At 40.8% G+C, this 72,089-nt stretch overlaps 1 protein-coding gene across 1 annotated transcript; it reads left to right on the forward strand.

Moving 5' to 3' along the window:
- The first annotated feature begins 3,677 nt into the window (after positions 1–3,677).
- On the forward strand, positions 3,678–57,961 carry LOC136864077 (uncharacterized). Its single transcript, XM_067140625.2, has 4 exons — positions 3,678–3,816; positions 21,185–21,591; positions 28,855–29,204; positions 57,519–57,961. The coding sequence occupies exons 2-4, from the start codon at positions 21,194–21,196 to the stop codon at positions 57,788–57,790; spliced, it is 1,020 nt and encodes a 339-aa protein (XP_066996726.2). The 5' UTR covers positions 3,678–3,816; positions 21,185–21,193; the 3' UTR covers positions 57,791–57,961.
- Positions 57,962–72,089: the final 14,128 nt, after the last annotated feature.

Genomic DNA, 72,089 nt, shown 5'->3' on the forward strand with positions numbered 1-72,089 from the left:
AAATAATACAGTTAAGAAAGTTGAAAGTAATAGAAAATGGATTATAACTGAGGACAGCCGGATAACGACAAATATGTAAATGCCAAGTTAATGTATTGGAAAATAAAATGCCCCTCAATAAATTATGCTTGTGTGAGTTATGGATATAATAAAGCGGTAACAGAGGAGAAATTTAGGTCCATTGATTCCTAGGTAAACAAATAATAAGAAGATGACTAATGGTGTTATTACTTAATCTATTCGAAGGCGGTTATAACATCCAACGATATTCCGCCAATATCCCGCAGATAGGCCGATTGACGCCTCTTTTGCCTTCTACCCAAGGAACAACCACGAATTTAAAAGCATGATGAGGAAAATGGCAATACGTTACTTCCCTGCTGGCATGCAGTCAGAGACGTTGCCATGGTAACCTGTAGGTTCGTTGTCGGTCTGTCGGTCACTCAATGCAGAGCATGGTACCAGCAGAAAATTGTAAATTTCTCCGTCATGTAAAGAGTAAGGTAAATTATGAACATAACGAAAGTTGTTTATAATGAAGAGACGTTTCACGTACGGTAAACGAAGTTTACAGAAAATCAATAGTATAAGAGAAAATGGAGGAAAACCATTCTGGTTTTCCTATAAACCCCCCGTCTATTCAAAGATTTTAAAATGATATGCATATTGAAACCTTCCCCGGGATGAGTACTCTAAATATGAAGTTTAGTTGAGATCTATCGAGCCGTTTCGACGTGATGGTGGAAAAACCATTCTGGTTTTCCTATAAACCCCCGTCTATTCAAAGATTTTAAAATGATATGCATATCGAAACCTTCCCCGGGATGAGTATACTCTAAATATGAAATTTGGTTGAGATCTATCCAGCCGTTTCGACGTGATGGTGGAAAAACCATTCTGGTTTTCCTATAAACTCCCCGTGTATTCAAAGATTTTAAAATTATATGCATATCAAAACCTTCCCCGGGAGGAATATACTCCAAATATGAAGTTTGGTTGAGATCTATCCAGCCGTTTCGACGTGATGGTGGGAAAACCATTCTGGTTTTCCTATAAACCCCCCGTGTATTCAAAGATTTTAAAATGATATGCATATCGAAACCTTCCCCGGGAGGAGTATACTCTAAATATGAAGTTTAGTTGAGATCCATCGAGCCGTTTCGACGTGATGGTAGAAAAACCACTCTGGTTTTCCTATAAACCCCCATCTATTCAAAGATTTTAAAATGATATGCATATCGAAACCTTCCCCGGGATGAGTATACTCTAAATATGAAATTTGGTTGAGATCTATCCAGCCGTTTCGACGTGATGGTGGAAAAACCATTCTGGTTTTCCTATAAACCCCCCGTGTTTTCAAAGATTTTAAAATGATGTGCATATCGAAACCTTCCCCGGGAGGAGTATACTCTAAATATAAAGTTTGGTTGAGATCTATCCAGCCGTTTCGACGTGATGGTGGAAAAACCATTCTGGTTTTCCTATAAACCCCCCGTGTATTCAAAGATTTTAAAATGATATGCATATCGAAACCTTCCCCGAGAGGAGTATACTCTAAATATGAAGTTTGGTTGAGATCTATCCAGCCGTTTCGACGTAATGGTGGAAAACCATTCTGGTTTTCCTATAAACCCCCCATGTATTCAAAGATTTTAAAATGATATGCATATCGAAACCTTCCCCGGGATGAGTATACTCTAAATATGAAGTTTGGTTGAGATCTATCCAGCCGTTTCGACGTGATGGTGGAACAAACAGACAAACAAACAGACACGAACAATTTTATTTATATAGATAATTTAATTTTATAAAATTTCTGTTGTTTTATAAAACCTTTGATAAAACTTTTCATAAAATAGGACATGTTCTATTGCGTAAAATTAATTTTACGAAACGAACCAATCAGCGAAGCTGACATCACGATGATGCTGGGGCTACGTCGTGAGAAGATTGTGAAGCTCGATTGTAAACAAACACTTCTTTCTAAAATGGCAGGATCCGGGTGGACTAAGGAAGCTGTTAGTGTTTTACTGGAAGAATACTAGAAATATCCTTGTTTGTACGAAGTTAAAACGCCACTTTACCACAACAGAAATGCAAGAAGAGAGGCAGAAAACACATTCGCCGAATTCCTATATGAATGCTGGTCTTCTAACCTCAACTAATTTTCGACCAAGGACAGCAATCCTCTACCTTCTTCTCTTTTGATCCAATCCCGAGTCCAGCATTTCTTTTCTTCCTTTTTACCACTGTACAACATATAATTGCAGCTACAGCAGCAAGTTTTGCTTTGTTTGTTGGAGACATACTCTCAAACACAGCCTAAGTTGATGAGCGGATTCTTGGTTTAAAAGTTTAGCGATAGATGGCAGCACATACACATCTTAGTTCAGAAGTGAGTTCATAGATGGTCATCACGCTGCTTCCACGGATTTTATAAAATAATTTTACCGTGAGCAACACAACTTGTTTTCACCAAAATTTTTATAAAATTGTACAACAAATTTTACGAAACACTTCACCATGAGCAATAGGCATTAGTTGTATCCTATAAATCTCTGCAATCCGACTATTCTACTAGGTTAATTCTGCATCTCTTTGGTCCTGAGAAGACCAGATTACGGAGATTGTAATGTATTAACGTGGAATTACGTTACGTTTACGGCAAAATTTTAAGAAGCTTTTCGTGTTTGGGCAGAAGGCGTATATCGCAGAAAGTATTTAATCACAATTTACAGATAAAAGAGAAGGCTACCTGTTGAAAAAAATGGAAAATCTGAAACGTAGTTTACATGAAACAGCGCTTCAAACTAAGACAAAGTATGTGACGTCACGCGCATACTAAGATGGCGCTGTGTTGACCCGCGCACTCAGTTGAAACAATGAAAATAATTCATAAGTACATCTACGCAACCCTCAAAACCCTGTGGTCGTTACAATAGTGACAGAAGAAGAAAACCAACAACCTATTTTCCAGTCATTGTCTGGGTCAGTGATGGAATGAATGAAGCCCCCATCTTGCGGCAAGGATAGACATTGTGCTGGCTGCCGAAGCCTGTCGCATTCCTCTTGGGCAATGATTAATGACTGACACATGAAATGAAATGATAACGTAGAGTGTTGCTGGAATGAAAGATGACAGGGAAAACCGGAGAAATGCCTGTTCCGCCTCTGCTTTGTAAAGCGCAAATCTCACATGAAGTGACCGGGATTTGAACCACGGAACCCAGCGGTGAGAGGCCGACTCGCAGCCGCCTTACAAATACAATAGCCTTACAATAGCGACAGCCTACCGACAATTTTTTTCATAGTCCATAAGCTTAGGTGGCATATTTATGTTTAGATTTCATTTCCATGTCATATGCACGACACACAAATACCTGTCTTGTATTCTTATAGAACCCCGCAGTTACAGTAAATTATTATTTTTTTTTTTTTTACGCAAAAGAGGTGTTGGCGGTAGTAAGCTGTGGAACCGGGATGAAGTAATGTATGAAGTAGATCCCCAATAAGTCGCGGTATCTATTTTCACACTTGCTGAGGTCATTCTGTTATCTGAACAGTGGAAGTTATCCACGCCCATTCGTGTGCTTTGGAGAGTGTTATCTCAACCGCGGTAGTTATTATTAAGTGGTTAGTCATGAGGACGGAAGAAAAAAAGATATTTTAATCGATTGCATTGCCCTCGGACCACTAGAGGTATCCTGTATCTCGCGCAGTCGAAGATAAGAGCATAATATTAGCTCAGTAAAACAGATTGATTCCCGTTCTACTCTGAGACACTCGAGAAACTGAAGCGGCCGATAAAACATTCAGGTAAAGAAACTTGGATACTTCTACCACCACAAGTGTCTAACATGCAACATTATCATCATCATCATCATCATCATAATCATCATAGCTCCCTCCGTGGATCAATGATGGAGTGTTGGTCTCCAGATTCCATGATCGTGGGTTCAAACACAGCCGAGGTTTTCGGATATTTGTCGGGCAGTAAAAAATCCATTCGACACTTCATCTCGTGGGAAGTAGACATGTGAAAGATCTCTGGTAACATATTTAGTGTTTAGTCGACAAAACTAATTAACCAAGCAACAGATCGCGCAACAGAGATTAGATTTTAACGGAATGTCGTAATTGTCGCGCAGGCAGCCTATATATCGTTAATTTCAAATAGCTGTGCACGGTAGCTGAGGTCATACGTTTATGTTTTTTTGTTGTTAATTGCTTTACGTCTTGTATCGTCAGGGCTGCCGACAGTGGGGTTCGAACCCACTATCACCCGGATTATTATTATTATTATTATTATTATTATTATTATTATTATTATTATTATTATTATTATGGTGTTACGTGTTGAGTAGAGGGGAAGGAACGGAAGGGTCTAGGCACTGAATGCAACCATACCAAGAAAATTTTAAATATATAAAGTATTTTCAAAATTATCTTTCCTTTTCTTTGAATTTTTTCGAACAACAATGACAATTTGTAACAAAACTTGAACAAGTGGGATATTTTCAACATAATAAGTTTTAACGGGGTGAGAGGGAGTGGGGAAGTTCGGTGGAGATCTATCCAGTCGTTTATCCGTGATAGTGGAACAGAAGGACAAACAGACAGACATACAAACAGACACGAAAGCTGAAAACCACTTGAATTAACCTAAATCGGATATCTGAAGAATTTGCAAAAGAAACGAATTTACAGACAGCGGAACCCCTACAACTGTATTTACATAGATTAGTTAAACAAAATATTGCATAAGAATATACTGAATATCGAATAATAACAATAATTCGTTAAAAACACTGTCTATGAAACTTGTTTTTGACATTGGTATAGAAACATTTTCCTTAAACAAACATAAAGGGACGGAGATCTGTTTTACATATTTTGACGCACTTCGGCGTACTATTTTGTTTGGCATCATATGGTACTGTATTTGATGGACGCATTGTATTCGGCCGTACTTTACACACGTGTGCTTTCATATGTTGTGTAGTATATGCAAACGTCATTAAAGAACCACAGCATTTACATGACATATCCTGCATGTTGACAATTCGCAGTTGTTACAAGTAAGAAGTATTCCTACACTTCGCTCTTCATACTTTCTTAATTTATTAATCCGTATTGCTTCTTTCTCTCAGCATTTGCTTTCACTCTGTTTTGTGGACTCCCGTTCTATGCTCGCAACGAATGTCGTAGTGACTGTGAATGTAATCAGTCGGATCGAATCTGGTGCTTTCGCTCAGACTACCGAACGCCAAGCGGTCGGACAGGTCACGCTCACTAGCAGAGTAGAACTACCTTCTTTCGATCGACCATAAATGGGGACTGCAGATCTTTAGTGGGGAAGGTCTCTTCCACAGCCCTCCGTATCTGGTCGTTGGTGTTGCAGCGACGTGATGATACCTCACAGCGAGACAGTGATCACGTTAATGATGCTGATGTCCATAAACTGTGTTTTGCTTTCCGTAGAAGAGTCTTCCTGAACGGTTCGCGAAACGCACTCACAATATGGACCATTATCTAATCCGAGTGCGGTATCTCATGCACCCATACACTTGGCAATAATCGTTCTTCACCTGAGGAATGTCCGACTCGTTGGCTGAACGGTCAGCGTACTGGCCTTCGGTTCAAAGGGTCCCAGGTTCGATTCACGGCCGGGTCGGGGATTTTAACCTTAATTGGTTAATTCCATTGGCACGGGGGCTGGGTGTATGTGTTGTCTTCATCATCATTTCATCCTCATCATGACGCGCAGATCGCCTACGGGCGTCAAATATAAAGACCTGCACCTAGCGAGCCGAACCCGTCCTGGGATATAAAAGCAAAGCAAAGGAAGCAAAGTCATCTCCGTACAGGCCATGAAGGCCCTTGGAGGGGTGGAAGGTAAAGGCTTCCACTATCCGTAACCTCGGCACTTGATGGGGTAGAGTGGTTAGCTCTACGCCCGGCCGCCTTTGCCCCCAGGAATTACCCTGGTACTCATTTTTGGTGTAGGCTGAGTGAACCTCAGGGCCATATGCACCTCCGGAAGTGGAAATCTCATTTCTTAAATTTTACGACTTCCTGACGGGGATTCGAACCCACGTCCTTCCGGGCGAGCCGAGCACGCCTTTACCGCCTCGGCCAGGCAGCCCCTTTCGTCCTGGGATATCCCGACACTAAAAGCCATACGACATTTTTCACCTGAGGAATTGTTTGTATCTGCCATGGTACTAGGATAGTTGCCCAGTCGCACTTCGTCTTGAAGTAGTAATCACCACCACCACCACCACTCAGCCATGGTAGCGCTGCAGCTGAAAAAACAACAACTCAATACATCACTCTCAATTTTTCGTGTGCTTAGTTGTGCTCCCGTGCAATTCCAGAGGTATATTGTTGCATAGGAACACGATGACTTCACGCCAACCTTGTAGTTCTGTTTTAAAAACGCAACTTAGTATCTCTGCCTCGGTACTTACTAAAGCACCGGACACGTACAGAATGGTCTTTCATGTGCCCGTTATTGTTTTTCATCTAGTTCAGGCATCGTCGATTGACCTGTAGTTTCGTTTTGTGCACCATGTTCATGGTTGAGCCGCTGTGTTCGTGCAGTGTTTCAATAATTAAATCAGAGAATTTCTGCTATAATAAGAATAATCATCCGTTGCAAATAATGGCATTTTTCATTTTTTTTTTAGGCTAGTTGTTTTACGTCGCACTGACACAGATAGGTCTTATGGCGACGATTGGACAGGAAAGGGCTAGGAATGGGAAGGAAGCGGCCGTGGCCTTAATTAAGGTACAGCCCCAGCATTTGCCTCGTGTGAAAATGGGAAACCACGGAAAACCATTTTCAGGGCTACCGACAGTGGAATTCGAACTTACTATCTCCCAACTACTGGATACTGGCCGCACTTAAGCGACTACAGCTATCGAGCTCGGTATTTTTTTCATTTTTAAGGTTTATTATTTCTGCATATAAATTAATTTATTTTGCTGTTGTTGAAGGAAAGTCTACCCTTCTGTGGATATTATATACCGTAGGTAGTGAGGTGAAGAAAAATATTGTTTAGTATAGTTCCAGGTTCAAGATAAACCAATAACAATGTCATTATTTAGTTATTTTTCCGGGCTGAACCGTGTTGTTGTTTTCTGTACATTACGTACAGTTTGCCGACGTCTCGAATGCATTGCAGTATTCTTTGTCAAGGCGACTGAAATACCCCTACTCGGGCCGAGGTAATCAGTCTCCCAGGCAGAATCACACTACTAGAGTGGTTCCTTACACTTTCCAGGTGACGAAAGCCCATGGCTGTCTTGTGAGAATTCTGGAAAGTATGTATATATAAGACCAAGGTCAGAAACCAGCCTCGTAGTGTGACTGCTGTCTGGGAGACTGATTACCTCGGGGTATTTGAGACTCCTTGACAAAGAATACTGCAATGTATGCGAAACGTCGGCAAATTGTACGTAATGTACAGAAAACAACCAAACCAAACCAAACCAAACCCCATGGCAATACAGCCCTTGAAGGGCCTTGGCCTACTAAGCGACCGCTGCTCAGCCCGAAGGCCTGCAGATTACGAGGTGTCATGTGGTCAGCACGGCGAATCCTCTCGGCCGTTATTCTTGGCTTTCTAGACCGGAGCCGCTATCTCACCGTCAGATAGCTCCTCAATTCTAATCACGTAGGCTGACTGGACCTGGAACCAGCTCTCAGGTCCAGGTAAAAATCCCTGACCTGGCAGGGAATCGAACCCGGGAGTAGTATAATAGGGGGATTCGGCGGCCACCTCCTCCTCCGGGCTCCCAGGGGTCCCTCCACCTCCCGCGGGAAATTTGAATTTTGGCGGGAAATGTGAATTCTGGCGGGAAATTTGAATTTTTGGCGGGAGATTTGAATTTGTAAACAAAGCCACGTGCTTTTTGACAGCTGTCATCGACAACAACGCATCGCTAACCTCACTGCTGCCATCTTGACGGGCCTAAACCTCAGTAGTGCCAACTTAACCTAACTAGCGTGAGGTAAACAAAGCCACGTGTTTTTTGACAGCTGTCATCGACAACAACGCATCGCTAACCTCAGTACTGCCATCTTGACGGGCCTAAATCTCAGTAGTACCAACTTAACCTAACTAGCGCGAGGTAAACAAAGCCACGTGTTTTTTGACAGCCACGTCCTTTTGACAGACAACAACGCATCGCTAACCTCAGTACTGCCATCTTGACGGGCCTAAACCTTAGTGGTACCAACTTAACCTAACTAGCGCGTGCTAAACAAAGCCACGTGCTTTTTTGACAGCTGTCATCCGCCATCTTTAAACCACAGAGCACTGTGCTGCCCTCTTTATCGTAGTAGATGTAAAATTCGTCACCTGTCATCGGCAGTGCTGCCATCTTGACGGGCCTAAACCTTAGTGCTACCAACTTAACCTCACTAGCTCGAGATAAACAAATCCACGTGCAGCTGTCATCCGCCATCTTTAATCTATAGAGCGCAGTGCTGCCCTCTTTGTGGTGGCGGATAATTTGAAAAATGCTTCTTGACAGCAGCCATCTTGCATCGCAAACCTCAGTGCTGCCCTCTTTAGCTAGATACCTGTGGTGGCAGACAATTCTACGTGACAGCAGCCATCTTTGAGCACAGTGCTGCCCCTCTTTGTGGCTGCGGGAAATTCCACGTGCTCTTGTTTGGAAACAAATCCACGTGCTATTTTCTGACAGCTGTCGTCCGCCATCTTGCATCACAAACCTCAGTGCTACACTCTTTAGTTGAAATGTGGTGGCGGCAAATTCTACATGCTCTTGTTTGGAAACAAACCTATGCGCTTTTCTGACAGCTATCATCCGCCATCTTTAATCCAGAGAGCACCGTGCTGCCCTCTTTAGCTACTTACCTTTGAAATGTGGTGGCGGCAAATTCCACGTCCTCTTGTTTGGAAATAAACCCATGTGCTTTTTTGACAGCTGTCATCCGCCATCTTTAATTAAGAGAGAACAGTGCTGCACTCTATGTGGTGGCGGCAAATTCCACGTGCTCTTGTTTGGAAACAAACCTATGCGCTTTTTTGACAGCTATCATCCGCCATCTTTAATCCAGAGAGCACCGTGCTGCCGTCTTTAGCTACTTACCTTTGAAATGTGGTGGCGGCAAATTCTACGTGCTCTTGCTTGGAAACAAATTCTACTCGCTCTTCAGCTGTCATAAACCATCTTTAATCCAGAGAGAACAGTGCTGCACTCTATGCGGTGGCGGCAAATTCCACGTGCTCTTGTTTGGAAACAAACCTATGCGCTTTTCTGACAGCTGTCATCCGCCATCTTTAATCTAGAGAGAACAGTGCCGCACTCTATGTGGTGGCGGCAAATTCCACGTGCTCTTGTTTGGAAACAAATTCTACTCGCTCTTCAGCTGTCATCCACCATCTTTAATCAAGAGAGCACCGTGCTGCCCTCTCTGTGGTGGCGGATAATTTGAAAAATTCTTTTCGACAAGCAGCCATCTTTAATCCAGAGAGAACAGTGCTGCCCTCTTTAGCTACTTACCTTTGAGGCGGTTAATTTGAAAAATTCTTTTCGACAGGCAGCCATCTTTAATCCAGAGAGAACAGTGCTGCCCTCTTTAGCTACTTACCTTTGAGGCGGTTAATTTGAAAAATTCTATTTAACAAGCTGCCATCTTTAATGAAAAGAGCATCGTGGTGCTATCTTGTGGGTAAATTTTACGTCACAGCTGTCATCCACCATCTTGCATTGCTAACCTTAGTGCTGCCCTCTTTAGCTACTTACCTTTGAAAAAAATATCTATTTGACAAGCTGTCACCCGCCATCTTGCATCGCAAACCTCAGTGCTGCACTCTATGTGGTGGCGGATAATTTGAAAAAATCTTTTTGACAAGCAGCCATCTTTAATCAACAGAGCACCGTGCTGCCATCTTTAGCTACCGCCATCTTACATCGCTTACCTCGCTGCTGCACTCTTTAGTTGAAATGTGGTGGCGGTAAATTCGAACAAGTTTAATCACGCATCGGGAAAGCTAGAGTAAGCACGTGCTGCAGTGATGACGTCATCATGCATGTTTAGACTTGTCCGTTTTCTTAAGAGTAAGTCGGTGTAAAGGAATGTGGTAGCGGTAAATTCGAACAAGTTTAAAACATGCATCGGGAAAGCTAGAGTAAGCACGTGCTGTTGTGATGACGTCATTGTGCATGTTTAGACCTGATCGTTTTTCTTAAGAGTAAGTAGGTGTAAAGCAATGCAATAAGTACAACATTTTTTGAATGCGATCAAATATTTATTTACAAATGTACTACAACAGTGTTCGTTTTTGCTGCTGACAAGGTTGGTGTGCTTCTTAACAACGTATGCTTCTGAAAAGCCTCCTGCAACATTCAAATTAAACAAAGCATTTAGAAATATATTATACTAAGTATGTTCTGATTTACAGAGAAGATCATATACTTCTTACCTTGCTGTTATTCCTTTTCGGAATCATCATCATCATCATGAGGTACTAGAGAAAGTTCATTCATACACTGTGTACAGTGTTCAATCCTCGGATTTGGTCCATCCCAATCATCATCACCATTTTCTCCTCGATGCTTGTAATGTCGTTCACAAGTTCTGCATAAAGCTACTTCGATCGACATCTTACTGTGTAGAGGAAGTATGTCCCAAAAATTATGTACGTAAGAGGCTGCGTACGTATATAAAAATCCTGGTGGTAAGTATTGAATAAGATGTTTCGGCATCGACGATCTACGTTTATAGAACATCTTAATAGCCTCACTCACTCGTGAAAGATAAATAAGATGTTGCGTATGAGCATGCAAACAGCATGCACATTTACAGTTTTGTTCCATAGCGTACGATGTCGAAGCACACACTAATGAAAATGATAAAGATCTATTCTTATTTATAGTCTCGTAACAATATTCGTTAGCGGATAGTAAGTAACATCACTCATATGAATAATAAGACAATAGGCTGCTGTGTTAGGAGGAATGTTTTCAGATGTTTCAAATTCTAAACGAATATCAACTGGAGATTCTTTTATAGATTCTTCATGATAAGAGCAGTCTATAACTACAATCGGTGCTTTATTTTTAAATTCTTTAGGTGTAAATAGCGGACGATCTTCTTTCTGATAATACGATGATTGAAATTTACAAAACATGTCATAGAGCATCCCAAACTTATTTTTCTCAAAGTTAATGTCGATGTTTTCGTAGGGATACGTAATTCCGTTGAGATATAGTCTAACGTGTCTTAATTTGCAGTGATCAAACAGTGAGCTATCTTTTTCGTGATTGAATATACGATTAGTTTGAAATCCAAAAATAATGCACAAGGGCTTCTCAGTAAAACGTGATGTTTTAACAGCCCAGCTATGCTTGTTTGTAGGTGGTAACACAGGATATTCATGCAGCTCCCAACTTCTAAAACGTATAGGTAATGATGTATCATTTTCTACAATCTTCAGCAATCGAAGTTTTTCACGATCAGATAAGGTTACATGTGGAATCCGCCACAGTATACGATACAGTGTTATTTTCGATACTACAGGTGTTTCTACTGCTTTAAGAGAATTGTAATCACTTCGATCACGGATTAGAATAAGCTCTTGTTTTGCGTTGATTATAATACGTGTGAAGTCTTCTGCGAATCCAAAAATATGTTTCAGTGATAACATACCCGTAAAAGTTCCATCCTCATTAATCATCCAGTTGTTAGTAGCTTTTGGACACCATCCAGCCATCCGCAAAAGATTACTTTCTTCATCACAGAAAGAAGGGTAGAGTTTCATTGCACTAGTAATGCCAACATTCTTCGTTCGATCTATTTCAACATTATTTACTTCATATCGCGCTTCAGAAAAGAGAAAAGCTAGAGCATGGTTGTTTAGTTGTGAAGTGCTTGGTTCACTTCCATCAGACTTTTCTAATCGTCCTTCAATATAGAGGTAGCTTTCGTGTGGTAAGGTGTAAACATCTTGTTGATTAATAATAAAATGAATTTCATCATTGTTATTTAATCCAAACGTAAAAGGTTGATAGGAATGAAGCTCACTTCGTACTACACCTTCACGACTTTCTACTGTATTCGTAATGTCTAGCATTTCTTCCATTCTGTTGTAGTAGTGTATATCCTAAATCTTGGAGTATCTGCTTATGGGTATCTGTTAACTCGATGAGTCTCTGCACACATGTAGTATGTCTTCGGAATGTACACAGTGTTTTATTTATAGTTTTCATACTGGTTTAAGATGTAGTTTGTAAGCTACGTACGCGTGCTGATCTAAATGAATAAGCTGATTATGTTTATTTACAAGTCTAAGAGTAATGTTGCTAATGTGTTTTACAGACACAGGATGAAAAAGAAATACTGCTGGTTTCTCACAAATAGTATATCCACGTTCCTCTGTAACAATAAAGTCGTGCAGGACGTGCGAAGGTTGTAGATTACTATTCAAGTCTGTAATAATATTACAAGTAATGTTCACATTATAATCATCGAAGTGTTTTATAGGTTGATCTGACTCGTAACGTACGTTCGGTAGGAGCTCCCTCGATGAAAATCCAAGCAGTGGTCCAATCGAATCAGGTTGTGATTTGAAGTCAATCTTAAATGATAATTCAATAACACATTTATGTGTAATGTTGCTTATAGTGATTGAGAACTTGTAATTATGATTACTAAAACTATCTCCCCCAAACTGTTCAATTAACGTACTTTCAATATAGTCGTGAATATCGTCTACTGTATAACTACCTGAGGGTAGTGTTAGCACATACTCATCGTAATAGAACTTGTTTAAACCATCACGCACATTATAGATTTTATTGTAGCTTTCAAACGATACTAGTCCAAGACTATGCGGCTGATAGCTAAGTTCGATTGGTGGATTAAAATAGACGGTTGTTTCAGGTCCTTCTCCGCGTACAGCAAACGTTCTTTCACTGTTCGTCATCACGTAGACACTAATGCACTTTCTCTACTGTCTGGGTTTGATATAAGAACATAAGACATAATCGTCCGCACATGCGTGTATTAAAGTTTTGCACACGGTTTTTATTGTAAACAATGTCCGCACTGCTTCCGAAATAACGTATGAGCTCAAAAGGAGGAGGTAAATCTCCATAGCTATCAAAATACCATACTTTAGATTTACGTTTTACATAAGCAACGTAATGAGTTCCAGGTCCACGACTGTCGTCCAAGTTAATTACGGCACTTTCACGTTCACGTGAGCGTGCTGGTAGTTGATCGCGCATATACACTCCTCGAAAATAATGAATTCCTAGTTGTTTAGCAAACGTAAAAACTTCATCATGCGTTAGAGCTCGATATGGCAGTGCATTCAGTATACGTTTTTTGGAGAAATGTAGATACCAAGCCCTTTCTTGTATGGCGCTAGCTTCATGTTCACACCTTTGCCTCGTAACGCAATTGCCTCCATCGTCTTGTTATGACGTTCACTCTCTTTCAACTGTTGTTTCGCTTCTTCTACAGCTTTGACAGTTCTCGCTACAGCACTAGCACCACCTAGCAATGACCCCAAAGCTGCTAAGCCAGCAAACAGCGCAGGAAGAAATCCTCCTCGTTTTGGTACAGGAATAATTCGTGCACGTTTACTAAATATTGCTCTGCACTTTGGAGAAATTCTCGCTCTTGCTGCGCGTAACGCCTTAGTAATAGCTACACGAGGATTGTATTCCCCTCGAATAGCTTTTTGCGCAGCCTTTATAATATCTTTCCATCCAACAGTTTTTACTTTCTTCTTCTTCTTCATGTCGTTTGGATATCGTTGTTTCACCATGCTGGACACGACTCTACTAGTCAAGAGCAAATCATAAACTAACCGTTGCCTCTTGTTTCGTTTAATATATATATTACTATTTCGTACTTTATGATTCAGTTATCATGAAGATTATAAAGCAGCAAGACACGCTACCTGTTACCGACATTGTACCGCATCTCTTACCTAGTTCTAGTACAACTACAAGAAAACGTCATGGAACGTTGCTTCCTTTTACTGTTCGATGTATTATATCAGGTCCGTCGGGATGCGGGAAAACAAATCTTTTACTCACACTTATTACTTCTGTAAATGGTGTACGCTTCGAGAATATTTACGTTTTCGCAAATTCAATCTATCAGCCGCTGTATACTATTCTACAAACTGTAATGCACGATCTAGTTAAAGATGGAATAAGATATTTTAAATTTAATTCGCATGAGCAAGTACCATCACCAGACGATGTGCTTCCTAATTCTCTTATGATCTTTGATGATGTCGCAACAGAACAGCAAAACGTTATTCGTGCATTCTTTAGTATGGGTCGGCATAAATATGTTGATTGCATCTATTTGTGCCAAATCTATTCTCGTGTGCCTAAGCAGTTGATACGCGACAACGCAAATGTTATTGTGCTTTTTCGGCAAGATGAGCGCAACATGCGACATGTGTATAACGATCATGTTAACACTGATATGACATTCGATGACTTTAAACGTATGTGTGCTAAATGTTTGTCATTGCACCGTTACAGCTTTTTAGTTATTGATAAAGAAAGTGATGTACAGCATGGACGATATCGCATGGGTTTCGATCATTTTATATGCATTAACACAGAATTACAGTAACTACTTGATTAAAAACCATCATCATGTTAACATCTAGCAAGGAGATCACAAAACATATCATCCAAGCTCGAAACAATATTCGACGGAAATTTAAGGAGCTTAAACGTATTCAAGCAGACACGGATTTATTTTTAAAAACACAACTAAGTACACCACTCAAAGAAATTTTTAATCCTACTTCATTACCGCAGTCTACTTCAAGTTTTGCTTCTATGCAAACATCATATCATAAAGAGAAGCATGAAGAAGAAAAGCATGAACAAGATAAGGAAGAGAAGAAGCAGGATGTAGATCAAGAAGGGGAAGAGGAAGATAAGGAAGAAGAAGAAGAACTTAATGATACATCACCATCTAAGCGTGGTGAGTTTTTAACTACAGATGTTATTGCTGAAACACCTACTACATCGACGCAAAATCTACCATCTTTGTCTGAGGTTATGATTACACCAGAGTATCGCAATCAGTTTAGAACTTTTATTCAAGATACCTATGGATCTCTCTTTGCACCTTATATAGAAAAACTCTTTACAGGACAAACTGACACTACCTACGGTATTCGCTACGAAGATGACTGTTTCCGGATAGGAAATTCAAATGTTAAGATTAATAACAACAAACTCATTGTGAAAGGTGTTACCTATAAACCTACGAAAGGACTCTTAGAACTTCTTTTCTCACGAATACCTGACAAGGATATAATTTTACAAGATGATCTTAAAAAATATAAAGCAATACTTATTGCTACTGATGCAACACGACGTAATTACAAGAGAACAGAAGCTGTAAATGCGAATAAGAGTTACAAGTATCGTGAGTTTATTTCTAAGCTGTTTCCGACTGCACGTAGTCTTGATGTTATCTACAAGCCTTTGTTGCCGTATGTGGATGTAAGATACTGGAATGACCCAAACTTACTCGTTGAACGATTACAACTTTTAAGAGCATCGCAATAGGCTGGTCACACTGGTCACGGATCAGAAATTCTAGAAATAGAAAGAGAACTACGTTATGCCGGTATTATTTTGTAATGGTTCGTCAAGAGAAGATCTCACCTGTAAAGGTAAACATCGCACATGAGTTACATAAACCAGCACGTCGCACCTACTGTCGCAGACGCGTTATTACACGAGGAAAAGATGATCTCTGGCAAGCAGACTTAGTAGAAATGATTCCATATGCCTCTAGTAATAAGGGGTATAAGTATCTACTTACTGTTATCGATGTGTACTCGAAGTTTGCTTTTGCACAACCCGTGCGTTCGAAAACAGCAGCTCAAGTTAAAGAAGCATTTAAACATATTGTTGAAGAATCGAAACGCTGCCCAAGGCTTCTTCAAACTGATCAAGGTAAAGAGTTTTACAACAAGGATTTTTCTTCTTACCTCAAGTTACTTGGCATTCAACACTACTCTACGTTCAGCAATCTCAAGGCAAGTGTTGTAGAACGCTTTAATCGTACACTCAAAACAATGATGTGGCGAGAATTTACAGCGCAAGGTTCATATCGTTGGATTGATCTGCTACCTAGACTTTTATCTACCTACAACGATACTCCTCATCGCACTATCGGAACAAAGCCACGTCTTGTTACAAAGAATACACCTCGTATAAATGCTATTCATCTTGTAATTAAAACAGCTGATCCACGTCGCCATCGCTTTAAAGAAGGTGATTTTGTTCGCATCAGCAAACATAAGTCTATCTTTGCAAAAGGATACACACCTAACTGGAGCACTGAAATTTTTCAAATCAGAAGTGTTAAGCTTACTAATCCAGTTACGTATTTACTTCGCGATCTCAGAGGACAGCCTATTGAAGGAGGATTCTACATCGAAGAACTGCAGAAAACAAAATATCCTGATCACTATTTAGTTGAACGTGTTATTCGACGTCGTGGCAATAAACTGTATGTTAAATGGCTTGGTTTTAATAACAGCTTTAATTCATGGATTAATAAAGAGGATGTACTTTAAATCTTATGTGTGTTTTCTTTTAATCCTCTACGTTTCCTTTCTTCTAAGTCACTAGGACATGCTGTAGGATTAAACAACACCTGTAATATGTTTTGACAATTCATATTTATTTTAGAATATATATATACATTTTTATCCTTTGTTTATTTTACGGTCTTTGTCACTCAGTTTTCGTTTTATTACACCAACAACGACAAGTGCTGCTATATTCTTCTGAGCAGCTAAAGCACTAGGTAATAACACATACACACACACTTTACGAAGCAGATTTTAACAGCTACACGACATACTCTATGCAGGCAGCATGTAACTACGTGTCAGGCGAACGTGTTCTAGGGCCGCAGGGGAGATGAAGCACGAAGAAAAGAAGATCAATCACTCTATTGATGAGTCCACGCCCAACATGCTTCCTCATCTTTCTCCCAGCACGTTTCTTCACCTTTTCCTTGTTTACTCTCTCCACAGCCATGATAAGTGTTTATAAGCAGAGACAACTCGTTAGTTTTAGGTCCGTGATACAGTTTAATTAGTTGACATGTACGGCACTATCTCACAGAAGGTCTTCTACCTAAACTCACGTGTTCATGATGTAAACTACACGTTTGAAGCTCTGACAAAACAGGATCTTGAGTCCACTCACGAGGCACCTTATCCCAAATCTTCTTTACAGCATTCGCAGCTACATTAACCAAAAATGCCTTTGGTAATGCATTTAACTCTTCTTCTGTAAAAGTGTTTAGTTTCTTTTTGCATGCGTAAAACTTTACGATTGCCTTTTCAACTGCGTTACACTTAGTATCTGTTAGAAATGACATGATGTCTTTACTCTAGAAATGTTTCTTTTACACTAAGGTTATTTCGACACTGCAGTTTACATATGTTGTTCACTTCCCGGCATGCACTGCGACACAACCAATCAAAGAGCATGTATACATGTTGTAAAGACTGTTTACTTGTTTCTCTACTATGCTCTTTCGGAAGAGTTTTAAATGATGGGCACCCCAATTCATGCATGTCGATAACCTCACACGATGATGGTAGAAAATCACGCAACTATTCTTTCTTTTCACAACCATTTAAAAGAACAAGATCTGCTCTTGACAAATGTGCATTCATCATTAAACGTAGAAAACGATAAGGTATTCCTTTTTCTTCCCACTTCAAACCTAAATTGTTTTCAATCCACTGAGTCTGCTTTTTATCTTCATCTGTTTGCAAACAGTAAGGGAACGGTGGACTAAATACTAAACTAACAAGTTTTGGTGCCCACAACACACTGCAATCTAACACAGCCACCTCTTTAAACACAAATGATGACGTCATCACTGCAGCACGTGCTTACTCTAGCTTTCCCGATGCGTGATTAAACTTGTTCGAATTTACCGCCACCACATTTCAACTAAAGAGTGCAGCAGGGAGGTAAGCGATGTAAGTTGGCGGTAGCTAAAGATGGCAGCACGGTGCTCTGTTGATTAAAGATGGCTGCTTGTCAAAAAGATTTTTTTCAAATTATCCGCCACCACATTGATTGCAGCACTGAGGTTTGCGATGCAAGATGGCGGGTGACAGCTTGTCAAATAGATATTTTTTTCAAAGGTAAGTAGCTAAAGAGGGCAGCACTAAGGTTAGCAATGCAAGATGGTGGATGACAGCTGTGACGTAAAATTTACCCACAAGATAGCACCACGATGCTCTTTTCATTAAAGATGGCAGCTTGTTAAATAGAATTTTTCAAATTAACCGCCTCAAAGGTAAGTAGCTAAAGAGGGCAGCACTGTTCTCTCTGGATTAAAGATGGCTGCCTGTCGAAAAGAATTTTTCAAATTAACCGCCTCAAAGGTAAGTAGCTAAAGAGGGCAGCACTGTTCTCTCTGGATTAAAGATGGCTGCTTGTCGAAAAGAATTTTTCAAATTATCCGCCACCACAGAGAGGGCAGCACGGTGCTCTCTTGATTAAAGATGGTGGATGACAGCTGAAGAGCGAGTAGAATTTGTTTCCAAACAAGAGCACGTGGAATTTGCCGCCACCACATAGAGTGCGGCACTGTTCTCTCTAGATTAAAGATGGCGGATGACAGCTGTCAGAAAAGCGCATAGGTTTGTTTCCAAACAAGAGCACGTGGAATTTGCCGCCACCGCATAGAGTGCAGCACTGTTCTCTCTGGATTAAAGATGGTTTATGACAGCTGAAGAGCGAGTAGAATTTGTTTCCAAACAAGAGCACGTAGAATTTGCCGCCACCACATTTCAAAGGTAAGTAGCTAAAGACGGCAGCACGGTGCTCTCTGGATTAAATATGGCGTATGATAGCTGTCAAAAAAGCGCATAGGTTTGTTTCCAAACAAGAGCACGTGCAATTTGCCGCCACCACATAGAGTGCAGCACTGTTCTCTCTGGATTAAAGATGGCGGATGACAGCTGTCAAAAAAGCACATGGGTTTATTTCCAAACAAGAGGACGTGGAATTTGCCGCCACCACATTTCAAAGGTAAGTAGCTAAAGAGGGCAGCACGGTGCTCTCTGGATTAAAGATGGCGGATGATAGCTGTCAGAAAAGCGCATAGGTTTGTTTCCAAACAAGAGCATGTAGAATTTGCCGCCACCACATTTCAACTAAAGAGTGTAGCACTGAGGTTTGTGATGCAAGATGGCGGATGACAGCTGTCAGAAAATAGCACGTGAATTTGTTTCCAAACAAGAGCACGTGGAATTTCCCGCAGCCACAAAGGGGGGCAGCACTGTGCTCAAAGACGGCTGCTGTCACGTAGAATTGTCTGCCACCACAGGTATCTAGCTAAAGAGGGCAGCACTGAGGTTTGCGATGCAAGATGGCTGCTGTCAAGAAGCATTTTTCAAATTATCCGCTACCACAAAGAGGGCAGCACTGCGTTCTATAGATTAAAGATGGCGGATGACAGCTGCACGTGGATTTGTTTATCTCGAGCTAGTGAGGTTAAGTTGGTAGCACTAAGGTTTAGGCCCGTCAAGATGGCAGCACTGCCGATGACAGGTGACGAATTTTACATCTACTACGATAAAGAGGGCAGCACAGTGCTCTGTGGTTTAAAGATGGCGGATGACAGCTGTCAAAAAAGCACGTGGCTTTGTTTAGCACGCGCTAGTTAGGTTAAGTTGGTACCACTAAGGTTTAGGCCCGTCAAGATGGCAGTACTGAGGTTAGCGATGCGTTGTTGTCTGTCAAAAGGACGTGGCTGTCAAAAAACACGTGGCTTTGTTTACCTCGCGCTAGTTATGTTAAGTTGGTACTACTGAGGTTTAGGCCCGTCAAGTTGGCAGTACTGAGGTTAGCGATGCGTTGTTGTCGATGACAGCTGTCAAAAAGCACGTGGCTGTCAAAAAAACACGTGGCTTTGTTTACCTCACGCTAGTTAGGTTAAGTTGGCACTACTGAGGTTTAGACCCGTCAAGATGGCAGCAGTGAGGTTAGCGATGCGTTGTTGTCGATGACAGCTGTCAAAAAGCACGTGGCTTTGTTTACAAATTCAAATCTCCCGCCAAAAATTCAAATTTCCCGCCAGAATTCACATTTCCCGCCAAAATTCAAATTTCCCGCGGGAGGAGGAAGGACCCCTGGGAGCCCGGAGGAGGAGGTGGCCGCCGAATCCCCCTATTATACTACTCCCGGGGCCTGCAGGTAAGAGGCAGGCACGCTACCCCTACACCACGGACAGAAAACAACAACACGGTTCAACCCGGAAAAATAACTAATTCTATACACCGTGGAAGCTTCACCTCTAAGATACATTAACAATGTCATTTATTATTCAAATGTATTGAAGTCAAGATAAATTTGACCCATACGTATTTTTCTGCTCCACTTTCTTAAATATTATGCCTGAGAAAGGATCAGCGTTTTCATGTTTACAATTAATTTTAAACGAATACAAGTACTTCGTTTTAATTAGCATAAACGTTTATAATTTCTAATCCAAAACAAAAAATAATTTATTGTGCCCTTTCCTCAGAATTAAAACGCATTTACTTTAACTGTATCCGTTAAAGTCGGACCTGTCAAACCTAATTACATCCTCTTTCATTTTAATTAGGAACCCCTGAATACATGTTACAGCCATATATGGGATACAGTTTTTATATAATCCAAAGCACGAACAGTCATTTTATCAATTCAAGAAGACGGTAGAAATGAACACAAGAACCTTCATAACAAGCCGGACATACATGCAGAGATAAAATGCGATAAGGAGTGGGCGTTTCATGACAACGATCCATGTGGGAATTATTCAAATAAGTTAACATTAAAGAAATTTGACAAAGCTTTTATCAGCTCACACATAGTAATTTAAAATGCTTTTAAGCTCTGTTTATGTAGTATTGTAATATGTTTTATGTTTTTGTTTTTGTTTTACCCATGTTTTAAATGTTTTGTACACTTTTATTAACTTGCCGATTTTAAATAACACGCAAGGGTCGAAACCGGTCCTATGCATATGAAATGGTGTAATGTTTAGTTATTCCATTTAATTTTGTATTGAAAGGTGGATAATTCCTCTCCTATTCTCCTAACCGAATTAATATACAGTTTCTCCCCTTAGGCAACAATTATGAAGATCATAATACTGTTAATTATGGTTACGGCGGCTTCTTCCAGTCCAGACGACTGTAATAATTTGACGTTTGTGGAGCCACTTGTAGAGAAAGATGGAAAACTTTACACCAGAGCCACGTTCAAACAGCAGTATGAAAATTATAACGCGGAAGGGTCAATGCATCTTACAATTCAGCCTTTATTACCAGGAAGATCCGCGCATCTGCCAACAGAATGCGAACGATGCTACAGAAATCGCTCCAAAGCCTACGTTCAAATTACAGAAGTGACCACATCGTATCAGCAAGTAGAGAAAGAGATGACAGCGGGAGTAGTCCGAGTGCAGATAACCTTACAGCCGACAAGGGAACAAGGAGTACTCTTCGGTGAAAAAGACATCCTAACAAACTGTAGGTGAGTGTAACAAACCACGTACCTGCAATTTTCAGGCTCTTATGTCAAGTAATATCATATAAAGTTAGAAACTATGTAATGTAGGCTGTTGTTGTTGTTTGAGTCATCAGTCCATAGACTGGGTTGATGCAGCTCTCCATGCCACCCTATCCTGTGCTAACCTTTTCATTTCTACGTAACTATTGCATCCTACATCTGCTCTAATCTGCTTGTCATATTCATACCTTGGTCTACCCCTACCGTTCTTACCACCTACACTTCCTTCAAAAACCAACTGAACAAGTCCTGGGTGTCTTAAGATGTGTCCTATCATTCTATCTCTCCTTCTCGTCAAATTGAGCCAAATCGATCTCCTCTCACCAATTCGACTCAGTATCTCTTCATTCGTGATTCGATCTATCCATCTCACCTTCAACATTCTTCTGTAACACCACATTTCAAAAGCTTCTATTCTCTTTCTTTCTGAGCTAGTTATCGTCCATGTTTCACTTCCGTACAATGCCACGCTCCACACGAAAGTCTTCAAAAACAACTTTCTAATTCCGATATCAATGTTTGAAGTGAGCAAATTTCTTTTCTTAAGAAAGCTCTTCCTTGCTTTTGCTAGTCTGCATTTTATGTCCTCCTTACTTCTGCCATCGTTAGTTATTTTACTACCCAAGTAACAATATTCATCTACTTCCTTTAAGACTTCGTTTCCTAATCTAATATTTCCTACATCACCTGCCTTCGTTCGACTGCACTCCATTACTTTTGTTTTGGACTTATTTATTTTCATCTTGTATTCCTTACCCAAGACTTCATCCACACCATTCAGCAACTTATAGAGATCTTCTGCAGTCTCAGATAAAACAATATGATCGGCAAATCTCAAGGTTTTGATTTCCTCTCATTGGACTGTGATTCCCTTTACTGCCTGTTCTATGTAAACATTGAAAAGGAGAGGGGACAAAATGCAGCCTTGCCTCAGTCCTTTCTGGATTGCTGCTTCTTTTTCAAAGCCCTCGATTCTTCTCGCTGCAGACTGATTTTTATACAGATTGTAGATAATTCTTCGTTCTCGGTATCTGATCCCTATCATCTTCAGAATCGTAAATAGCTTGGTCCAATCAACATTACCCAATGCCTTTTCTAGATCTATGAATGCCATGTACGTGGGCTTGTCCTTCTTGATTCGATCCTCTAAGATCAGACGTAAAGTCAGGATTGCTTCACGTGTTCCTACATTTCTTCTGAAGCCAAATTGATCTTCTCCCAACTCAGCTTCAACTTGTTTTTCCATTCTTCTGTAAATAATACGTGTTAAAAATTTGCAGGCATGAGATACTAAACTAATGATGCGGTAGTTTTCACACCTGTCAGCACAGGCTTTCTTGGGAATAGATTTGACAACATTCTGCCGAAAATCGGATGGGACTTCTCCTGTGTCATACATCTTGCACACCTAATGAAATAACCTTGCCATGCTGGTTTCTCCTAAGGCAGTCAGTAACTCAGAGGGAATGTCATCAATTCCAGGTGCCTTGTTCCTATTTAGGTCACTCTCAGCTCTGTCAAACTCTGACCTCAAAATTGGGTCTCCCATTTCATCAGCATCAACAGCATCTTCATGTTCCAGAACCAAATTATCTACATCTTTACCTTGATACAACTGTTGGATATGCTCCTGCCATCTTTCGGCTTTGTCTTCTTTCCCTAGAAGTGGCTTTCCGAGCTCTTAATATTCATACACCTAGATTTCCTTTCTCCAAAGGTTTCCTTGATTTTCCTTTATGCAGCATCTACCTTTCCCAGGACCATACAGCCTTCGACATCCTTGCACTTCTCCTTCAGCCATTCTTCCTTAGCTACCTTGCACTTTCTATCCACTTGATTCTTTAATCGCGTGTATTCTTTTCTGCCCTCTTCATTTCTAGCATTCTTGTATTTTTGTCGTTCATTAATCAGGTCTAGTATCTCCTGAGTTATCCACTGATTCTTAGTTGATCTTTTCTTCCTTCCTAACATTTCTTCAGCAGCCCTACTGACTTCATTTTCGACTCTCCACTCTTCCTCTATAGTGTTTCTTTCAGCCTTTTCATTTAGTCCTTGTGCAACATGTTCCTTGAAACAATCCCTCACACTCTTTTCTTTCAAACTGTCTAGATCCCATCTTTTTGCACTCTTCCCTTTCTTCAATTTCTTCAACTTCAGATGGCATTTCATGACCAACTAGTTGTGGTCAGAGTCCACATCTGCTCCTGGGAAAGTTCTGCAATCCAACACCTGGTTTCTGAATCTCTGCCTAATCATAATGAAGTCTATTTGATACCTTCCAGTGTCTCCAGGTCTCGTCCACGTATACAGCCGTCGTTTGTGGTGTTTGAACCAAGTATTGGCAAGGACTAAATTATGATCAGTGCAGAATTCAACCAGCCGGCTTCCTCTTTCGTTCCTTTGTACCAATCCGAATTCTCCTACTGTACTACCTTCTTTTCCTTGGCCTACCACTGCATTCCAGTCTCCCATCACAATTAGATTCTCGTCACCTTTTACACATTGTATTAAATCTTCTATCTTTTCATATATTCTTTCGACTTTTCATCATCCGCTAAACTAGTAGGCATATAGACCTGCACTATTGTGGTGGGCATTGGTTTGGTGTCTATCTTGACGACAATAATTCTTTCACTATGCTGGTCGTAGTAGCTTACCCGCTGCCCTATTTTCTTTTTCATTATGAAACCAACTCCTTAATTTCCCCTGTTTGATTTTGTGTTGATAATTCGGTAGTCGCCTGACCAAACATCTTGTTCTTCCTGCCAACGTACTTCACTTATACCAACTACATCTATCTTTAGTCTATCCATCTCCCTTTTCAGATTCTCTAACCTACCACGACGATTCAAACTTCTAACATTCCACGCTCCGACTCGCAGAATGTCAGTATCCATCTTCCTGATGATCGCCCCCTCTCGTGTAGTCCCCACCCGGAAATCCGAATGGGGGACTAGTTTACCTCCGGAATATTTTACCCGGGAGGAAGCCATCAGCAGCACATCATTCATACAGAGAGCTGCATGTCCTCTTGAGGGAGAGACGGCTGTAGTTTCCCGTTGCTTTCAGCCGTGTAGCAGTATCAACACAGCTAAGCCATGTTGAGTATTATTACAAGGCCGTATCAGTCAATATTCTAGGCTGCCGCCCTTTCAACTACCGAAAGGCTGCTACCCCCCTTTCGATGAACCATTCGTTAGTCTGGTCTCTCAACATATACCCATCCGATATGGTTGGACCTGCGGCTCGCCTATCTGCTTCATTGGGACACGCAAGCCTCCCCACCGCGGCAAGGTCACATGGTTCGTAGAGGAGAATGTTAAATAAACTAATACCGGTGAGATCCTATGTTGGAACCTGCCTTATGTGCGACTTAACAAATAAAGTCGGTGAGTTCTCATGTTAGCAACTATCTAATGTAAGTTCATGGATCGAAACCGTCTTTCAACCTATTAGGTCGTGTTACGTACATTTAGTACATATTGAAGAGATGTTAAGTACAGAAGAAAAATGGCCAACCAGACACCAGTGGGATCCGAACCCACAACCTCCCGATTTCGCGTCGGTTGCTCTACCAATTGAGCTATGGTGGCCTAGGCCATCTTTGTTCTGTTGGAAAGGATCTAAGCTACAGGTCTGGTACTACTACCATCTCACTGTAGAGTGCGTTTAAGTTGCCCGTTGAGGGCCAAGTCAATGAATATTGAATTTTCACGACCGCATTTTAATCGAAACCGACTTTCAACCTATTAGGTCGTGTTACGTACATTTAGTACGTATTGAAGAGATGTTAAGTACAGAACAAAAATTGCCAACCAGACACCAGTGGGATCCGAAACAACAACCTCCCGATTTCGCGTCGGTTGCTCTACCAATTGAGCTATGATGGCCTAGGCCATCTTTGTTCTGTTGGAAAGGATCTAAGCTGCAGGTCTGGTACTACTACCATCTCACTTAAACGCACTCTACAGTGAGATGGTAGTAGTACCAGACCTGTAGCTTAGATCCTTTCCAACAGAACAAAGATGGCCTAGGCCACCATAGCTCAATTGGTAGAGCAACCGACGCGAAATCGGGAGGTTGTGGGTTCGGATCCCACTGGTGTCTGGTTGGCCATTTTTGTTCTGTACTTAACATCTCTTCAATACGTACTAAATGTACGTAACACGACCTAATAGGTTGAAAGTCGGTTTCGATTAAAATGCGGTCGTGAAAATTCAATATTCATTGACTTGGCCCTCAACGGGCAACTTAAACGCACTCTACAGTGAGATGGTAGTTGTACCAGACCTGTAGCTTAGATCCTTTCCAACAGAACAAAGATGGCCTAGGCCACCATAGCTCAATTGGTAGAGCAACCGACGCGAAATCGGGAGGTTGTGGTTTCGGATCCCACTGGTGTCTGGTTGGCCATTTTTGTTCTGTACTTAACATCTCTTCAATACGTACTAAATGTACGTAACACGACCTAATAGGTTGAAAGTCGGTTTCGATTAAAATGCGGTCGTGAAAATTCAATATTCATTGACTTGGCCCTCAACGGGCAACTTAAACGCACTCTACAGTGAGATGGTAGTTGTACCAGACCTGTAGCTTAGATCCTTTCCAACAGAACAAAGATGGCCTAGGCCACCATAGCTCAATTGGTAGAGCAACCGACGCGAAATCGGGAGGTTGTGGTTTCGGATCCCACTGGTGTCTGGTTGGCCATTTTTGTTCTGTACTTAACATCTCTTCAATACGTACTAAATGTACGTAACACGACCTAATAGGTTGAAAGTCGGTTTCGATTAAAATGCGGTCGTGAAAATTCAATATTCATTAAGTTCATGGAGTAAATTTGCTGAAATATGGGAGTTAGAAAGTATCTAATGCAAGTTCTGTCAAATAATATGGGTGTTCCCCATGACAGAAACTTCCCAAGGTAAGGCTCATAAAATAATGCCAGTGAGTTCTTCATGTTGGAACTATCTCATGCAACTCCTACCAAAGTGCGTTGGTAAGTTTCTAGCACTAGAAACTATCCTATTTAAGTTCTGTCAAATAATGTCGGTGAGTTCCTTCTGTTAGAAACTTCCTAATGCAAATCTTATCAAATAATTTTGGAAGTTCTCCAGTCAGGAAATATCACATAAAAATTTTCCCAAAAACATATTTAATTTTTTACAAATTTATTTAGGTCGCACCGACGCAGAGAGGTCTTATTGCGACGATTGGACAGGAAAAGGCTATGAATGGGAAGAAAGAGGCCATGGCCTCAATTAGGTACATCCCTAGCATTTTTATGGTATGCAAATAGGAAACCACGGAAAACCATCTCCAGGGCTACCCATTATCTCCCGAATACTGGATAATGACCGCACTTACGTGACTGCAGCTATCGAGCTCCGTCTTCCAAAAGATTTCGGTGAGTTACTCATACAAGAAACTGCCTAATACAAGAATACAGAATAATGTCGGTCAGTTCCTCATGTTAGAAGCGGTCTATCAAGTCTTATCAAATAATATCTACGCATTCTTGTGTTAGAAAATAACAAACATAAGTTTCATAAAATTAAGTTGGTGAGTTCTGAAGTTAGAAACTAAGTAACATAAGTTTTAGCTAATATATTTTGACGCATATTATTGGAATTCAACAGGCTGGGACTTGGGAACGTGGTAATTACGATATTAACCTCCACAAATTTAAAAATCACAAATTTCTTCAAATCTTTCTTTCTTTCTTAATCTGCTTACCCTCCAGTGTTGGCTTTTCCCTCGGACTCAGCGAGGGATCCCACCTCTACCGCCTCAAGGGCAGTGTCCTGGAGCGTGAGACTTTGTGTCGGGGGATACAACTGTGGAGGATGACCAGTAACTCGCCAAGGCGGCCTCACCTGCTATGCTGAACAGGGCCCTTGCGAGTGAAAGGAAGATTGGAAGGGATAGACAAGGAAGAGGGAAGGAAGCGGCCGAGGCCTTAAGTTAGGTACCATCACGGCATTTGCCTGGAGGAGAAGTGAGAAACCACGGAAAACCACTTCCAGGATGGCTGAGGTGGGAATCGAACCCATCTGTACTCAATTGACCTCCTGAGGCTGAGTGGACCCCGTTCCAGCCCTCATACACTTTTCAAATTTCGTGGCAGAGCCGGGAATCGAACCCGGGCCTCCGGGGGTGGCAGCTAATCACACTAACCACTACACCACAGAGGCGGACAATTTCTTCAAATATCAAGTTAAATTTTAGTTAAAGAATCCACTATGTATATATGTACAATGCTGTCAAGAACCCCCTAAAAATTTTGAAACTCTTAGTTACACCGTTAGCAAATTGCAATATTATCAAATTGTTCTCTCGTTCTCTTTCAATGTTTGTTACATCTGGAGGCGTCTTTCTTCTTACTTCTGCTCCTGGAAGTTCACTTGATGATAGGTGCTATCCCCTGTGTTATGCTGTCCTCTGCGTTCGAATTCGAAGTTCCTCAACTGGTCGGCTTTCGAACAGCTGGCAATATATAATGATCGATTTAAAAACACTAGGTAATTAAAGACGACCGAAACCCCTTCGCTTTGTTCTAGTGAAATTTATACAACATTTCCCAACATTCTATTTTCTACTCTGATGAACTACTCGCAGTAGAAATCAAAAACAAAGACCACAATCTCTTCGTCTGACATTCACAACCGACGTATCTGTCTGTGGACAGATCATGTCCTGGTAAAATATCCACATTTATTATCGACCCCGCCATAACGACTGACGATCACGATTGTCAGTCGGAGGAGGTCCATGTACACGAACCCTACTATCTGGTAAGAAATCACGTTATATCCATCCAAGTGATGGGTTCGATGGTGGGGACGAGAGGAACAATACCCCGTGATTTAGGAGATTTCTGTAAGACGGTCTTGGATAACGCCATTATATCTGCTATTACCCTCGCCGCTCTGAAAAGATCTATGGTCATAATGAAATGCCATTCACAATCCGCGTAATCATCAAATACTTGATATTATTGGTATTCCATAGCTTAAACAGCTTAAAGCAGGCTGTCAGAGAGCTTAATCGCTTTCGATTGGGTTTCTCACAGTTGTTTAGTGTGTTTTGTCTTTGACAGCCTTTGAAGGAAGCAGGAAATAAAGACTGTTTTCAAAATAAATTCCCCCGTTAAGAAATTAATTAACATTTATCATATGGGTTTTATGCGACCCAGGTAATTGAAATAATGAATTGCTCTCTTTACAGAAATCTGACCGCATGTCTACACATGGAACGACCTACAGTAAACTTCAGGCGAGGCGTTTGGAATTTAATTGGCACTTCTCCACTGGAAAAATACTTTTGGAATACTTGGTCAGAAGGACTCATGCCAAGAATGGTCCAATCACTCTCCATTAATATATCTGATGACTCAATCCCCGCCCGTTATCTGTTAAGACTGCGATCTCCTTCCATGAAACGACTGCAGATTTCGGGAAATTTTTGGGAGGACTACGAAAATGAACTGGCGAATTTCTTCACTGAACTGAAGTCAACACTACCATCTCTGCAACAACTCTCATTGGCCAACAATAGTATTGTTAAAATACCTCTGCGTAAGTACCAGCAATATAATCATCATCATCATCATCCTAATTAGAGCCCGGTTAGTTATGTATTTACATGTTTTTTATTAACAATTAGATATTTTAGGTGTTTCATGTCCAAGACTGCCTAAAAGCATCAGTGTGAAAATACACACATTTAAATATTTTACTCATAAGTGCATGTTCTCATATGTTTCACTTAATAGTATGCATTTTTAGGTACTTAATATTTTCATCATTTGAACAGTTCCCGTCCGCCTCTGTGGTGTAGTGGTTAGCGTGATTAGCTGCCACCCCCGGAGGCCCGGGTTCGATTCCCGGCTCTGCCACGAAATTTGAAAAGTGGTACGAGGGCTGGAACGGGGTCCACTCAGCCTCGGGAGGTCAACTGAGTAGAGGTGGGTTCGATTCCCACCTCAGCCATCCTGGAGGTGGTTTTCCGTGGTTTCCCACTTCTCCTCCAGGCGAATGCCGGGATGGTACCTAACTTAAGGCCACGGCCGCTTCCTTCCCTCTTCCTTGCCTATCCCTTCCACTCTTCCCATCCCTCCACAGGCCCCTGTTCAGCATAGCAGGTGAGGCCGCCTGGGCGAAGTACTGGTCATACTCCCCAGTTGTATCCCCCGACCAAGAGTCTGAAGCTCCAGGACACTGCCCTTGAGGCGGTAGAGGTGGGATCCCTCGCTAAGTCCGAGGGAAAAACCGAACCTGGAGGGTAAACAGATGATGATGATGATGATGAACAGTTCCCGCGAGTCGACATTCTGGCCCTCAAAATTTCCTTAATCTTCTTTTTGTTTAGATATGAAACAATACAAACAAGCGGACAATGTTATTTCAAGAGGAGAGCCACAGAAGGGTACAAGGGTTCCTAAAGGCAATCAAATTACAAAGGTTATAAATGGCAATCAAATTACAAGGGTAAAATATGAAAGCGAATATTATTTGCACAGGAAACTTGAATTCTCAAGGAAGTCTACGATTGATAATGGCTGCTCAGAAGTTCTATACTTCCTCTTAAAATAATTATCATCGCGACCAACAACATGCAAGTCTACGAGAGCAGCTGAGATCAAACGACATTGTTGAATTTAACTTAAGTAGGTTACCCGTTAAGCGAGTGGGTTGTTTAGGGCTCAAGTAGTGCTCGCTTTCATTGACCTTGAAACAGGATAGACCTAACGAATTTTAGTCGATTATTCAAACTAGAGTTCGCCCGGAAGGACGTGGGTTCGAATCCCCGTCAGGAAGTCGTAAAATTTAAGAAACGAGATTTCCACTTCCGGAGGTGCACATGGCCCTGAGGTTCACTCAGCCTACACCAAAAATGAGTACCAGGTTAATTCCTGGGGGCAAAGGCGGCCAGGCGTAGAGCTAACCACTCTACCCCATCAAGTGCCGAGGTTACGGTTAGTGGAAGCCTTTACCTTCCACCCCTCCAAGGGCCTTCATTGCCTGTACGGAGGTGACTTTGCTTTTCTTGCTTTTATTCAAACTAGAGTGAACAGCAACATTTCAGGATATTTTTTATTAAAAGGCCCCGAGCGCAAAAACCTCACGATAAGTAAAGTTAAAGCATTTCACGGGGAATTCAAATATTTTTCAACAGATGGAAAAGTATTTTTTTGCCACATTTGTGAGAAAAATATGTCCTGTGACCAACGGTTTCAAGTTTTGTTACACTTATCCACGTCACACATCAGAACCATATTCCGAAGATCAAATCTCCAAAACAGTTGCTGATGACTAAATCTCAAACCGCGAAATATCCAGGGCCTTAAAATTCCCAGTTAGCAAAGAATCTGTGCCTTGCTGTGGTTTTTGCTGACATCCATATTTCGAAATTAAATAATCCAGTGCAATGTGAGTTTTTGAAAAAATATACACCTGAAACTGTGCTTGGTGAATCTACAACTATTTTACCTGACTTATGTATAAAACAATCAACTTTACTCGATCGAAAATCGGTGATGATCCCATCTGAGTGTCAACTGAAAATATTGTTAACTTGTGGGGTGTCACCGAATTGTAACAACCAGACCACTACAATGCTCTTTAATGATGCGATCGGACTTACCTGGCCCGATGGTCTGAAGCACAAGGATGTCTTCCTTCTCGTTACTGATGCAGCACCATGTATGTGCAAAGCTGCGGGAGGCTGTAAGTTTTATATCCTAAAATGTTATATCACACATGTCTTGGGCATTCAGGCAGAACTTGTTCGATCTACATTTCCTGGTGTTGACTCACTAATTTAAATGCAAAGAGAATATTCCTTAAGGATCATGCCAGAGTTAATACATTCAACGAACATTTTTCTGAGCTCCCGCTTCTTTTTCAGCCATTTTTAACGAGATTATTATTATTATTATTATTATTATTATTATTATTATTATTATTATTATTATTATTATTATTATTATTATTATTTTATTATTGCAGTTGTATGTCTCACTGGGGGGTGGAATTTTATTTCAGTTATATTTGGATTGTTTTTAAATTGTGTTTTATCTAGTATTAATTACGGTGTCCACCTCTGTGCTGTAGTGGTTAGTGTGATTAGCTGCCACCCCCGGAGGCCCGGGTTCGATTCCCGGCTCTGCCTCGAAATTTGAAAAGTGGTACAAGGGCTGGAACGGGGTCCACTCAGCCTCGGGAGGTCAACTGAGTAGAGGTGGGTTCGATTCCCACCTCAGCCATGCTGGAAGTGGTTTTCCGTGGTTTCCCAATTCCTCCAGGCAAATGCCGGGATGCTACCTAACTTAAGGCCACAGCTGCTTCCTTCCCTCTTCCTTGTCTAACCCTCACAATCTTCCCATCCCCCGGCAAGGGCCCTGTTCAGCATAGCAGGTGAGGCGGCCTGGGCGAGGTACTGGTCATCCTCCCCAGTTGTATCCCGGACCCAGAGTCTGAAGCTCCAGGACACTGCCCTTGAGGCGGTAGAGGTGGGATCCCTCGCTGAGTCCTATGGAAAACCGATCCTGGAGAGTAAATAGAAAAGGAGAAGAAGATTAATTACTGTAGTATTAATTATGACTCTAATGTATAGTAATTGGTTTTAGTGTAAGAGAAGGCCCAATGGCCTCAACTACGCCAATAAAGAATTTATCTATCTATTCCTCGTCCTATAAATGGACATTTCCCCCAATTTGTCCTCTTGAATTCCAACTTTATCTGCATATTATGATCGTTCCTACTTTTAAAAGCTCTACTCAAGCTTATTCGTCTACGACTGACATCGCACCACGTGTTTTCACTGACAGCTGCGAATATGCCGCTTAGCGAGCAACTCGCCTCCTTACTCCTAGACCAAAGTTTGTAACGTTTTCGTAACACTAGTCTTTTATCGGAAATCACCAAGAACAAATCGTGTTGCTTACCCTTGAATCTGTTCCAGTTCTCGTATTAAGTAGTCCTGGCATGGTTCCCATACTCTGGAACCATACCCTAAGGCCAAGAACAAGTTGGAATTGCTCATCCCGCAGCGAATCTCGCCATGCACCTCGCCTCAGCACAACGAACTGAAGCATTTAACCTCTCCGCACTTTCCGCTAGGGGCTGCCTGGCCGAGGCGGTAAAGGCGTGCTCGGTTCGCCCGGAAGGACGTGGGTTGGAATCCCCGTCAGGAAGTCGCAAAATTTAAGAAACGAGATTTCCACTTCCGGAAGTGCACATGGCCCTGAGGTTCACTCAGCCTACACCAAAAATGAGTACCAAGTTAATTCCTGGGGCAAAGGCGGCCTGGCGTAGAGCTAACTACTCTACCCCATCAAGTGCCGAGGTTACGAATAGTGGAAGCCTTTACCTTCAACCCCTCCAAGGGCCTTCATGGCCTGTACGGAGAAGACTTTGCTTTGCTTTTGCTTTGCACTTCCCGCCGTTTAATACATTAAGTAAAAATATGTAAAGCACTACAGTAATACTGAGCTGCTTATAGACTGGCAGTGATGGTGATTTATCTGCAAGTAATGCAGTAGAGTCGTGGTTACTTTCTAATACGAAAATGCAGCGTACATCCAGTTACTGAGGAACGAACCGAACAGGGGGAATTGTATAAATTGTAACAGGAGCTTAAAATGTACCCGGAAAGATTTTATGAATATTTAAGCATGTCTCAATCTACGTTTAATTAGATATATGTTGAAGCTAGTAGAACCTACAATCCAAACAGTGCACACTAACATACACAAGCAACTAGTTATCGTTGAAGAAAGGTTGATGGTGACTGTCATATAACTGACAGTAATTATTAACTATAATTTACGTACATTAATTACTACAAATGAAATCTATCCATTCATACTCCTAGCAATATTCTTCAATCATACCGGATGAGAATTACAAATTCTTTGACGAATAAATAGGCTTGAAATGTGTTGTCCAAAAATAATAAACACTATGAAAAATTCTGCAACTGCTACTACTGACAATAATAATAATAATTGTTACGGAGTTTTCCGTGGTAGGTAGAGGTGAAAGAAGGTGCGGGTGTGAATAGGTCTCCAACTACGGAATTAAAGTTAAATGTAAAATTTAACAAGGTTATATTTTCTTTCCAAAATTCAGAAATAACAAGAATGGCAGGTACGGAGTAGCAAGACAACAAAGTACAATTACAGTATTTACAGGATTTGGGCTTCGAGCCCTGAAAACACAATTCTTGAGCAACTAGCCCAACTTTACGATATACAAATTTCAACAACGGGGCAGAAGACCCCAATCAAACCCTGGAGCACTTGCTCCAAATTACACAGTAAAGCCTCCTCGAGGCATACAACACTCAGTTTTCAAAAAAAGAGCCACTCGCTCTCAACTTTAAGCCTCTCCCAGGCCACACCAAACTCCACCTTCAAGCTGTCCTCAACGGACATAAACACAGGGGTAAAATACCCAATCTACTGAGGCCTATTAAGTGAGAAAAGGTTAATTCTATGGCCTCTAAAATACCAACTTGAAAGGAGGCTCTCCGCACTCCTAATACACTTTATTTAAAACCTACTTGGCACTAGGCCGTTAATGCAAGGGCTAATCCCATACTACAGAGGTGACTTCAGAAAAGAACAATTTACATTATATTAACGAAGAATAGGTTGAGAAAAATAAGTTCACCTCAAAACAATATGATTGGGAGCTCGAGAGGGTTAAGCACTCTCTATCCCGATATGCAGTTTAAAAGATGAAATAGATACAAGTTTCTTTACATTTTAAGGAAGGTTACATAATGGAAAAAGCTTCGGACCCGCCCCGAGAGTTAAACTGCTGAGCTAGCAAAGAAAGAAGTTATTAATTGGCCATTACCTTGTTGTTGACCGCTGCCGAAGAAAGAGGCGCTTCCCGCCCCCTGCTATGTACTTTACACACTGAAAGATGGAACAGAAGTGGCGCAGAGACCCTAAAATCAGCAGTTTATATACTCTCGCGGAAGGTTCTAGGCGTTAGGGGAATGAGAACACCCGCCCACAATCACTTTATTGGAGAATAAAGAGAAACCCCTACACAAGATGAAGAAGAAACACATTATTGGTGGAAAATTAATTTCAGAAATTCGGGATTGGCTAGATTTAAAACAAGGGGAAAGAAAGGGGTAATATTGCCAACTTAACCAATGACTGAAAGAAATTTAACAAAGAACAAACTTTTGAAATAAAATTTTCTCCAAAGAACAGTTCTTTTTCTTCGCACTAGGGTGCACTATTGTAGTTCTTCAGTAGTGTCCTCTAGAAGAGAAAGTTCACACTTCTTACTTCAAGCAAAACAAAAACACATCAAAAATGACACAGTTCTAAAACTCCAAAATTTACAGGTAGTGACATCTTCTGAGAAAGTAGAAAATTAATACCGTCAATAAAGTTCAGACTTCCTCCAGCAGAGGAGTTTCAACTGGTGCACCTTTTGAATTAGCGGCGTGGAGGTGTACCGCCCGGTACAGACCTCCCCCCCCCCCAAATGTTCCTCCAGGGGTGACCCATGAAATTTGTTTGAAAACTAGGTCCAAGTTTTGATGTAGATGTGGAGATTAATTGCAGAAGTATTTTTAAGATTTTCTTAATATGGTTTGATTCAGTTTCAAAATTTTTGTTGTTGCAGGTGAAGTAAAGTCTTTATGCTTGTAGAAGTTGAATTCAGAAGATAAACTTTAGTTTTTAAAGTTGAGAAAAAAAATTTCTAAGTCCACCAGGTATTGCAGAAAAATCCAAGAGAAGGTAGTAATGTCGAACTGGAATGTCCATGTAGTTGATGTAGACTAAGTTGAATGGCCAGATCGGCCTTTGCCGCTTGCGTCCAGGAGAGGCCGCTCGGACCCCTCAAGTACCCTGAGATACCGCTCGCCCGCACCATGAGGGGAGCAGTGGTGCTGAAACACGCCGCGCCCGCGGTGAAGATATACAGGCTGCGGGCAAGTAGCAGGTCGTGCGCCGCACATCAGCCTTGGCCGGGAGGAGAGCTCCGGCTCGCCGTGCACATGTCGTCCTCGCTGGGGTCGAGGGGGCCATCCTCAAACCCAGTCGCGGCACAGCGCCGCGCGGCTGCGGGGGCACTGAAACATTAAAGCTAGGCGGCAGAATATTGTTGGACCATCATCTTTTTGAGGGCACAGACTTTGTGGAGAGGTTGAGGGGCCAGCGGCGTGCAGATATCCATGGCATTTAATATAAGCAAGCCACAGTGTATATAGCAGGAGACGGGAGCGTGGTAATGGCCGTGGTAAGGACAGAATGGCAGTTTAACGAATCGGGGGAGGTTTACAAAAATGCTTAAATATAGAAAATATTATAGAAGGGGCAGAATGCCTTAAAAGTGAAAACTCAAAAAAAATATAACCTTCATATTCCTTTCAAGATAATATGAAGCACGTTAACACAGAAATTACACCGGTTTCACCTGGGACAGGTGAACCCTAAATATCCTCTCGGTGGCTGGATTACTTAATAATAATGTGACCGGCGTAAGGAAATCGAGAATGATACAAGGCCCATGGAATCTGGGGGCAAGCTTGCCCGCGGGAACAAAATTCTTGACCATAACATGGTCACCTACCTTCAAAGGGGTGGGTCTCCGTCCACGATCATACCTTTCCCTAACCTTTTCATGAGAGACTTTAAGATTGGCTTTAGCCTTCTTCCAAAGATCTTTGATGTTGTCCGGATCTATTGTCTCGGGTAGAATGTCACTCAGAGACCAGAGGTTAGAGAGCGGCGTGTTGGGAACAAACTTGAACATCAAAGAGGCTGGAGTAAACTTATGTGATTCATGAACCGCCGAATTCAAAGCAAAAGCTAACCAATGCAAGGACGTGTCCCACCTGGAATGATCTTCATGATGATAGGCAATAAGCGCGGACCTGAGATTACGGTTAACCCGTTCAGCCAGCGATGGTTGAGGGTAATAAGCAGAAGTAGTTACATGAGAGATAGACAAGTCAAAACAGAATTTACGAAAAAGGTTTGATGTGAACGCCTTAGCATTATCAGACACAACATATTGGCACGGACCAAAAGAAGCAAAAATAGAATTTAGGCAAGTAATGGTGGACTGAGCGGTAGCCAGCTTAGTCGGAAATAACCAGGAAAATCTTGTAAAACCATCTACACATACAAAGATGAATTTGTTGGCATTTCCCTTCGACTGGGGGAAGGGTCCTACATAATCGATATACAGGCGTTCCATGGGGCGCGACGCTTGATGCGAAGACAGAAGGCCTACCTTGGTGGACATGGTGGGTTTACTAAGCAAACAAGATTTACAAGCTTTTACAAGTTCACGGATTTCACCGTCCATACCTTTCCAGATGAACCTTTCACGAATCTTTTCACGAGTTTTAAAGATTCCAAGATGCCCCCCTAATGGGGTCTCATGATAGTACTTGAAGATCATAGGTACAAGAACAGCTGGAACGACAACTTTCATCATCTTATCCTGCCTCGAAGGGCAACATAGAACACCATTCCTCAGAACATAAGGGACCACACGTTCCCCAGAAGAAAGGGTTTCCATTATCGGAGCCAGCGTCGGATCTTCACGTTGGTATTTCTCGATATCCCTAAAAAGCATGGGGGCATCTGTTAAGATGGCATTAACATCAGATAACATGGACTCGGGAGGAGATGAACTATCGACCGGTTCATGGTTCTCAATGTCGTTGGAAAACATACGGCTGAGTCCATCAGCGACAACATTTTCGGTACCTTGGATATGCCTGACATCGAATTGGAAGGCAGAAATACGGATGGCCCAACGGGCTATACGACCAGTACGACGCGGCCTACCTAAGACCCAGCTTAAGGCTTGATTATCTGTCTCCAGGTCGAATTTGACATGTTCCAGATAGAGACGGAACTTCTCTAAGGCGAATAAGACTGCCAAACCTTCGAGCTCATATATGGAGTATTTTGCTTCTTGAGCCGATAGAGTCCTAGATGCATAGGCGATGGGTCGCCTCCCTAGTTCAGTCTCTTGAAGAAGGTCTGCAGCTACTGCTGACCACGACGCGTCCGTTTGGACGATGAATTTCTTTGAGAAATCAGGCATAGCAAGGACAGGGGCATTACAGAGAGCTAATTTAAGATCTTCAAAAGCGGCTTGTTGAGAAGGACCCCACTCGAATTTGATGCCTTTCCTACGAAGAAGGTTCAAGGGCGCCGCTCTATTAGCGAAGTTAGGAATAAACTTCCTGAAGAAATTCACCATACCAATGAACCTGGCGATACCTTTAACGTCCTTAGGAGGTTTAAAATCACGGATGGCCTGTGTTCTGGAATGATCGACGGCAACACCATCAGGTGACACAATATGCCCTAGGAATGACATAGAGGGCTTAGCAAAGGCAACCTTGGACAACTTGACAGTTAACCCAGCCTTACGAAGGCGATCGAGAACTTCTCGCAGATGATCTAGATGTTCTTCAAAAGTTTCTGAAAATACGACGACATCATCCAAGTAGTGATATAAGTACTCAAATTTGATGTCGGAGAAGACCCTATCTAGTAGCCTAGTGAGTACAGCTGCTCCAGTGGGGAGCCCGAACGGCACGCGGTTGTATTCATACAAGTTCCAGTCCGTGGCAAACGCTGTAAGATGTTTAGACTCTTCGGCAAGGGGAATTTGATTATAGGCCTGATTCAAGTCCAAGATAGTAAAGAACTTGGCCTTACGAAACCATGAAAAACAAGAATGAAGGTCAGGAAGGGGCACAGATTGTAACACCACCTTCCGATTGAGAGCCATATAATCAATGACAGGCCTGAAGCCTCCTTGGGATTTCGGGACTAGAAAAATAGGTGACGAATACGCCGACTTAGATGGCCTAATAATACCGTCCTTCAACATCTGATCGATGATTTCTTTCAGAGCCTTCATTTTAGGTGGAGAAAGCCTATAAGGTGGAAAACGGACAGGAATCGAATCCGTGACCTCGATTTTGTATTCAATAAGGTCAGTAACACCAAGAGTATCAGAGAACACCTCTGGAAATGACTGACATAATTTACGAATACTATCAGCCTGCTCCTCAGGTAGATGACTAAGGTCTAACAACATCTCATCCTGGGTAGGCGAAATAGATGAGCATGATACAGAATTACACTTTAACAAGGGAATTTTACAATTGAACGCAAATTTGAATGTGCACGACTTACTCTGAAGATCGAGCACAAGACCAGTGTGAGAAATAAAGTCCGCTCCCAGTATGATGGGGCAAGACAAATGCTTAGCCACAAACAGTTTGGTTTTCCATGTAAATTTAAAAATACGAATTTTGACCTGTACGGAACCTAGAATTTCTAATGGAGATGAATTAGCCGAAACATATTGAACAGGAGATGAGACATAGTCAGGTAGTTTACAAACAGATTTCAATTTAGAATACCATTCAGCCGAAATAATCGAACAAACACTGCCTGAATCTAAGAGAGCTGTTACAGGTTCATTATTTAACTCAATCTTAAGAAAAGGAACCGGTGCGGGGGTATCCGCCGCAATCCTAAGACACTCCTTGGGGCATTCAAGGGATGGATTTGAAGATTGAAATTTCCCTGATTTTTCGATCTGTTTACCCGGGGCTGAGTCTCGGGAAGATGGATTAATCGACTCAGCCGAAGGCACTAGTCACTTTATATTGTTGTTGGAAGTTGCACTCGAAGTTGAGCAAGAGGGGGTGCTATTCGAATTGGGAAAATTCTTGGCAATATGTGAGAAAGCCCCACATTTAAAACAGCCTTGTGATGAACCAGCTCCATTCCTTGTCACACTAGATTTAAGCAATGGGCACTTGTTCCGAAGATGGTCGGGCGACCCGCAAGCGTAGCATTTACGAGGTGTGACTGATCGGCGAGGTGGAGGCCGAGTATTACTAAAAGAAGGCGGGGGTTCTTTCGCGACACGCAATGAATCGGCGTATCTAACTCCTTCCGCTGAGACGGCCAATGCCTCAAGTTCAGAGAAGGTTTGCGGGCACGCCGCGAAACACAAATATGACCTATAGGATGGTGAAATGCCTTCCACAATGGCTTGTACAATCTGGTCCTCCGGAAAGTGAAGAGCAAACACCCTAGTATAGAATTTAATATCTTGGATGAAGTCAGCCAAGTTTTCATCCAAACGCTGTACACGATAATAGTACTTCTGAATCAGAGATGACCTCGCGCGGGCGGGAATAAAATTTGCAAGCAGGTGTGCATGAAAATCTTCAATAGATGACTGTTCGGCTATGGCTCTTACTATTTTGTCAGAGAGAATACCAATTGCATAAGGATAGATAATTTGCAAAATTTGACATGGAGAAAGAGAAAGCACAAGGGCATGATCCTGAAATTCAACTAGAAATCTTAAAAATGAAATTACTTCACTGGTGGTATTAACTGAAAACTTAGAGATACCCCTGAGCAACATTGCCAATGGATGGGGCAAACTACTGAACCCAGGTGACATAGTCGGTAAAGGTTTAAGTGGCAAAGAAGTTAATTCAGAACGTACATTAGTCAATGAGTTACGACGTTCAGACTCGTTGTCTAATGGGGCAGAGATAGTTTGAGCAGCAACGGTTATCCTATTGACTTCTCCCTTAGGAGGCTCTTCCTCGCTCCCAGCATTCATCGTGGCGGGTTGATCAGTTTTGGGAGGAACTTCCCCAGTTAACAATTGAGTGACCTTGCTAGATAATTCAGAAATATTTTCAAGCAGCGTACTAGCTTCCTTCTTCTGAACGTCATTCAACTTTAGAGACAACAGATCGTTAACTCTATTTGAAAAATGAAACAGCCTAGCTTGCACACGCTTAATTTGATTAGGAGAAGGATCATTTTCATCAAAAAAACTAACTACAGAAGCTAGCCCGGTAGTATTCTCCGTGATCGTGGAAAGAGAGTCGTCAATTTCTTTCTCTCCCAAATTGGGGATGGAAATGGGCAAATCTAGGGACTCTCTAAGCTTGTTTGTGTCTACTGCAACCGTGCCTCCAGATTGTACATTTCTGATAGTTAACTCATAGATCAACTCCTCCTTGCGCAAATAGTTAAGATGGAGAACATCGCGAGGGCCGGGCATGGTGACAGAACAATTTTGAAAACCTCAAAAATTCCAGCAACTGAGAAAATGGTTAGAGTTCGGAACAGAACAATATTTAGCCGTCAAAAGGGGCTAAAATGAGACCCATTCAACCACGCTCTGCTACCACTTGTTACGGAGTTTTCCGTGGTAGGTAGAGGTGAAAGAAGGTGCGGGTGTGAATAGGTCTCCAACTACGGAATTAAATGTAAAATTTAACAAGGTTATATTTTCTTTCCAAAATTCAGAAATAACAAGAATGGCAGGTACGGAGTAGCAAGACAACAAAGTACAATTACAGTATTTACAGGATTTGGGCTTCGAGCCCTGAAAACACAATTCTTGAGCAACTAGCCCAACTTTACGATATACAAATTTCAACAACGGGGCAGAAGACCCCAATCAAACCCTGGAGCACTTGCTCCAAATTACACAGTAAAGCCTCCTCGAGGCATACAACACTCAGTTTTCAAAAAAAGAGCCACTCGCTCTCAACTTTAAGCCTCTCCCAGGCCACACCAAACTCCACCTTCAAGCTGTCCTCAACGGACATAAACACAGGGGTAAAATACCCAATCTACTGAGGCCTATTAAGTGAGAAAAGGTTAATTCTATGGCCTCTAAAATACCAACTTGAAAGGAGGCTCTCCGCACTCCTAATACACTTTATTTAAAACCTACTTGGCACTAGGCCGTTAATGCAAGGGCTAATCCCATACTACAGAGGTGACTTCAGAAAAGAACAATTTACATTATATTAACGAAGAATAGGTTGAGAAAAATAAGTTCACCTCAAAACAATATGATTGGGAGCTCGAGAGGGTTAAGCACTCTCTATCCCGATATGCAGTTTAAAAGATGAAATAGATACAAGTTTCTTTACATTTTAAGGAAGGTTACATAATGGAAAAAGCTTCGGACCCGCCCCGAGAGTTAAACTGCTGAGCTAGCAAAGAAAGAAGTTATTAATTGGCCATTACCTTGTTGTTGACCGCTGCCGAAGAAAGAGGCGCTTCCCGCCCCCTGCTATGTACTTTACACACTGAAAGATGGAACAGAAGTGGCGCAGAGACCCTAAAATCAGCAGTTTATATACTCTCGCGGAAGGTTCTAGGCGTTAGGGGAATGAGAACACCCGCCCACAATCACTTTATTGGAGAATAAAGAGAAACCCCTACACAAGATGAAGAAGAAACACATTATTGGTGGAAAATTAATTTCAGAAATTCGGGATTGGCTAGATTTAAAACAAGGGGAAAGAAAGGGGTAATATTGCCAACTTAACCAATGACTGAAAGAAATTTAACAAAGAACAAACTTTTGAAATAAAATTTTCTCCAAAGAACAGTTCTTTTTCTTCGCACTAGGGTGCACTATTGTAGTTCTTCAGTAGTGTCCTCTAGACGAGAAAGTTCACACTTCTTACTTCAAGCAAAACAAAAACACATCAAAAATGACACAGTTCTAAAACTCCAAAATTTACAGGTAGTGACATCTTCTGAGAAAGTAGAAAATTAATACCGTCAATAAAGTTCAGACTTCCTCCAGCAGAGGAGTTTCAACTGGCGCACCTTTTGAATTAGCGGCGTGGAGGTGTACCGCCCGGTACAATAATAATAATAATAATAATAATAATAATAATAATAATAATAATAATAATAATAATAATAATAATAATAATAATAATAATAATAATAATAATAATAATAATTTGGTTAATTAAATACAAAGTACAAACTATGGCAAACTTAACTAATTAGATTCCCTGATAGTCTTCATTCATTTCATTTGTATTAATAGCTGTTAACTTCGGTACGATTTATTTCCTTCCGATGTACCCTTAAATGGTGCTGGGGTGGTTGGGATATTGTTGAATACATTTGTCATGGGAAAATGGCATATCAAACCGCCCATCGGCAAGGAATTCAAGGACCGAGCTCGATAGCTGAGTCGCTTAAGTGCGGCCAGTATCCAGTAATCGGGAGATAGTGGGTTCCAGCCCCACTGTCGGCAGCCCTGAAGATGGTTTTCCGTGGTTTCCCATTTTCACACCAGGCAAATGCTGGGGCTGTACATTAATTAAGGTCACAGCCGCTTCCTTCCCATTCCTAAGCCTTTCCTATCCCATTGTCACCATAAGACATATCTGTGTCGGCGCGACAAAAAGCAAATAGCAAAAAAAAGAAAGGAATTCAAGGAGATTACGGATTTTTTTATCATAAGATTTTCGAACTGTCTAGGTGCAATTGACGAAGAGCACACTCGATTAAAGTGCCCGTTACGATCAGGAACTCTGTATTGTGATTATAAATAATACCTTTCCGTTGTTCAACAGGCATTTACTGAGGCCAACTGTAAATTAATTTTTATTGAAATGAGAGCATATTCAAAACAGAGTGATGGTAGAACTTTCTGGAGGTCAGTAATTTACAAATTATTGGAAAATATGCCTGCTAATAATTCCTCCTCAATTCGAATATTAAAACGCCTTATATCTTCATTGGTAATGAGGCGAATCATTTGTTAAAACTATTTTGAAACCATTTGTTCCCAAACATGTGGATGAAGTGAAGGAGATATTTAATAACAAACTGTCGGTGGCGCGAAAAATGGTGAACTGCAACTTCGGAATGCTATCCGCGAAATAAGAATATTGCACAAAGCAACCGAAACATCCTGGTACTGCAGAAGCTATTGTTAAAGCTATTTCATTTCTCCATAATACAGTAATTGACAGAGAGAATAAACAAATGGCAATGCAGAGATGTTTAGAGGACCAAACTTTCTTTTCTGTTATGTAAAAGTTACGATAATCAGGTGCAATTTTCATTAAGTTCTAAATATACAGTAATTTTGTAGGCATTTAAAAGTTTCTGAGTTCGGCCGTTATCATTAAGACCAAATACGTAAGTCATTAATTAATATATTATTTTGGAAATGTTTGATGCATTTGTTGAAGAAATTATAGGATGAAATGGCTTATATTTAACAGCTGATAATTACATTATAGGCTATTACGTTTCATTTACTTTTTCACTCAGTTTCTCGTGGCATTTTTTCCTTAATTGCATGCCTGAGTAAATAGAACGAAATAAGTGCAAGCCAATATAGGGAACTATTTATCATTGTTATCTGTGGCACTACAATTGGCCGCGGCCTCTTTTCAACATTTATCTAGAACGCATCTGTTATGGTGCGATTTCTGACGCTAATTCCATATAGCAGTTTCGCAGAAAGTTTATTTTATTAATCGCCTCTTATCCTGTTATCCTCTTATCCAGTTGTTACGACTCAACATGACCATCAGTATGACAGCAATGCGTCAACGCATAGACGGGGCGATGAAGTGACCTTGTGACAAACAATCACAACGCTTTTCTTTTAGTAGTCCAATGTAAAATATTAGCCTCAGTTCGATCCGCCAACAGCAGAGGCAGAAATCATGTTGTGACCTATAACTTTATCTAATAAATCCTCCATCTCTGTCCATTTAGTAGGATTATCCTTGAATACACATAATATGAAGTTACCATCCCTGTTACCACGGTCTCCTATTCTCTAAAGCGACGTATACGAATCCCAACCCAGCTGCAACTGCATCATGAAATATCAAAGCAGTTTCATTCCTGGTGAACGGCGAGGTGTGCGGCTCCAACATGTTTCGACTCATTTGCTACTGTTGGTTTGTTCCCTCATCGCCACACGGCGAGCTGCGGGGTGAGGTGAACAGCTCTTACATGTTTTTGGTCTCATTGTAGTCATACCAGAGAATTATACGCCCTCTCCTTACATCCTTGGTACCATCCTCATACACCGTCATAACAATGTGAAGAGATCTGTATCCTTTCTTTCCATCTTCGCTAACATGATTACCACAATGATAATAATTCCATAGAGAGAGAGAAATGCATTTATTTCTGCTTCCCCCATTCGGAGGCTGCCAAATAGACAATGCTTACCTGAAAATGTTATTGATAATTACAAGGGTCGTTTAAAATATGTCCATAAATGTTAGGTATACTATAGCAAAGCCTACTTAATATTTTTTTAAATGTGTATCAATCAATAATTTTGAAATCCATGAGGAATTCCTCATAGGACAAAGATATACTGTAGCTAAGAGTATAGATGATTTTTTACTATTGCTAACGACCCTTTCAGTGCTGCTAACCCAATGCCCTTAATAAATTGGTTATGCAAATTAAATTTCTTTCACAAGTTTTGAAATGTGTGCGTAATGGTGAATCGTGCTTCTATCATCAATCCTAAAACATCTATGGAGTCCAGATTATATTTCTCGGCATAGTATGGAATTGTAGGTTCATATACATGTGTACATCACGTGATTGAGTGGATGATGCTTCGGTTCTAATTGTGGCGTCTGTAACGAACCCTTTACTTGATCCCGGTGGTATAGCTATCATGTATATCCGCCGGCTTGACCCTGTCTGAGACAATCCATGTACCTTCTCGTAGCCTGTATAATGCTTTTCTCTCAGGGCTTCAGCAATCACAGATCGTATACGATGATGTCGTGAATTTCGTAGGGTGTCATTAAATGGACAGGAACCCAAGACGTGACCAAGCGTTTCAATCACACTAATTACTTACAGTGATCCCCATGCGATACTGTCACCCTGCCAAAAAAGGCAATTAAAATTCAAAACACCCTCTACAATATGTAACTAAGAGAATTAGAGTAGTTGAAGCGTTACCTGATCCTGTGATGGTTAGGAGGGGGGCAGTATTTGTATACCTTTATGTTTTTATTCCTTCCCAGTGAACCATGTGACCTTATCGCGGTGGAAAGGTTTGTGCGTCCCAGTGCAAGAGGTAACCGAGCCGTAGGTGGCAACCATATCGGATGGGTATCTGTTCAGAGACCAGACTAGCGAACGGTTTATCGAAAACGGGGTAGTAGTCTTTCGGAAGTTTCAAGGGCGGCAGCTGCAAGTCGTCTACGGGTGTGAAATCAAAAGACCTCCATCTGGCGAGCCGAACTTGTCCTCGGACATTCCCGGCACTCAAAGCCATACGCCAAGGGCGGCAGTCTAAATGATTGACTGATATGGCCTTGTAATAACACTCAATATGGCTCAGCTGTGTTGATACTGCTACTTGGCTGAGAGCAACGGGAAACTACAGTCGTAACTAACACCCGAGGGACATGGAGGTCTCTCTGTATGAAGCATATGCTGATGATGGCTTCCTCCGGATAAAATATTCCGGACGTTAAATAGTCCCCCATTCGGATCTCCCGGTGGGGACTATACGAGAGGGCCAATCATCAAGAAGTTGGATACTGACATTGTGCGAGTCGGAGCGTAGAAAGTTTGAATCGTTGTGGTAGATTAGATAATCTGAAGATGGATATAGGTAGACTAAAGTTACATGTAGTAGCATAAGTACCTCGGCAGGAAGAGGAGGATGCTTGGTCAGGCGACTGCAGAATTATCAACACAAAATCAATCAGATAAAATACAGGAGTTGGTTTAGTAATGAATAATAAAATAGGGCAAAGAGTAAGTTATTACGACCAGAATAGTGAAATGATTATTGTTGTCAAGATAGACACCAATTCAATGACCACTACAATAGTGCAGGTCCATATGCCTACTAGTTCAGCGGATGATGAAGAAATTGAAAGTATATATGAAAGAAATATATGAATGTATGAAGAATATATGAAGAGATAGGAGATTTAACACAATATGTAAAGGGTGACGAGAATCTAATTGTGATGGGAAACTGGAATCCAGTGGTAGGGCAAGAAAGAGAAGGTAATACTGTAGGGGAATTCGGATTGGGACAAAGGAATGAAAGAGGAAGTCGGCTGGTTTAATTCTGCACTGAGCATGGGCGCCCGCAAGGGGGGGCAAGGGGGGGCACTTGCCCCCCCCTGGATTTCTAATAGGGTTGATGTTCAATTGTTTAATATCATACCAGATTATACAGTCAGTCATCTAAACATCTGTTATAATCGGAAATTTCTGTAAACAATTTAATGTTGCTGACGTTATATTGGTTTTTATATTTAAGAAAAATATTCTAATAATGTCATACAATAGGCTACTAATGGAAATATTGCTTCAGTTTCCAATGTGGTTACGCCTACCCTAGTTTTATGTACCGTGCGTTTCCATTACACTAATCATCATCATGAGTGCCGACTAACTACTTTTGCCACCCCTCGTACGGTAGCTTAGGAATTTGTCCTCGGCAGTGACCATAAGGGAAACCATAAGGGAAAGCACGTTCTGGAGATATTTTTATACATTACCACACCTCTAGCGAAGTTCAACCCCCTAAACCAAGGTCGTGTAAGACATTAGTTCAGTAAGGTCGTGCTTACAAAGCGGATTATTTATTGTGCTCTCGCCTAATTTTACGCCGTTTCATCTTACCGCAATCTTTGTTCGTGCTGCGAAAATCTGTATATTGTTATTTTTAAGGCGTGCAATAATACGGTGGCTAATTTCTTGTGAACAAAGTGACGATTGCTATAAGAGAATGGTAGCCTGCCATTGTTGTCGTACAGTAGGTTCTTAATTTGTAGTGTTAAATCATCTACAATCGAATTATTGTATAATAGTTCAGTGATTCTGGGATTTTTGTGTTGTTATCAAAGCGGCTAGTAGAGTGAGAAGTGATTTAGCAATTTTTATCTATTTGATTTAACGGTTATAAGTTATTGCGAATACAATCAAATTTTTTTAGCGACTTTTATGCATTAGAAATGGATATAAGACGGTTTTTCAAAAAGGCTAAACTTAGTAACTTAAGTGAAGGGGCTGGAAGTTCTGAGGAAATAAGTGCGTCAAGTGACAGTGTTGAGCAGAACAAAGAGTGCAGTGTTCGCGAACTGGAATCTAAACTTAGTAACTTAAGTGAAGGGGCTGCAAGTTCTGAGGAAATAAGTGCGTCAAGTGACAGCGTTGAACAGAACAAAGAGTGCAGTGTTCGCGAACTGGAATCTTCACAAGATATAGAACAATGCTGTGATAAAGCGGAACTGCAAGGGGGGATTATTAACGAAGTATTTCTGAAAGATGAAAGTGACAGGAAAGACATTGGCATGTTCTTAATGCAGGAAAATATATGTGACACTCTTAAGTATGAATTATTGTTAAAACCATGGGTCCCACAAGTAACCTACGATTTTAAAGATGATTTGCGAGCTGGAACCAGCCGCGCTTTCGGACACCAGTGGTTGAAGGATTATTCTACGTGGCTCTGCTATTCTCGTGAACTGAAGGGTGCTTTATGCCGAACGTGTGTTCTGTTTAAGCCGAGCGTTAAAAGAGGTCTTCAAGGTTCATTCATTACGAAACCTTTCACAAAATATAAGGACTTCAATGCCAGCGCCAAAGACCATATAAAATCAAACTGGCATAGAGAATCATCAGAAAAGGCGAAAAACTTTGTGGACATCTACGAAGGAAGGCAACTCACGGTGGCTGATCAAATAAATAGTAGTCTCCACCATCAGATTGAACAAAATAGAAAGAAGCTGGAACCAATTTTGTCAACTATCATTTTCTGTGGCACCCATGATATATCACTTCGAGGGAAAACTTCAGACAGCGGAATTTTCCATGATTTATTGTAATTCCGTCTTGAGGCGGGAGATGCTCAACTACAAGAACACCTCTCAAATTCTGCAAAAAATTCCAAGTACACTTCTCATCGAATTCAAAATGAAATGATAAGATTTTGTGAACAGGAATTACGAGAGATACTGGTTACGGAAGCAAATGCATGCAATGCTTTCTCTGTTATTGCTGACGAGACAGCTGACATATCTGGAACCGAGCAGCTGTCTATTGGAATTCGGTTCGTCAAGAATACATCTAGTTATGATTTGAAAGTATGTGAAGAATTCCTTGGGTTTCAGCCTTTGGAAGAAATGAATGCCAAGTCAATCGCAAATTCAATTTTGAATTTTTTAACAAGCTCTGGTCTGGATTTAATCAAACTATGTGGTCAAGGATACGACGGTTGTGCTACTATGGCAGGACGTGAAGGTGGAGTTGCAAAATTAATACAAGATGGGTATCAAAAGGCCATTTTCTCTCACTGTGCTAGTCATAAACTTAACCTGGTAATAAACGACCTCAACGAACTCTCTGTTGTGAATAATGCGGCAGGTACCATCAAGGAATTAATTAACTTTTTTCGTGAAAGTCCACTCCGAAGAAAGCAGATCTGTAACTTGCCTTCTTTCTGTGAAACACGATGGTCCTCAAAGTACAAAAGCATTAGGCTCTTTTCAGAAAACTTTTCCAGTATCATGAAGGCTCTCGAAAATATTTCTAACTGCCGAAGTTTCAATTCCCAGACTCGACAACGTGCACATAATCTTCACTGTTCAGCATCGAACTCGGCCTTTATTGTTGCAATTCACGTAATGGCAAAATACAGTGGCATTTTAGAACCCGTAACAAACTCCCTTCAAGCGGAAGGACTGGAGCTCTTCAAAGTTAGAGAACATATCTTGTTGCTACTGGACCTTTTTAAAAAGCAACGATCAGACGCAATTACCCACTTTCAAAGAATAATGGTAGATGCTGAGGACACAGCTTCTAATAGTGGATTTGAAATAACGATCCCTCACCTCGCTGCCAAGCAGCGTCACAGGGCGAACCACAATGAAACTATGGCCGAGGACTATTACAGAGTTTCAATCTACATTCCCTACATGGACTCACTGATAAAGTCTCTAGAGTCGCGTTTTGGAGAACAAAACAAAACCATACTGATGCTGTATTCTCTCCATCCTTGTGTTATGAAGACATTAAGAAAGGAAGATTTTTTGCATTCCATGAAAGTTGTTTCTAATATCTACAAAATAGACAGGTTAATGGTGGACGCAGAGTTGTGGTATGACGTGTGGCAAACCAAGGACTGTAAACCAGATATGAATTTCCTGGAACTTTTAAAAGAAAGTAAGGATTTTTACCCAAGCGTAGGTGTTGTTTTAGAAATTTGTATATCCCTGCCCGCGACAACGTGCACAGCGGAGAGGAGTTTCAGCACGCTTCGTAGGGTGAAATCTTGGCTTAGATCAACAATGACAAACGATCGACTTAGTGGGATTTGCATGCTGTCTTTGCACCGTGAAATAGCCGAGGACAAACAGAAGTTTATTAAAAACGTTCTTACACGATTTTCCAGAGAAGCTCCTAGAAGAATGCAACTTCTCTTACCCGATTCTGTTGTTTAGGGATATATTACTTAAAAAAGTAATTTAAACTATTAATCAGATTTAAGCGTGGTTTAAAAAAGTAATTTAAACTATTAATCAGATTTTAGCGTGGTTTACGTCCATTTTAATAAAAATGATGGATAATATTTGTCATGTGATAGATATGTTTTAATTGAATGAATTTGTATGCTGGAAATCGTATTACGAAACTAAGCCTTCATATTCCTAAAGCTGCTAAATCAGTACAGATTTTTGATTCGTACTTTTTTCTTCTCATTTAAAGTAGACAGAACATTTGCGTAGCTAGTGCTTTTTATCACTGCCGTGAAACTAAGTGTGTGAGGAAATAAAATGAACATTACAAATTTTGTCATTCCGTACAAGTGTTTCATTATTCTAACAAGAGCACTGCAAGATATTCATGATTGGCTGTGAAGAAGAGGAAAAACGTGATGATCCACTGTAACGGTGAGTACAAAACTAGATTTTTTTAAACATTTGGGAATATTATTTTTATGTAACTGACAAATTATCCCATTGTGTGTGCTATTCGAATAATTAGCCAGGATGAGTTTTAGAGATATTTCTACAGTTGAATTTAACATAGTGACTTGGTATTATCTCAAAATATATCCATTTGTTTAGAAAATCCGATGGTGCGTCCACACCAAGATGTTTTTGTTAACTTTGTTAATAAACATTGTTAATGAACAATGTTCATGAACATTTCCGTGTGTTAATAAACAAAATAACGTGTTCATTAACTTTTCGAGCATGTTGCTAAACAAAATTTCTTTAACTTTTGTGAATGAAACTTTTCTTTAACATTTCGTGTTTTCGTTAACATTTCGGTTCGCACATGCGCAAAGACGCAATTAGAACACGCAAATTCGTAGCGCGGAATACTCAAAATTGAATCGATTCACCATACAAATACGTAAGTGAAGTGTAGGAGTCACCAGTTGTTACGAATCTTAAAAGTTCTACCTAGCCTAACATTAATAGAGATGGCATTCCGATAATTAGTATCATTTCTTGCAATTTCAGGCCCGATTACTGTCAACAGGAACTGAAAGTCATGTGGGGACATTCTCAGAAAATTTTGAAAACGTGCTGCATCATGAATTAAAAGTCCTTTTTTTAATTTGCTATTTGCTTTAAGTGCCGGCCCCGTGGTATAGGGGTAGCGTGCCTGCCTCTTACCCGGAGGTCCCGGGTTCGATTCCCGGCCAGGCCAGGGATTTTTACCTGGACCTGAGGGCTGGTTCGAGGTCCACTCAGCCTACGTGATTAGAATTGAGGAGCTATCTGACGGTGAGATAGCGGCCCTGGTCTAGAAAGCCAAGAATAACGGCCGAGAGGATTCGTCGTGCTGACCACACGACACCTCACAATCTGCAGGCCTTCGGGCTGAGCAGCGGTCGCTTGGTAGGCCAAGGCCCTTCAAGGGCTGTAGTGCCATGGGGTTTGGTTTGGTATTTGCTTTAAGTCGCACCGACACAGATAGTTCTTATTACGACGAATGGACAGGAAAGGCTTAGGAATGGAGAGAAAGCGGTCGTGGCCTTAAGGCACAGCCCCAACATTTGCCTGGTGTGAAAATAGGAAACCACGGAAAACCATCTTCAGGGCTGCTGGCAGTGGGGTTCGAACCCACTACCTCCCGGATGCGAGCTCACAGCTGCGCGCTCCTAACCGCACGGCCAACTCGCCCAGTAATTAAAAGTTCTGACATAAGTGTCCTCTCCAAACTTAATTCTAAACGCTTTACCAATATATTTCTTTGCCACACTGTGCGTCTGCGCTTTTCTCTAATTGCACTAGTTAAAATAATGAAAGCGGCAGCTGTAGGTATTTTCTTCTTCCTGACCCTATCTATTGTAACCTCACAAACAATTTTGGTGTGGACACAATGTTAAAGAAGTTTGTTAACAAAAGTTTATTGACATATTGAGAAATGTTTTCGTTAACATTGTTTACTAACTTTGTTTCGTCAACATTGTTTATTAACTTTGGTGTGGACTAACCATAGTTAACATTACCAATTTAAGAATTGCTTGATTTCTAATTTTTGGAAATACGAACTGATCATTATATCATTTGTAACCATTTTAAGAACTCAACCTTTTGATAATAAATCACAGAAGAGGAGACACAAAATTTTGTGGTCAAAATCTCTGAACTAAAGGCTAAATATCCATTCATTCCGGCCATAAAGTAGCCAACGGTTTCAGAGCAGCAAAGCGCTGCAACGAAAATGGGTGGGGGTGGGGCTGCTTGCGCATCATCGTCATCTAGGTAGGTAATGAAACGAAATAATTTATCTTCTTTATAACAGGAAAGTTAATCTAGAAAAGTGTTAATGTGCCCCCCCCCCCCCTGGAAAATATCCTGCGGGCGCCCATGGCACTGACCATAATTAATCCTTGCTAATACTTGGTTCAAACACCACAAACAACGCCTGTATATGTGAATGAAAACTGAAGACACTGGAAGGTATCAAATAGACCTCATTATTAGGCAGAGACTCAGAAACCAGGTGTTGGATTGCAAGACTTTCCCGTGTTGTATGTTGGGTATTCAGCCCGAAGGCTGGTTTGACTCTATAGCTCCACCAACAGCTGTCATAGATAGCCTAGGTGTCACTGAAGAGGTATACTAGGGAAATTAGGAGTGAGGTAGTTTCCCATTGTTTTCCTTTGCTTTGCTTCGAGATGTGCTCACACTACAATTTTGTTCTGTAAAATGCCTGCTACAAACCATCGATCTTTCCGAAGAAGTCCACACAATACCTGATTTATCAACTTGTCGAGAAACAGATGAAATCTATTAATTCTTAACCCTTGCAATATCAAGGGGGGGGGGAGGGCTGAGTACTAATTTGCCTATTAACCAAGTGAAATAGTTTAACGACATCTTTGAGAAGCAATGTAAATGTCACAAATATATTGAAGTTTATAAAAATCATTTCATTTTCTAATATTATAGTCTGAAGACTAATGAATGTCATAAATTTTGCTTTGGGCTTTCGAAGCCCCCAGTTGTAAAATCAAAGGACCTGTCAACAGTCACCTCAGTGTTTAGTAATTTTGTTTCTAATGCTGTGAATTATGTTAGGTCGGCATGCATGTTGCGGTAATGGTGTCACAGTTGATTGTTGTACTGTGTTGTTTGTAACGCTTCTTTTTCTCTTTTCAAACGAGTGAACCATGGCAGCGAGAAGACATATTCTTGTAAGTTATCTTGAAAGAGTAGTACATGAAGTTTTACACGATTCAGATGAATTAGATTTCAAAATCAGTGAAGTGGAAGATAACATAGAAGTTGTACCTTCTGACTCTGGTCATGAACCTGAGTACTGAAATCATTGACAAGTACATTGCAAAATCGGGTCGTGTACGTGTTGCACAGCCACCACGACCTTCGCGACAACTATCGCAAAATATTGAGAGGGAGAAAATGGGGTTTCGCCAAGAGGGAAAATAAAAACTATTAGGGAAGCTGCAGAATTACTCTTTACTCCACATCATGGATCTCATAAAGTTAATTTCAATGAAGAAGTTTCTCGTTTAGGTATTGAACCAACAGATGGAAATGAGTTATTTTTCTACATTGGTTTATTGTTGGTATTCAGCGCAGGCCACGACACGAGCATACCAATTCAATAATATTATGGTCTCTTCTGTATGGTCGACAGATATATTATGGAACAATGAGTTGAACACATTTCTTTGAAATAACAAGGTTTGATGACAAATCTATGAGAGAAATTCGCCGCCTGACGGTCAAATTTGCGTCATTGAGGGAGTTGTTTCAGAAATTCAATGAAATATATCCCAAGTATTTCATTCCTGGTCCTCACACTTGCGCTGATGAAATGTCTTTGTTTACAGAAAAATGTCCATTCAAAGTGCTTGTCAAAGAGAAACCAGGGAAATACGGCATTCTCATAAAATATTGACCGATTCTGAGACTAGATACGTTATTTAGTACGGATCTGTATGCAGGCAAGTCCAACTGACCCAAAGATCAGAGATCGGCAGAAGTATTGAAGGGACTGGTGAAGCCCATTCACATGTCGGGGCGCTACGTAACGACGGACCAATAATACACATCAGTAGACCTGGCAGAAACACTCTTTACGGACTTTCAGCTTACACTTGTTGGGACACTGGGGTCAAATAAAAGATATATTCCTGAGGAGCTGAAGACAAGAGTTGGACGGAGTTTGCATTCAACCATCTTTGCTTTCACCGATCCAGAGTTTCTGCGGCTGGAACTTATTCTTGTATGAACGATGGTGAGAGAGAATCCACAAAGACTACTTTTGATACTCTCAATACAGCACACAGGAGCTGCTGTCAACAATGATGAAAAGAAGAAAACGGAAATCATTCTCTATTACAATTCAATGAATGGTCGATTAGTTACAGTGGATCAACACAAAGAGGGGAACAAGAAGTTGGCCCTTGTCTCTGTTCTACACCCTCATCGACATAGCAGCTGTAAATGCATTTACAGTAGGCCTATATCTTCTGAATTTTGATAAAAGTCAGCAAATTTTCGAAGTTTTCTTTCCAATTTAGGTCTTGAACTAATGAGACCTTATGTTGACAGCCGAGCCAACAATTTAAATGGGCTGCAGAAACCAATCTTTATGGCAATGGAGTCAATCTTAGAAAGAAATCTGAGATGCATTCTTCAAGCTCCAGTTCCAAATCGGCCAGTGAAACGTGGAAGGTGTCACATCTGCGGCAGTGAGGTGTCGAAGAAAGTGAAGTATGATAAAGTAGGGAAGTCAACAATCACATGTTCCTATTGCAAAAAGCATGTCTGTGGAAAACATAGCAAGGAAACATCAGTATGTTCTAGGTGAAGCATTGTTGATAACTTTGCTTTACTTGAAAGTGTTCAGATAATATTATTATTGAGTGTTTTACTCTCAAAAGACACAATTACATGTGTAAAGACATATATACGCAATTTGATATAAATGTGAAATGAGTTAAGGTTTTTTTCTACTTTTCATAATTATATTTTGATTCCAAATGAACTGTTTTCATGTATTATTAGCAAGGAAACTTGTCTTAATTAGGTAATATTAGAAAGATATTTATGGGCATCCTAGGCCCGCTCGTTGGTAAAGTATGGCATATTCATACATTGGTCTATCCCTACCGTCTTTACCTCCTGCACTTCATTCAAAAGCTAACGGAACAAGTCCTGGGTGTCTAAAGATGTATCCTATCATTGTGTTATTCTTCCCATCACATTTCATCAAATAGTTCTCCTCTCGCTAACTTGATTCCGTATCTCAAAACAATCAGTCACTACTGATCTGCATTTAGGGCAGTCGCCCAGGTGGCAGATTCCCTATCCGTGGTTTTCCTAGCCTTTTCTTAAATGATCGCAAAGAAATTGGAAAATTATTGAACATTTTCTTTGGTAAGTTATTCCAATTTCTAACTCCCCTTCCTATAAACGAATATTTGCCCCAATTTGTCCTCTTGAATTTCAACTTCATCTTCATATTGTGATCTTTCCTACTTTTAAAGACACCACTCAAACTTATTCGTCTACTGATGTCCACCCACGCCATCTGTCCACCGACAGCTCGGAACATACCACTTAATCGAGCAGCTCGTCTCCTTTCTCCCAAGTCTTCCCAGCCCAAACTTTGCAACATTTTTGTAACGCTACTCTTTTGTCGGAAATCACCCAGAACAAATCGAGCTGCTTTCCTTTGGATTTATTCCAGTTCTTGAATCGACTAATCCTGGTGAGGGTCCCATACACTGGAACCATACTCTAGTTGGGGTCTTACCATAGACTTATATGCCCTCTCCTTTACATCGTTACTACAACCCCTAAATACTCTCGTAACCATGTGCAGAGATCTGTACCAACTATCATATTTATGTGATTACCCCAATGAAAGTCTTTTCTTATGTTAACACCTAGGTACTTACAATGATCCCCAAAAGGAACTTTCACCCCATCAACACAGTAATTAAAACTGAGAGGACTTTTCCTATTTGTGAAACTCACAACCTGACCGCCCACCGTCCATCTCACAACACTATCGAGGTCACCCTGCAGCCGCTCACAAATCTTGTAACTTATTTATTACTCTGTACAAAATAACATCATCTGCAAACAGCCATATCTCTGATTCCACTTCTTTACACATATCATTGATATATATAAGAAAACATAAAGGTCCAATAATACTGCCTTGAGGAATTCCCCTCTTAAGTATTACAGGGTCAGATAAAGCTTCGCCTACTCTAATTCTCTTGAGTTCTATTGATTCGTGATTCTTCATTCGTGATTCGACCTACCCATCTCTTCTTCAGCATTATTCTGTAACACTAACTTTGGAAAGTTTTTCACCTTCTTTCTGAGATAGTTACTGTCAATGTTTCATTTCCATATAATACCACTCTCCAGAGGAAAGTCTTTAAAAACATATTTCTGATTCCTATATCGATGTACGAAGTGAGCAAATATCTTTTCTTAAGAAAGGTCCTTCTTGTTTGTGCCACATGGGAGACAGCCCTAAATACAGACCAAGATGGATGGATGGATGGATGGATGGATGGATGGATGGATGGATGGATGGATGGATGGATGGATGGATGGATGGATGGATTGATTGATTGATTGATTGATTGATTGATTGATTGATTGATTCTCTTTTGCCTTATTTACTATAAATGATTGGCATACATAGACTAACGTGATTACTGATCAGATGATACAGATTAGTGAGTGGATACCACTGTATATCCACAGTGGATTCAACCATTGATCAACCAATGTCAAAAGATGTATATATTATTGTAATGGAACACATGGGAAGCACTTAACGAAATAAATAGAGACACGCCAGCGTTATTGTTTAAATCTTTGTTGCAGATTTGCTACGCCATGCATTTGAGGGTTAAGTAACAAGTCTGTGATGGTATATTATGGGCTTACAATGTTTGTTTTGAAAACTTTTTAAAATGCGTTACCTTGTTTTACTTCAGTTAGTGATATTATATAGAAAACACAAATTGTGAGTGAAATAAGGAATGCTTCACATGTCTCTCAAAAATTCGAAAATATAACTCATTGAGACGACGTACGTCCAGGCAAAACCAAACTTTCCAAAAAATTAAAAGCATGCAAACAATAAATTTGTTATAATGGTGAAATTTGACAAAACTGAACAGATCCTCCTAATATTGAAGGTAAAAAAGCATGTCCTACTGGTGGGCCTGAGGAAATAGGAACAAGTAGAACTAACCAATCACAGGCCGAGTATTTGTCTCGTGCCTTTTCGCCTCCTCTGTGAAAAACTTTTCTTTCAACGTAGACAGTTTGGAATGAGGAAATAGGAACAAGTCGAACTAACCAATCAGGCCGAGTATTTGTCTCGTGCGTTTTCGCCTCCTCTGTGAGAAACTTTTCTTTTAACGTAGAAAATTAGGAAACCACTTATTTATATATGTCCCAAACACTTATTAGCTATGTGCATATTTGAGTTCAGATGGCTTTATAACACTATTTCCTCTTTTTGTTTCTTCTTTCAGACCGGTACATCTTTTATGGCCCAAACACCAGCCTGCAGTCACTAGACCTGAGTTACAACCGCCTGTCCAAAGTTCCTCGAGGCTTCAACAATTTTAAACATCTTTCTGAGATAAATTTCAGCAACCAAATGAATGACAGTGTTCTATACATATCAGATCATGCCATTAATGATCTAAAGAAGATAGAAAAATTGGATTTTACTAATACAAACCTGAACGTGACCTGGAGAAAATTTATAGAATTAATGAATGGAACTGTAGGATCCCCCTAGAGCTATGCAAACAGACGAGAGATCTTGATGGGTTTTCTTGTAGACCAAGCTGCTTGTGATATGTTGATTTTCATGCATCATACAATTAATATTGTAGAAAAATATTAGAATTATTAAACTAGCAGAATACGTCAAAAATATTCAATAAATACGAAATGAGAACATTGTCGACATTGCCCAAATAAATGTATTTTATGCTTACTAATCTAACACATAAAGTGTGTCCCTTGACATCCCACCTCGCTTGATCAGTGATTGTCCAATTCATGATCCTACGTTCGCAAGTTTGATATCGATGGAGGTACCATGTCATTGTCGTTGGCTAGTTGAAGATCTCTGGTGACGCACTCATTTCTCTGAGAAAATTAACTCGACCATAGGAAACATACAGTAAAGATCTGCTTTCATTGCTAGATAGTAGGATAATCGGAATATCGAAATTAGTGATTGGTGTACAAGTCGGCAAGGTAACCCCAATGCAGCAGGTATGCAACTCGGTAGATGAGGCCATACGGTTATACATAACACAGATATAGTTTTGGGATTCCATTGTGAATAACTTGACTTGGAGTATACATAAACAGTAAAAAATTATAACCTTGCCTGTGCACTGCAGATTTTGGCTACATACTTGCCAGTAACGATACCAGGATTCCAGTCTTCTTATCTCAGGGGGTGGTTATTGTTTTTTGTAGTCACATCGTCTTCTTATTGTCAAGGTATAGAGGAAGATGTGAACTACTTCAAATGAAAGACAAAGTTTCCTCAGGTGAGATTTATTTCTTCAAAAGAAAAAGAAAATGAGAATTATAAAGAACAAATTAAAGGAAATCATCTCAGGTCGACAAAAAAAATGGCAATATCAGAGTAAACTTTGTGAAATAACACGTTACCAATAGTTTGGTCTAGTCTAGAAATGCCTTTGTCATGTTTAAGTTTATTTAATGATACATTGTGAAAAGGCAAGGAAACACGAATCTGAAAACTAAGTTGGGTTTCAAGTTGACCGTAGGTTAAGTTGTCTGCATGCGGAGGTTCATTTTCTCGAACAGTCGATTGCCAAACTTCATCAATGGTAAGGATGCACAATGATTAAAATCGCCAACAAGGTACCAGATAATCATCGAATGAACAATTAATAGTTACGACCTAACATTCGATGAAGTCAGATGTGCTTCAGTCCAAACTTTGCAAAATTTTTGTAACGCTATTCTTTTGTCGGAAATCACCCAGAACAAATCGAGCTGCTTTTCTTTGGATTTTTTCCAGTGTTTGAATCAAGTAATCCTGGTGACGGTCCCATACACTGGAACCATACTATATTTGGAGTCTTACCAGAAACGTGTATACCCTCTCCTTTACATCGTTACTACAACCCTTAAACACCCTAATAACCATGTGCAGAGATTTGTACCCTTTATTTACAATCCCATTTATGTGATTACCCCAATGAAGATCTTTCCTTATATTAATACCTAGGTACTTACAGTGATCCCCATAAGGAAAATTCACCCCATCAATGCAGTAATTACTGTAAAACCGAGAGGACTTTTCCTACTTCTGAAACTCACAACCCTACCGGACGAGTTGGCCGTGCGCATAGAGGCGCGCGGCTGTGAGCTTGCATCCGGGAGATAGTAGGTTCGAATCCCACTATCGGCAGCCCTGAAAATGGTTTTCCGTGGTTTCCCATTTTCACACCAGGCAAATGCTGGGGCTGTACCTTAATTAAGGTCACGGCCGCTTCCTTCCAACTCCTAAGCCTTTCCTATCCCATCGTCGCCATAAGACCTATCAGTGTCGGTGCGACGTAAAGCCCCTAGCAAAAAAAACTCACAACCCGACTTTTAACCCCGTTTATCACCATACCATTACTGCTGTCCATCTCACAACATTATCGAGGTCATTCTGCTACATTATTAACGATGGCTCGTTGCAACTTTGCCGTGTGGCACAGAAAACTAGGTCTTTATTTGGAAAGTTAGGAATGTGTCCTGTACTAGGAAATACTGCTTTTCTTTGTTGTGTGTTAAGCAATGGTGTCTTTTTCCCGGTATCACACCCCATAGTTTTTATCTAGTAGGGTACTTCAGTTTATAAATTATAAATCATTGTGAATTCATTGAGTATTTAGTAATTAATTCCTCCCACACTTTCGTGGTATCATACATATCCAGTTTCACAAGATTTTAAGTATAATGGTTCATAGCATAATTTCAATGTAAACACTTTTTTATATTTAGGAAAAGGGAGTGGGGGCAATGTCACTATAAAGTCCGTACACGGAATCTCTGATATCACTCGGAAGAGGGCGGAACCAGAGAGCACATCCTCCACCCAGCTTGTCTCAAGAAGGAAGCAGGCGTGTTAAAATGGTTCTGAAGGTCTCACATATCGTTTCGTGCAATACGCAGATCTGTATAACACATAAAATAATCTGGTGTGATAAATCTGCGCGGAAGACTTGTTTACTCACTATCATTTCTGTGTAAGGGCATTATATTTGAATCACCGCTTCAAATAGAGCAAAACCATTCTTTTGCTTTAACTTATAAGATGTATGTTGGGTATTCAGCCCGAGGGCTGGTCTGATCATCCAAAGCTCCACCAACAGCTCTCATAGATATTATAGGTGCCACTGAAGAGGCATACAAGGGAAATGAGGAGTGAGGTAGTTTCCCGTTGTTTCCTCACTGGGCTAGAATTTGCTATTACATATCAGTCTGCCAAGCCGACTAAAATGCATGCACCAACTGACCCCATGGGTGATATTTTCACACCATTCATAACAGGTACTGGCTGCATAAGGAATGGTATTACTAGCATCGCTCATATCTCGGTCACTTTCATGTTTTCAAAGCCGAGGATGAGACTGAAACAGGGCAATGAAAGTAACAAATGTATTCTAGCCCGTACCAGAAGACACTACATCCCGCCAGCAAAGGCTACTGAAAGGGAAGTGATTTTGAATGGAGAGAATCATGAGGGAAGAATTCTCAAACCTACTATCATATCATAGGACATAAAGATATTATTATTATTATTATTATTATTATTATTATTATTATTATTATTATTATTATTATTATTATTATTATTAGCAGTTTATTTCTAGAATCGTTTCCGTTTTCCGCCATTCGTCCTTGTGCGAAATGTCCAATCGTGTGGATTGTGTGTTTTTGTTTTTGTTTTTTTACTGTTTGCTTTACGTTGCACAGACACAGATAGGTCTTATGGCAACGAAGGGATAGGAAAGGCCTAGTAATGAGAAGGAAGCAGCCTTAGCCTTAATTAAGATACAACCCCAGCATTTGACTGGTGTGAAGACGGGAAACTTAGTACTGAGGCTGTACCTTAAGTAAGGCAACGTCCACTTCCTTCTCAGTCCTAGCCCTTTCGTATCCCACCGTCGCCATAAGACCCATTAGTGTCTGTGCGACGTAAAGCAAATATAAAAAAACGGGAAACCACGGAAAACCATATTCAGGGCTGCCGACATTGGGGCTCGGATCTAGTATCTCCCGGATGCAAGCTCACAGCTGCGCGCCCCTAACAGCACGGTTAACTCGCCCGGTAGGATTCTGGTTTCAGGTTCCGTTTCTGATGTCCAACCATCTTAATTTAGGTGACCCTCGTTGTCTCCATCTATCGACTTCGACATAACAAGCTGAATTGGTGCCGATGTCAGGTGCTAGTCGCACCACCTGTGCATGAAACTCCCATCCCTCCATTCTGTCACTGATGGGGCCATAATGATGATCATCATCATAATATTCATGTAATAATAATAACGAAATTTATATATAGTCTGACTCCTTGGCTGAATGGTCAGCGTAGCAGTTTGCGGTTCAGAGGGGGCTGTGTTGAATTCTCAGCGGGACTGGCTTTTTACTGCTTCTGGTAAATTCCACTAACTGGGAGGGCTAGTTACTTGTGTTCGCCTTAACACACCTTCAATTACATGCAAACATCACACTATTAATCGCCTTGGAAACAATCAATGGTACCGTGAAATTGGAATCAATACACGTGTATGATCCCAAACAATTCGTAAAAGGCCGATAATAATAACAATAGTAATAATAATAATAATAATAATAATAATAATAATAATAATAATAACTGGGAATTTCTAGCCTATGAGCCTGATGAACTATGTGTTGAAACTTATTCTGAAGACCATTCTGAAGAAATGCGAAGAATACGCAAGGATACGCAAGTGAAATGCAACCTCGATACCGCAACTTCCGGGGCACCCGTGAGGCCCTCTTCTCGCTGCAAGTACTGGTTCAGAGATACAAGCACCTGAGCAGTTTTATTGCTGAAAGCAGCAGAAGATGATCCAGGTCCTTCGCAGAGTAGGTGTAGTTAACAAGGAAATCCGACATTAAAAATTTCTACTAGTACCAGCGGGTGCAAGTCCGAGTCCAAAAGCAGGTAACCGAGTTAGAAGTACGCGGGAGCGTCGGGCAAGATTTAATATTTTTCCTCACTCTGTTTAATATTTACTCCGATGAGATCGCCCGAGAAGCTTTGGCTGATCTATAGGAGGACATGCGAATCAACGGGGAGTACCTGAACAACCTCCGGTACGCAGAACAAACAATTAGCCACCTGCTTCAAGGAACTACAATAACTGGTGGAACGTGTGAGAACTGTGAGCAAAGCTTCCAGATTAGAACTACATACTAAGAAGACCACGAATTTGGTGATAAATCATACAGAAAGCTCAGGCAGGAATCGAAGAAATTGGTACAGTCGACAAATTTGTCTACCTGGGAAGCAGTCTCAACGCACTATGGAACCCTAATGTATAAATCAAAGCCCGATTAGAAAATTTGCCAGATCGACCTTCTTTAAAATGAGGTCCTTGCTGTGCTCTAGAGATCTCGAACGAAATGCGCATCTTGAAGTGTTACGTCTACCCTGTTCTGTTACACGGAGTAGAGGTTGGAAAACTAACGCAAGCAACTGACAATGAGAGGAACGCATTCGTAATGTGGATCTACAAACCCTGCTCAGAATATCTTGGATGGATCACGTTACCGACACCGTAGTCCTTCAGTGGATAGGCCACGATAAATAGTTGATGGAAATAGCGGAAATGCGGAAACTAGGATATTTCGTACACGTCTACACAACGTGGAAGACTATTGAAAACTCCAAATCAATATGCAAGGCGCGATATTCGCGGAAAGTGGCCCTGCACACCATCAGATCTTCAGGCAAGAAAATCTCCGTCAGTGGCTTCGACTTTATCTGCCGAGCAGTTACAAAGATCTACAGGCCTGAAGATCGCCAACATCCGGAACAGACAGGGCGCAAGAAGAAGAATCGGACTTGATCTTGTGCGTGGTACTTTTGATTTCTCGCTGTGTTTTAAACAGCGAACCCTAGGACAGTACTGACGCAGGAGTTCTTTCTCGGGCTGCTTGCCACTCAACTGTTGGGAACATTAGGATCAAACAATAAGTCAATTAAGCAATCAATAAATCAGTCCATCAGTTGACCACCACTAATATGAATTTAGGACTGTCACACAAGTAGCAGATTCCCCATCAGTTGTTTACCCAGACACATTTTAAATGATTTCAAACTAGAAATATATCAATCATTTATCTTAGTAAATTATTCCAATCTTTAATTTATCTTCTTTTAAGCGAGTATTTGCACAAATGTGTTCTCTTGAATACCAACTTTATCTTCATATTATGATCTATCCTACTTTTAAAAACTCCACCCATGTTTATTCGTCTACTGATGTTATTCCAAGTAGTGTATTCACTGACAGCTCGGAACATTCCGCTTTGTAAAACTGTATGTCCCCTTACTCCTACGCCTTCCCAGCCCAAATTTTGTGACATTTTCGTAACACTGCCCTTTTGTCCCTCCCCTGTGAACCATGTGACCTTGCCGCGGTGGGGAGGCTTGCGTGTCCCAATGATGCAGATAGCCGAGCCGCAGGTGCAACCATATCGGATAGGTATCTGTTGAGAGACCAGACTAACGAATGGCTCATCGAAAGTGGGGTAGCAGCCTTTCGGTAGATGCAAGGGTGGCAGTCTAAATGATTGACTGATACGGCCTTGTAATAATACTCAACATGGCTTCGCTGTGTTGATACTGCTGCACGGTTGAAAGCAACGGGAAACTACAGCCGTAACTAACTCCCGAGGACATGCAGCTCTCTCTGTATGAATGATGTAATGATGATGGCTTCCTCCCGGGTAAAATATTCCGGAGGTAAACTAGTCCCCCATTCGGATCTCCGGGTGGGGACTACACGAGAGGGGGCGATCATCAGGAAGATGGATACTGACATTCTGCGAGTCGGAGCGTGGAATGTTAGAAGTTTGAATCGTTGTGGTAGATTAGAGAATCTGAAAAGGGAGATGGATAGGCTAAAGGTAGATGTAGTTGGTATAAGTACGTTGGTAGGAAGAACAAGATTTTTGGTCAAGCGACTACCGAATTATCAACACAAAATCAAACAGGGAAATGCAGGAGTTGGTTTAATAATGAAAAAGAAAATAGGGCAGCAGGTAAGCTACTACGACCAGCATAGTGAAAGAATTATTGTCGTCAAGGTAGACACCAAACCAATGCCCACCACAATAGTGCAGGTCTATATGCCTACTAGTTCAGCGGATGATGAGGAAATTGAAAGAATATATGAGGAGATAGAAGATTTAATACAATATGTAAAAGGTGACGAGAATCTAATTGTGATGAGAGACTGGAATGCAGTGGTAGGTCAAGGAAGAGTAGGAGAATTTGGATTGGGACAAAGGAACGAAAGAGGAAGTCGGCTGGTTGAATTCTGCACTGATCATAATTTAGTCCTTGCCAATACTTGGTTCAAACACCACAAACGACGGCTGTATACGTGGACGAGACCTGGAGACACTGGAAGGTATCAAATAGACTTCATTATGATTAGACAGAGATTCAGAAACCAGGTGTTGGATTGCAAAACTCTCCCAGGAGCAGACGTGGACTCTGACCACAACTTGTTGGTCATGAAATGCCATCTGAAGTTGAAGAAATTGAAGAAAGAAAAGAATGCAAAAAGATGGGATCTAGACAAGTTGAAAGAAAAGAGTGTGAGGGATTGTTTCAAGGAACATGTTGCACAAGGACTAAATGAAAAGGCTGAAGGAAACACCATAGAGGAAGAGTGGAGAGTCATGAAAAATGAAGTCAGTAGGGCTGCTGAAGAAATGTTAGGAAGGAAGAAAATATCAACTAAGAATCAGTGGATAACTCAGGAGATACTAGACCTGATTGATGAACGACGAAAATACAAGAATGCTAGAAATGAAGAGGGCAGAAAGAATAAAGGCGATTAAAGAATCAAGTGGATAGAAAGTGCAAGGTAGCTAAGGAAGAATGGCTGAAGGAGAAGTGCAAGGATGTCGAAGGCTATATGGTCCTGGGAAAGGTAGATGCTGCATACAGGAAAATCAAGGAAACCTTTGGAGAAAGGAAATCTAGGTGCATGAATATTAAGAGCTCAGATGGAAAGCCACTTCTAGGGAAATAAGACAAAGCAGAAAGATGGCAGGAGCATATCCATTAGTTGTATCAAGGTAAAGATGTAGATAATTTGGTTCTGGAACAAGAAGAGGCTGTTGATGCTGATGAAATGGGAGACCCAATTTTGAGGTCAGAGTTTGACAGAGCTGTGAGTGACCTAAATAGGAACAAGGCACCTGGAATTGATGACATTCCCTCTGAGTTACTGACTGCGTTAGGAGAAACCAGCATGGCAAGGTTATATCATTTAGTGTGCAAGATGTATGAGACAGGAGAAGTCCCATCCGATTTTCGGCAGAATGTTGTTATACCTATTCCCAAGAAAGCCTGTGCTGACAGGTGTGAAAACTACCGCACCATTAGTTTAGTATCTCATGCCTGCAAAATTTTAACACGTATTATTTACAGAAGAATGGAAAAACTAGTTGAAGCTGAGTTGGGAGAAGATCAATTTGGCTTCAGAAGAAATGTAGGAACACGTGAAGCAATCCTGACTTTACGTCTGATCTTAGAGGATCGAATCAAGAAGGACAAGCCCACGTACATGGCATTCGTAGATCTAGAAAAGGCATTCGATAATGTTGATTGGACCAAACTATTTATGATTCTGAAGATGATAGGGATCAGATACCGAGAACGAAGAATTATCTAAAATCTGTATAAAAATCAGTCTGCAGTGATAAGTTCGAGGGCTTTGAAAAAGAAGCAGCAATCCAGAAAGGAGTGAGGCAAGGCTGCAGTTTGTCCCCTCTCCTTTTCAATGTTTACATATAACAGGCAGTAAAGGAAATCAGAGAGAAATTTGGAAAGGGAATCACAGTCCAAGGAGAGGAAATCAAAACCTTGAGATTTGCCGATGATATTGTTATTTTATCTGAGACTGCAGAAGATCTCGAGAAGTTGCTGAATGGTATGGATGAAGTCTTGGGTAAGGAGTACAAGATGAAAATAAATGTCGAAAACAAAAGTAATGGAGTGCAGTCGAACGAAGGCAGGTGATGTAGGAAATATTAGATTAGGAAACGAAGTCTTAAAGGAAGTAGATGAATATTGTTACTTGGGTAGTAAAATAACTAACGATGGCAGAAGTAAGGAGTACATAAAATGCAGACTAGCAAAAGCAAGGAAGAGCTTTCTTAAGAAAAGAAATTTGCTCACTTCAAACATTGATATCGGAATTAGAAAGATGTTTTTGAAGACTTTCGTGTGGAGCGTGACATTGTATGGAAGTGAAACATGGACGATAACTAGCTCAGAAAGAAAGAGAATAGAACCTTTTAAAATGTAGTGTTACAGAAGAATGTTGAAGGTGAGATGGATAGATCGAATCACGAATGAAGAGATACTGAATCGAATTGGTGAGAGATCGATTTGGCTCAATTTGACGAGAAGAAGAGATAGAATGATAGGACACATCTTAAGACACCCAGGACTTGTTCAGTTGGTTTTTGAAGGAAGTGTAGGTGGTAAGAACGGTAGGGGTAGACCAAGGTATGAATATGACAAGCAGATTAGAGCAGATGTAGGATGCAATAATTACGTAGAAATGAAAAGGTTAGCACAGGATAGGGTGGCATGTAGAGCTGCATCAAACCAGTCTATGGACTGATGACTCAAACACACACATTATTGTTATTATTATTTCGTGTCTCACAGAGGAATAGAAAGGGCCTGCGCTGAATGGTTGGACAGGGGATTACTTAGAGCAATTTTTACTTTAACAAATTTGGAAATTTTATTTATTTCCTTTCTTATAATTGTGTGTGAGAGAGAAATTTAATATTATAACAAAACAGCTGAAAATATTGACAACGAGATAGTCAGCTGTAACATTCCGGAACTTTTTAAAAATTTACTCCATGTTTACGTATTTCTCTTGAAACCTATGGGTTACTTGTGCCCAAGTGACAGAGAAGGATTCGAATTACACTAATTTATAGAAACGGTTGACGTGAGTACCATTGCCTTGGAATATGGCTTCAGTTAGTAAGCTTTTGGTCTGTGATTCTGTGCTTCATATAGAGAATAAATAAAGTACTGCCCTAAGAGTAATTTTTGGCATTTTTTCAATGTAATATTTACTAACTTATATCTCAACTGCAGAACAGAGAATATGCAGACATTCATCAGGGCTTTAAAACCACTGACACCAAATCCGTGATTTGAGAGTAACGTCCCTGCCTCTTAATCAGTGGCTCCGCGTTTGATTCCCGGCCGTTACAAGGGTATTAATTCTGGACTGAGACTCAAGTCTGTAGTAAATACGTTTATTGTGAGCGACTGAAGAACGACCTCGAAAATATTGCGAGATGGACAGCAGTCAAATGTATGTTGATAAACGAGGTGAAAAGTCAGGATGTAAGGTTCACGAAGGGGAGAAGTCCTCTCAGTTTAATTAGGTACTGTGTTGATGAGGAGAAAGTAACTCATGGAGTACCTCGTTGTTAATAAAAGGAAAGATATGCATTGGGGTAAACACAGAAACATGATTGTAAATAAAGTGTACAGATCTCTTCTAATAGTTATGAAGGTATTTAGGAGTTGTGATATGGAAGTAAAAGAGGAGGCCTAGAAGTCACGGGTAATACCCGAATTACAGTATGATTCCAGTGCTTTGGTCCCTCACTAGGATTACTTGATTCGAGGACTCGAAAAGAACCAAAGAATAGGAGGGCGATTTGTTGTGGTTGATTTCTGACAAAAGGGTGTTGTTGTTTGTCATCAGTCCATAGACTTGTTTGATGCAGATCTCCATGCCATTTCTCTCCATGCAAACCTATTCTGTGCTAACTTTTTAATTTCTACGTAACTGCTGCATTCTAGAACACCTCTAATCTGCTTGTCATGTATATACCTTGGTCTACCTCTACCGTTCTTACCCCTACACTTCCCGCAAAAAACAACTGAACAAGTTCTGGGTGTCTTGAGGTGTGTCCTATCATTCTATCTCTTCTTGTAGTCAAATTTATCCAAGTCGATCGCTTCTCACCAATTCAGTTCAGTATCCCTTCATTCGTGATTTTATCTACCCATCTCACCTTCAGCATTCTTCTGCAACACCACATCTCAAAGGCTTCTATTCTCTTCTTTTCTGGACTAGATATCGTCCGTAGTTCACTTCCATATAATGCCAAACTCCAGACGAAATCCTCCAAAAACATATTTCTAATTCCTATATCAATTTTCGAAGTGAGCAAATTTCTTTTCTCAAGAAAAGCCTGCCTTGCTTGCGCTAGTCTGCATTTTATGTCCTCCTTACTTCTGCCATCGTTAGTCATGTTACTACCCGAGTAACAACATTCATTTACTTCCTTTAAGACTTCATTTTCTAATCTAATATTACCTGCATCACTCGACTTTGTTTGACCGCACTCCATTACTTTTATTTTCGACTTGTTTACTTTCATCGTGTACTCCTTCCCCAAGACTTCGTCTGTACCATTCATCAATTTCTATGAGGATAAGGGCCTACCTAGGATGAAATTCAATCTTTAAGATGGCACACACACCCAGACACACACAGAGAGAAATAGAGGGAGAGAGTCCCGGAGCCAGCAGAATTAATCATTGGAGGTTAAAATTGGCGAACCAGTCGAGAATGGAACCCATGACACCTAGGGCCAAAGATCGCATGTTAATAAGTTGGCCGCGGTGCTGGACTAGTGATTGTTCTAGAATGTAATGCTTTGAAACATGTAAACACTAGACTTCCGATGATTGTATACATTTCACGTTTAATTATAGTTGTGGGCAGATAAATTGTAACCACGAAATCCGCTTCTGGGTATGGCCGTAGAAATCTTCAACTAGCAGAGACAAGGAAAAGTCTACAGATGATGATGATACAGTGAAAGTAGTGGGGGCTATCTCAAGTAACATCATGCTTCAGAGCATAAAACAAGTAAGTTCCTTTCATCTACACTTTTATTAGAATACTATTAGACTAGAATATAAACGTGAAATGCCTCTAAGATGTGCGTTGTGTTTACGATCAGGTGATATGTAGGGGAATGTGTCCATAAAAAGTAGAAACTCGCCAATTGCCGGGCTGAGTGGCTCAGACGGTTAAGGCGCTGGCCTTCTAACCCCAACTTGGCAGGTTCGATCCTGGCTCAGTCCGGTGGTATTTGAAGGTGCTCAAATACGACAGCCCCGTGTCGGTAGATTTACTGGCACGTAAAAGAACTCCTGCGGGACTAAATTCCGGCACCTCGGCGTATCCGAAGACCTTAAAAAGTAGTTAGTGGGACGTAAAACAAATAACATTATTATTATTATTAACTCGCCAATTGACACAAATACTTTCAAGGTGTGATACTAAAATCCAAACATTGAATTGTACTATTTTGACATGAGATATTTTCAATTATGATTATATCGTGTCGCCTCCAGAGAGGCCTGGTGTAGGTGTTCCTAGTTGACTCCTATGGGCAACCTGCGCTTCTGGATATGGGATGATGATGATGATGATGATGATGCAATTAATCAATGAAGGTTAAAACCACCGAACCGGTGACTGTAGGGGGAGTGGTCTGAAATGGATCCCAGGATTTTAGCACACAATCTATTGATTAGAAATTGAATGCCAACATCTGACCTACCTTGCTGGCCAACACTGCTTTCACCAACGAGAGCCAAACCATCTAATCACAGTGCCAGACCACAAAGTTTGACGCCTTAAAGATCATGGCTACCAAGTGGGCCGAGATTTCAGGGTCTTCACTCAATAAAAACACAGTGATCCTCCCCTTTTTAAATCTATAAATGAAGAGTGTCTGCTCAGTCTGCTCAAAAGGTGCTATTTCCACTTCAATATAAAAATTAGCATTTCTTCCACATACATTGCAGCAGTTGAATGCTATCGAATAGCATGAGCAATCCAAACAAAAACTGATGTAATTCCTTAAAATGTGTACCTTACCTGATCATGGTACGTTCCATGTGCCTTACATTGTACGTTTATGCAGTTTTTCTTTTGCTATTGGCTTTACGTCGCACCGACACAGATATGTCTTATGGCGACGACGGGACAGGAAAGGGCTATGACTGGGAAGGAAGCGGTACAGCCTCAGCATTTGCCTGGTGTGAAAATGGGAAACCACGGAAAACCATCTTCATGGCTGCTGACAGTGGGGTTCGAACCTACTATCTCCCGAATACTGGATACTGGCCGCATATAAGCGACTGCAGCTATCGAGCTCGGTTTATGCGTTTTTTAGGCAATGGAAACAGCGACTTTTGAACAGGCACTCCTCAATTATTTCACTCAGACCTGGAAAACAAAATCGGTTATGAGACAATTTCTATATTCACAAGGAATTCCAAATGTCGTTATTGGCCACTTTTCCCACACGTTCGTAGGGTCATGGGTGCAAACTGTAAAAATTTACTAACTATGGTTTTGTATTTTTAAAGTTACATAATACACCTTATACGGAAAATGAGATTTTAAGAACACCCAGTTTATTATCAATGAATCATTCACCCAAGTTTCATTTAGATCCGTCCAGCCTAATCTAAACAGCTAACTTATGAGGAGGATTGAGTACTCCAATGCGCCGACGTCGTGTCATTAAGTTATGAAACTCTCCACATGGACAAAATTCCGACACTTAAAATGTATAGCAGTGTTAGAAAAATAATATCATTATTTGTTAGGACAAAATTTTGTAGGTTCATTTTACGGATACTTTATCGGAAGAACAAGATTATTTAAAGATTGTCATGTTTTGAGAGAAAATAAACGGTGCATAATTCATACTACTGGAGATACTCAAGTGACAAGATTTCCAAGAGTTCCTCAGATTATATTACGTGATTTTTCGTTCTCCTTGACTATTCCTTGGGGAGATAGACCAAGGAAATCGAGAGCTGTCTTCGATCCAGCAATAGAATATTCCATACACCCCTACATAATTTCTAGCGTTAAAGGTTGTTGGACAGTTAATCGGCGCCGGAGAAACCGCGGCAACATTCTGTGTGAAACATTTGGGGGGGTTCCTAACAGCATCCACCTAGATGTATCAATATTAGCGCTCAAGGGATCACTTCAAATTATTCGTAATCACCCTCACAACCCACTTTGACAACCACTGTTCGTTATTATTATTCAACATAGTTGATATAATATATTTTGTTATGTTCGGTAACCCATAAATTGAGAAGTAATAAATGAATTATTATTATTGAAAATCCAAAGCCCGTATTCAGTCATTCAAAAGTGTCAGGAATGTAATGAATGAAGACCCCATCGAGTGGCGAGGACAGGAATTGTGCCGGCTATCGAAGCCTGTCGCACTCATCTGGCTCAATGATTAAGGACTGACAGATGAAATGAAATTATATTTTAGTGTTGCTAGAATGAAAGATAGCAGGGAAAACCGGAGTACCCGGAGAAAAAGCCTGTCCCACCTCCACTTTGACCATCACATAGCTCACATGGAGTGACTGGGATCTGAACCACTGAACCCAGCAGTGAGAGGCCGGAGCACTGCCACCTGAGCCACGGAGGCGTAAATTATTATTATTATTATTAATTTTATTTTATTTTTCACATCGTTATGCCTAACTCAGGAGCACGCTTGAACTTATTTAGCTGATTTGTTTTCCGAGATAATGATTTTTTTGTATGTGTTCCAAGTGATTCGGTATGCTTTCTGTAATTTAGTAATTCTATCCTTTTTTGCTTCACGAGTTAATCCAGAAGGTTAAATGATTTTTCCTAGGTATTTAAATTTATTTACTTGGGAAATTTGTCCAAATT

Source organism: Anabrus simplex, chromosome 1 (genome assembly GCF_040414725.1).
Source record: "Anabrus simplex isolate iqAnaSimp1 chromosome 1, ASM4041472v1, whole genome shotgun sequence".
NCBI classification, from domain to species: Eukaryota; Metazoa; Arthropoda; class Insecta; order Orthoptera; family Tettigoniidae; genus Anabrus; species Anabrus simplex.

Coding starts and splice junctions, on each gene's coding strand:
- LOC136864077 (XM_067140625.2), top strand. CDS start 21,194: ATGAAGATCATAATACTGTTAATTATGGTTACGGCGGCTTCTTCCAGT. Junction 21,592..28,854: donor GACATCCTAACAAACTGTAG/GTGAGTGTAACA, acceptor CTCTCTTTACAG/AAATCTGACCGCATGTCTAC. Junction 29,205..57,518: donor TATTGTTAAAATACCTCTGC/GTAAGTACCAGC, acceptor TTCTTCTTTCAG/ACCGGTACATCTTTTATGGC.